The 60948-nt window shown below is 43.3% G+C and overlaps 1 protein-coding gene across 1 annotated transcript; it reads left to right on the plus strand.

Moving 5' to 3' along the window:
- Positions 1 to 23393: 23393 nt before the first annotated feature.
- ADRA1D (adrenoceptor alpha 1D) lies at positions 23394 to 59765 on the plus strand (the record flags this gene model as incomplete). Its single annotated transcript, XM_079534207.1, has 2 exons — positions 23394 to 24360; positions 59197 to 59765. 2 exons carry the CDS (start codon positions 23394 to 23396, stop codon positions 59763 to 59765), a joined length of 1536 nt encoding a protein of 511 aa, XP_079390333.1.
- Between the last annotated feature and the right edge of the window lie 1183 nt (positions 59766 to 60948).

The following is a 60948-nucleotide window of genomic DNA, read 5'->3' on the forward strand; positions in this document are numbered from 1 at the left end:
ATTTTCAAAACTAATGAAAGCATATCTAAAACTGGGATTAGTGGTGGTTGTGGTAGTTTAATCCATCAGGCAGCAAACCACACGCAGTCTTCTGCTTCTTCTCCCCAGGTGGGACGAGGGAGAGAACTGGAAGAAAAGCAGAAGCTATAGACTGAGATAAAAATCATTTATTATGATAAAAGAGGAAGATGGAAATGAAAACGCAATGATAATTACACATACATACATACATATACTATATCTGCAATGCAGTCACTCACCACTCACCAACTGATGCACAGCAACAGTACAACTGCCTGCCAATGGTTGTTCCCTGTGCTGTGCTTAAAGTGTCTCCAAGAGTTTCTGAAATGAAGCAATGGGACCTTGTGTGCCAAACCGTGGGTTGGTTTTCTTTCCTGTGACCTCCATGTCCTGCCAAGCTGGGCAAGCATTACCACAACATAAGATCAGCTTAAGAGATATCTTTCAGCATTAGATTAAAAATAAAACAAAATAATAAAACGAAATAAAATATACTGCGTGGCCAAGAAGAAGTTGTCATCTTAATGCCAACTCTTTGCCCTGCATTGCAAAGGAGCTCCTGGGAGGCATTTGCAATGGCCCTTCACAGTTGTTATGGTCCATGAAACACTCATTGTGACTACTTCAGGGAAGCATTCACCTCTCCCAGGGTCTGTGCATGTGCACAAAGGTAATTTTCAGGTTGCCTTTCCCATATTCTGCTGCCATTTCCAGGGCTGCAGCTCCCATTAATGATTATTTGCTCGGGGCATAACCTGGCAGGACATCGTGACATCACAGAGCACTGATGATAAAGATGTTTTGGATGTGACTGTGGGATTGCTGAACACTTAAGTGCCAGAAGGGCTTTTCCAGCATGGAAAATCACCATTTTTATGACAGCGCTATGTAGTTTGTTTTTTAAATGTGCTTTGGAGTTGTAAGGTAATTTTTGCTTTCTCAGACAGTGGCACACAGTGAGCAGTGCATTGCTCAAGAGGCTTGGTTGTATTTCCAGCACTGACAATGGTAGAAGATACATGACTGGGAGAAATTCATTTCACCAGCAAGAACCTCATCTTTCCTACTGTTAAATGAGGTAAATAATCTTGTCTCATTTTTTGATGAAGCAGAAAGCTTTGAGATTCCTGAAAAACAAACAAACAAAAAAAAAAACAAAGAAAGCCACAACAATAGAAATGTAACAGCTGAGAAAATTAAGGTTCTTGACTTTTTTTCTTCTTATTTTTCCCTTTTAGAAATCCATCCAGAAGATCCCCCATTAATCAACAGCAACAAGGAGTCTCTCACCTGTGAGGGAATATTTAATTCGAACTTGCATGTGAATACTGAAATCTGGCACAGCTTTAAAATTGGTTTCCTGCAGTTTTGGTCTGCTTTTTTTTTTTTTTTTTTTTTTTTTTTTGCCATTTCAGAGTCTCACCCAAGTGGATAATAAAAGAATGTTGTGGCTTTGCATGAAAATAAAATTTAACATAATGACTTTCTGAGCTAAAGCTTAGTTCAGGTAATGCACTAAGGGGCTTTCTGTTGCCTGGCCATTTCCCCACTCTGTTGTAAAAGTTGTTGAAAAGAAAATCATGATTGCTAAACTGGGTGGCTGATGGAAGGAATAAAGAGTTTTGGACACGTGTCAATTGTTTTGGAAGACTGGCTGATCTAAACCACTTCAAGGGTGATCATTATCAGTACATCTGAGCAATTAGTCTCATTTTCCAGCAGATAACAGCTACTAACCACAGCTGAGTGCTTTGTGGAACATAGCCATTTCTCTAGCTGTTTAATGCAACCCGCCTCTGACTTTTCAGGGGTCTGCTCAGAGCTGTTCTGTAGCCCAGGCAATTGGATCAAATCTAACTGCTCTGAACCAAGACCAAGAAATTCCTCTGTAAGTGATACATTTCTAGTGTGAATGCCATAACCTGGTGCTCAGCTGCTCCATGATATTGAATGTAGAAACTGTTTAAAATAGCAAAGTGAACTTTTGAAGTGCTCTTTTGCTGTCACAAAAGCATTTTCAGGTTGGATATTCAGAGAAATTTATTCTCTGAAAGAGTAGTCAGGCGTAGATCAGGCTGCCCAGGGAGGCAGGGAAGTTACCATCCCTGGAGATGTTCAAGGAGCATGAAGACCACACAACGGCTTGAGTTGGGTTGGAAGAGGCCTCAAAGATAATCTAGTTCCAACCATCAGTGTTACACGGCACTGAGGGACGTGGTTAGTGGTATGGTGGTGATCTTGATGATCTCAATGACCTTTTCCAACTTTAATGGTTCTACAGTTTTGATCAACAGGACTGAAGAATGAGACCCTTAATGTGTCCTCCAAATGCACAGAACGTAGAGAAGCTTTTCTCCCCACACCTGGCCTGGGAACAATTTCACCATTCAGCTTTGTGTTCTCAGACATGCCAAGGAGACGATTGGTCCCAATAGTTCATAACTGGCAGTATATCTTTGCCTCTGCTAGGCCAAGATGGGCTTTACCCATGTTCCTGAAGTGCTTAGGAATTGCAGAGCATGTAAGAAGTCTCAGATTCCACACTGCTTCCAGTACAAGACCTGCATTCAGATAACTAGGAAGATGATACATGGTATGAGTCACCATGATCTGTGAGTTTATTCCCTAATGAAACAAAAAGTTGTGTAATTTCAGAGATGTGAATACTCACAAGTTGAAACAAGATCAGTAAATCCATCTTTTGGCTAATACATCCATCCACCCAACACATTTTTTACCTGAACAAAGTCAGGTTTCAATATTGACTCTAAGCACTGGAACTCTAAAAGCTCAAAGTCTTAGGAAAAAAAAAAAAACAAAACTCCTATTATAATGCTATTACTATTAAATTGGCTGGCAGCTTGTTGCAGCTCTGCATTGCTCATGTGCCCTTTTTCTTAAAGCTTTCCAATCTCAAATTAATTAATACATGATGCTGTTTTAAAGGCACTTTACCCTTGACAGTGACCCTTGAAAGTGGTCCTATCACTTGTCTTAACTATCTTCAGCTTCTCTTTCTTTGTGCCAAGATTGTCATTATTTAATATGAGGTGGTTTCTTCTGAAAATCTGCTCTCATGTTTATGGGTATTTAATAGTTACTGGTTGTACCCTGAAGTGCTCTTGTAAGTTCTCTGCTGTTATCTCACTGGCCCGTGACAAGCTCCAGCTTATCAGCCACTGTGAAATGGCACTATTTCATGTTACATTAATTGCCATAAAAGCATGGTTTGATATGAAAAGCATTCCGAATTTCAAAGTGCCAGGCTCAATCTATCAGATTATTACTAAAAAGTAAAGGCAGCTTTGGAGTGGATTAGGCAAAGTGCTCTCCTTCAAGAGCAGAATCATGAGGGCTATCTCAAATCTGCTCAGACATAGATGCTCAGATGCAGTCCCTGTTGGACTGCACTAAATATGCTGCCACAAGATTCCTAAGATACTTGAGATTATACTCTTATCTTAATTTTCCTTGGGAGGACTTTACATGTCTCAAACTCAGCAAATATGCCATTTACTTAGCTTATTTACTCATTATGACATCTCTGTTTTCAGTATCACCAGAGCCATGTGCTTGATGTCCTCATGAATTACGAGGACAGCAATTTCAGACAAGTTGAGCAGAATTGAAAACCATTGCAAGGCTGTGGTTCACCACTACTTTGCTTAAATAAACTCCTCTAAGTAGACGTTGGCTATCATTTCATTCCCTCCCTCCCCAGTATCCTCAGTTACTCTGTCACCTTTTGTTAAATGGATATAAATGATAAATGTCAACAAATTCATGTGCCAGACACACAGGTCAAGAAAAGAAGTAAACATGAAATTAACACAAGGTAATCTCATACTGTTTACAGAATATTTAAAGTCTTGAAATGTAACTTCTTGTGGTTTAAAGTAATGACCATTTGTAAGTCACATGTGATTATTTTCTGCATTACGAGTTTCAGCCCTAAATTTAATGATAATTATCTTTCTAGTCTACCAATGTTCTTTGGATTTAAAGTCAGTAGATTAATATGCACATGAAAAATAGATAAAGCACCTCTAATATTTTCCTGGTGGTAAGGTTTTACTTTGCATGACTGACTCATTATGTGCAATTAATATTGGCATGATTGCAGTTTGGTAAATTAAACTACAAGCCCACGAAGAAAAGGCAGAACCACAGAATAACTTCAGTGCAGGTGAGGCAGCCACGTAAAATCACAACAATTTGCAACAACCTGCTAAAAAAGAAGAAGCCAAATAAATCTAATGCTTAATTTGCTGTTGGCTGTGGTAACAAAGTTCACTGCCCGTAAGAAATTGGCAGAGATTTGAATCTGAACAAGAACCCTTGCAATAACTTCGGCTTAGTCTGTGATGCTGCTGACCTCAATTTTTGAACAGAAAGGAATTAGCAAACGTAATCTCATGCACTGCTCAAATGAAATTGTGCTCTGTGCAGTGCTGTAGTTCTGGTGGTCACGTCCATCAAACACATCTCCAGTGCTGCAGACCAGCTACATGCTGACCATCACAGATCCCACTCCAGAAAGGAGTAAGGGATGATTCAAATGATGCATTCCCCTTACCTTCTGTCTAGGCTTTCTATTACTGTCTACAAAGGTGATGATTTCAGTTACTAGAGGACCAGCCACATAAGGCAGATTATCCTCAAGGAAGAACACTTTCACTTTTTATTCTCCATCCTTTCACTTGATGTAGAATAAAGCATCATTTTTGAACTTTCCAGTCTATGAATTTCCCACAATTTGCCAAAGTCCATCTAGTAAAACCACAACACACTACAACTGCTTTTACATGTACTTTTCTCACAGAGCACATTCTAAATTGTGTAAATATAGGAAGTCATGTACAGGAGACGACTGCCCTCCCTTTTTCTCCATCAGCAAATCACCTGGCCTCATCTCCTCTCTTCCCATCTCCCTAGCTATTGCAGTGCAACCACGAAATTAAGCCTTCCTGCTTTTTTAATTCATTCCCTATGCCTTTCCCTGCCACTCTCTACCCTAACTTTGGTTAAGACGTTCCATTTTTTGACGCTTCCAGGGTGCTTTTTTAAATTCCTCTTACAACCAGCATAGAAACCTTTTACTTATCTTTGGCTGCAGCCTTCCCACGACCAGTTTTCAACAGGCTGCTCAGTTTATCTACGTTTTCTGCAACCATCACTAAACATGGCCAGCTACGGGTAAAACATAAACCTCAAGGGAAACTGTGCTTCACTTTCTTGTTTGCTCTGGCTTTAATGCTGCAAAGTGTTTCTGTGTGACCTCTTTCTGGAAGGCATTTCACCAAACAGAAGTGTTTTGCTGCAGTAACTCAATCGGTTGTTCCTGGAGCCATTGGAAGTTCTGTCATTGTCAAAGCAGCGTGGCTTGCATTGGGTGATCATGCAAATAAAATCCAGCATTACAAACCTGCAGACACAGTGCAAACACTATTAGCAGCTGATTCACTGATCACTGCCTTATTATCACTTGTCATGAATATGAGCTGTGAGGAATAACTCAGGGTACCAATGGATAACAATCTACATGTGAATGGTCATTATTTTTGGCAATGCAATTTTAAACTACCCAGTTCAAACAATTACTTCATTAATAAATGCTGATAGCAGGATGTCACCTGTAGCATTATCCATGTCAGAGATAGAGTGCAAAACAAATGGTCTGAGATATCTGATTTTATCACTGTAATTGGAAGTTTTTCTCCTTTATTAGATGTATCTCCTGCAACTGTCCTTTCACATGTCCCAGAAATGAGCTGATTTTGCTTTGGGAATCTTTAGTGTTTCCAAAAACCCATATGGATGCCAGAGCTCTTGACCTCAATGAAGTCCAATTGCTCTTCTGGACATTTTTTCCCAGTTTTCACAAGAAAATCAAAATTATTTTAGCATGGAAAGGCATTTCATTTAGCAGAAGTGTTTTCTTGAAGTAACTCAATCAGATGGATATTAGTTTAGGTACATGCATAAATCTTCTGTACATGTTTTCCTGTGATTTTCAAGGTACTGTTGGAGAGATAGAAAGGTTCTTAATGTATTCAGGCTCTACCATGTTACTGTGGTATTTTCTGGATTCCTGGATTAGAAGTGGGTGTATGGACACCATTCTTGACAGTCTCACCCTGGACAGCTCTCATAAACTCCAGGCTTTGATAACAGTGGAAAAACATGTACAAAAACAAGGGCAAAAAATGCAGTTCAAGCATTTTTAGATTGTTTGTGGATCAAATGATTCCAGGCAACTCGGGATATTAACTCTGAAACTATGATTTTTTACTCATTTACACTTAGAATTCCATTTTTTTTTCCTTCTAAACAGCTGATGTATGTGATTCGTGTATCTGGGGTAGGCTGGATTATCTGAGAATGTCAGAGGGAATCAAAGAGGAAAATGTATTCTGACGCCTAATTTTACAAGTACATTTGTTCTGCCAAATAATTAATTCTTTACATTCTTCCAAATGGGAAATTATGCTTTCTGGCATGGAGGAGGGTTTGTTATTCCTAACTGTCTGAAAAATAACAACCTTTTATGCAGATATCAGCCCATGTGGCACTTATAATTTATAGTATTTGTAAATACAAATGTAGATAATGCCAGGTAAGCTTTCCAAAGGGCCTCAGAATCGAATGTGCTTTCAAAAGACTGTTGACCAAAGACTTCAGACCAATCTGTTTAAGGGACATGACTGACACACGGTCTTGAAAATATTTCCCCACTGGAGTAGCGGTGTTGAACTCAGCAGTTTAACATGTCTGAGAAAGTGCTGGCAGGATTCAGCACTCCTTAAATTTCTAAATTTTTACAGTGCTGTCTGGACATGTAGGAACAAGCTCTAACTATATCTGACTTATTTATGTTGTTTGTGCCAATCAAAATAGTAAAGAACTTGGGACGTTAGCACCCCGTTATCTGTTTGTCTCTACACTTTGCAACCCATAGAAAAAAAATGAATTAACTCTTTCCCCCCTTGCTTCCATCCTTTTTCACTCATTACTTCAGTTTCTTGATGTTTGTAATTCATTCTTTCCACACCACCTTCTAACATGTGATTTTTGGCATTCAGGCTAATTATAGAATTGAAACTACTTTCAGTTTTACCCCTTCAGTCCCTTTAAGAAACAAAACTTTATGCTGAAAAAAAAAAATAAAATATTTTGCACTTGGAGGTGTTCAAGAGTCAACTGAGGATGGCCTGAGCAACCTGATCTAGTAAAACCTGTTCTGAGCATGGTGTTGGACTTCCTGATGAAAATATGATGTTACAATTCTATGAAATTTCAGCAGAACTCTATTTCCCATAATGGATGATATCAGTAAACTAGACAGGTATCTTCATTCCAAGTAAAGGGATGGAGATCTAAGGAACATAGTCATATGAGTGTGGCACGGTGCCTAACTTTTTAGTTCTTTACTCTTTGCTTTGACCAAAAGGTATGAAACACATTATTTTCCTTTTCTCCCTTGATTTTTACGTGTTGGAAGACAGCAGCCTCTTCACCAATATGAAAAAACGGCTTCATTCTACTTTCCTGATATGTCAAGTTTCCTCCAATGTTTCGCGCAGTTCTCCACGTTCTCCAACAAACTCCTTCACCCAGTTCATCTCTTTCAAACTATGGTACCAAAAATTGTATCTACCACTTACATCCCAAAGCAGTTTGTGATAAGAACTACTTCAATGGCTTACAGTACTGTGCAGATGATGCCCTGCTGCATTCCCATCTCTATAGGTCAGTTTTCTTGTTCACAACAATATGAATTCTTGACATTGTGTATCTGCAATTGCCCCAGTTCTCCTCTACTAGTTGCTGCCACTCATCTGCTCTTGTGTGTTGCAGAGATGATTATTCCTGCCTAGAGACAGAATTCTACATTTAGCATTACTGAATTGACTTTGTTTCTCCAGACAATTTTTCCAATTTTTCAGGACAATTTTAGATTTCAATATTTTTCTCTCATATGTTGGCATCTTCCTCCTGCCTGTTGATGTGGATTGTAAATGCCATCAGTCTGTAGCATCACAAAATAATAAATAAAACTGTTGACTGGTACTTCTCCTACAGTGGACTTCCACTACTTTTTCTTAATACTTTTCACAGAATAGTTATTAATGCTTCACTACTTTCCACTCAAATACCAAACTGACACTCCCAGGCCCCTTTCCTCCACACAGTCTTCCAGCCACTCTGCCCCAAGCCTGCAGCATTGCCTGGGGTTGTTGTGGCCAAAGTGCAGGACCCAGCACTTGGTCTAGTTGAACCTCATCCCATTGGCCTCAGCCCATCTATCTACACTGTCCAAATCTCTCTCTCTAGGGCCTTCCTACCCCGAGGCAGATTGACACTTCCTCCCAGCTTGGTGTCATCTGCAAACTTACTGAGGATGCACTCAATGCTCTCATCCAGGTCATCAGCAAAGATATTAAACAGGACAGGCCCCCATGCCAACTCACGGGGAACACCAATCATGATTATTTCAATATTATTCTGGAAATTGAGGTACTGCTAACTCACTGTACTATCTGATCCATCTTTCCAAAAACTGGCCCTGTACTGTATTTACCCGTTCCCATTCCTCTACCTCTGTTTTCTCTGTGATCATTACCATACATCTGCTTTTATTCAGCTGTCTTGCAGAATACATAAATGTGAATGTTATCAAGCCCAGATCACCTAAATGCTACATCATTTTTCTTCCATTACAGCCTGACTTCTTACCGTGTCAGTCATGGTAGCTGTACCAAATACATAACTACATCTGAGGGAAAAAAAAGAACAAAAAACACCCATTGAATAGCTCTATTTTTTATGGCTGACACCTTTCTCTTCCTTGAGATGAGAAGTAACTATATCTTGCATATTCTACTAACTCTTCATTTATTTATATTTATATATTTATATTCAGATATTCATTTTCTTATCTTAGACAATCTCGTTTTTGTCCCTATATATTTGTTCTTGTCTGTTAATTATGCTCCTAAGTGCTTTGATGAAATTTCTAGAGCTTGTATGCATTCTTATCTCTGAAATCCCTAAGAGTGTCCATAGTCAAGTAGATCTGTGCAATTTTCTTATGCCATTCTTCATGTTGGGATGAATCTGTTTGTCTCCCTTTAACAGAATTTTCTTAAGGCTTTGCCAGATCTCAGAATAGTTCTTACCTGGATCTTACCTACTTCCATTTGATGAAATGTATTTTCCAAAGACTATAATCAATATTGATCCTTATTTTCCCAATATCCCTTAGCTTTATTTCAGTCTTATCTAAACAGTCTTCTATTTTTTCAGTGAGTTCCTGCCTATTAAATTAATGCTCATGACATTTCCTTTTCTATTTGATTGTTTTATGTAGTTGCCTCCTGCATTATTACATTTAATAATGACTAGAACATTCTAGCTGCTTTATATACCTCCTGCTCTCTTTTCTTTCCAGAAACATCTGGATCAAGGAATTCCTTACTCCCATCCCTTAGTTGCCACCATTATGTATAATTTCGACTAATTCTGTTAATTTCCCAGAAATTGATTCAGAAATGAAACATGAATCTTTCACACTGAGAGCTGGAAGGAGGCTGTGGCACATGATCAAAACATAATCACTGCTTAGCAAAGGAGTGAATTGTTGCTACGCAAGGGACCTTTCTCCAAGCGTATTGGTTCTGGCATCTCTCATAAACACTAAAACCAAATCAAACATCAAATAAAGCCAAACAGCACGAAAGGCTGTTTTCCACAGCTCTCAGAAATTGCTGGAGTGTTTGTTGGGGTGATTCTCATCCTAGCTTTGTAGAAAACCCAAAGACCATTCCAGCTCCCTTGGATACGCAGTTTTACAGCAAGTATGGACAAATTCCATGGAGAAGAGCTTTTCCCCAGTTTAGTGGCCAGATTGTCTATATTCCTTATAGTTTATCTGCTTAATTGGTGCTTGAATCTCTTTGCCTTCTATTTCCTCCAGCAGCTGATTCTAGGGAATTTTAATATTCTCTAGGAAATTTCCTGTCATGCTTCAATTAGAAACCTTCTCACATTTGTCTTCTTTTCTTTTAGGTTTCCATGTGTAGATGACAGAGACACAATAAAAAGAAAAATTAGTTGGATCTTGCTATTTGGATAGGCTTAAAAGATAAACATTACTGATTGCATAGGTTATCTCTTCCGTTTCTTTTTACATTCTGCATGTTTGTCTACATCATGCTTATAGCCATTGTGTCTGAGCAGCTCCTGGTAATGCACTAAACTATGTGACATGCAAACATCATTTACATGGTCAATTCTGTTCTTGTCTTTACCCCTCCACAGTGTGCAAGGAGTCTTGTGTGATCTTTTTGTTGTTTGTTTGCTTATTTAATAAACACACTGTACTTATATTATTATACACCCATGTTTAAAAAGTCAGGACCAAGGAAGAGAAAAGCAGCAGTACTTAGCTCAGCCTCACCAACAGCATCTTGCTATGACCAAGATTAGCTTTATTCAGTTCAAGGGAATTCCACTGCAACAGAAGAGTAAGAGCATTAACCAGGATTTTCATCTGAAGGCTATGGTAGATCTTTTCTATATCTTGGTCCTACCTTCCTCTGTATCCAACCATTAATTACCCTCTTGCACAACATAATTGATTATAAATATAAATCTCTTTTTGAAACCAGGGAAAGGTTTGCTGCCTGGAAATTTTGTCAAAATCTTGCAGTGTTAATGGATTTACTAGGTGAGCAACATCTGTGACAACACATTGACATCAACCTGTGGTTGACTCTTCCCTCTGATTTGAAAGCACCTGGCTAAAAATTGAAATCTGAGATCTGAGTGATTCATTTATGATGACTTGTGGGTCTGATTGCCAAGAGTTAGTGGCAAGCATGCAATACAAATGTACAAAGTAAATCAGCAAGTACTGGGCTGTTCACATTGTTCAACGTCATTTGGATAAATGTCCCAGAAACCTGAATACGTATCACACCCTGCTCAGGCCTTGCCTGGTATGCCCTCCTTTGGCTACGAATCCCAATTAAACGACCATCACTGTGATTTGCTATTGTGGATCTGACCTGATTTCTAGAGAAGATCCAATTAAGCAAATTTCTCAGCTGTGTAGTTTTTTTAAATAGGAACACATTTCTTTGAGTACATTGTTTTGAAGGATGTAGTGTTGCTTTGGGACAATCAGCACTGAAAAGAATCCACTCAAGCTGTCCAGTAGATACTTAGGAATTAAGTATATCGTATGAGAAGGAAACAACACATTTTCTGACCTTTGCCAACCACATGGAGATTCGTCTCTCTTACATTTTGTGTCCTGAGATGATGACCAAGATAGGAATTGACTTAAATCCCGTAGACCTTGTTTTTGCTTGCAAATTGACTTAAGCTCATATCCTAATCAGGTACTTGAACCATTTACATCTCTTGGCTGAATTCCAACTCAGGTTCAGCTCTGATGAAATTGTTTCAGTTCATTAACCAATCTGGTGATGCTGAAACAGCTCTTCTGGGAAAATACAATACTCACAGCCAGAACAGGGAAGGTTACCATTGCAGAGTTCAGAGTGCCTTGGGGAGTTCGGAGTAAAGCTGTAGACCCTACATTTTGTGCCAGATCCTGAAGGCAGAGCATCCTAAATCTTCCCCAGTTCCTTCAGAGTGAACATAGACCTGAGTATCCACAGAATCAACAGTTGGGAAACAAGTGGCATTAGCACAGTGGTGGACCCACCTCCCTTCCTAACTGTGTCAACACTCTCAGCCTTGGAGCTCAGAGACAAACACGAGCACTAGATTTTGGGGTAGGTCAGGGGATGGATGGGGAACACAGGTTAAAAAGGTACATCTGTGCTAACAAGGCACAGCAGAGGGTGACAACATGGTTCTTCAAGATGATAGAGAGGAATTGGAAGCGTGCCTTTGCTTGAGAAGGACCCTATGATGGTAATGTTCCCAGATCTGGCTTTAAAGTTATCAAAGCAGTGCGTGTTTCTCTGTCATTCTAGAGGGAGAGCCAGAATATGGCACAAAAACAGAACGTTTCCCTTGAGCGCTCCCACTGCTGATAATTACTTTCAGCTCAGAGGATTTCCTGAATCTCATGCAATTTGCTCATTTATTAAGTCCCAGGAGATCTTTCTTCACATACTTGTGTAGAATCTCCTTGGAGCCATTTTCTGTGCCACAGCATCCTCTGACAAGAAAGCCCATTGCTTAAACGGCCACATCCTCCATGTACATCTGATGTGTGAGTTTCATTCAACAAACAGTTATTCCTCTGGAAGAGATAAAGAACAGTTTGTCCTTCTCCACTCCAGCTGATTTTTCATCCTCACCTTTAACCATCCATTTCCCAGCTTAGGGACTCCTAATCTACTCAGTCAAACTTCATAGCAAAACTGATCTCCTGAGGTCCCTTCCAACCCCTACAATTCCGTGATTCTCATCATTAGATGTTGTAGTTAATGTCCCTTAAACTAGCTCCCGTGTGGACAAGGGGCCAAGCCTGTATTAAAGCTGACCTGTAACGTGATATTCAGTAATAACTTCTTACTTTCATTTGTCAGTGATCATCTTGATCTCTGTTTCAGCAGCAGATTTTCTGTCTTGAAGGAGTCTGAAGTCAACAGGAGTGGACGCTGAGAGCTCTCCCAGACAAATAATTTTCCTAGCATTCAGCAAGCATTCATGCTAATTTTGCTTACATTCATCCTGACCCTGCTGTGCTAAGGTGCTCCCATTACAGGGAATTATTTAGATTTGGGAGGCACCCTGGATAGCGAGAACCTGATTTCTGGTCGTTGTCGCCTGTAGCAATAGGTAGTTATATTCTGAATAAACAAATATAACCCAAGGCAAACATTTGCTTCTTACACTTTCTCCAGCAAACATGGTTTTAAATGTGGGAGAAAAAAACAAACTCTAAAACCGCCTCTCAGCTTTTCAAATTTTGCATTCATTTTTCATGATTTATTTTTCCTCATCCTGGCAGAAAGAGGAGCAGTAGAAAACACTAATCTTCAACCACAGTCATTTCCTGAATACCAGAGAACTGTTGTCAAAACTGAGGATTCACTCACTGCTGAAACATCTGTATTAGATTACTGCACTTTCCTTTTTGCTCCTGCATCACGGCATGCAATCAGCACTGCTCCAAACCAGAAGCTGGAAGCAGCTGTATCCTTCAGAGTCATTCCAGTCTTCCCCCATCTAACAATGTTGCAATGTAATTTTTACAGCAAGGAACTCTTTTTTGATTTTCTGGACACAGCTTTACCCAAACACTGAAGAGCAAATACTAAATCCCATTTCCTTCCTGGAACAGAGCTGAAAAAATCTCTTTTGTGTACCTACCAGTTTTATAAGCTGCTTTTACTGCACACTTCTCTGGAAGTGTATTTCTCCACCTTTCCTCTCTGTATATTTATATTCCAGTCCCTACTAAAAATAATGATGATCATTTTAATAATGACTGATCTCCCCCAGCCTGATTTAGCTCTTTAACTGACGCAAGATTATTTATTGTCTTCTGGCCTGTAATTTCCATGAGTCTTTGGGAGTCATGTCTTCTGTCTGATTGACTCATTAGATTTCAAGCCTAACAGCCAGGATCAGAAAGACTGATTCAGATATTGCCTTTGGGGAGATGGTTCCTGACTAGCATGTAAAACCTGGATTTCTCTTGAGAGGCAGTAATGCAAGCAGACCCCATGGAATCATCACCAGAAGAAAGCATGACTCTACCAAGTGCCCTGCCAGTATCATCATTACAAGGACTATCTGATGTCCAAGAAAGGAAAAAATTATGAAACATACCAAGATATGCCAAAATATCCCCCATCTCCCCCACACTTTGTACCCTGCAGCCTTGTAAGGGCAGGTGACCAACATGGGTCATGTGGAACTGCAGTGATCCAGGAAATCTAATGGCGGAGACAGAAGACTTGGATAATTTCCCAGAAGGATCTTGATTAATACCCTTGTTTCTTTGTCTTTAATGGGAGGATAATATGCAAAATGCTTTTGAAATTACCTCACAACTGGGAGGTATAATTTGAAGAAGATTCTCAGTAAATGAGGATAATAATTTGCCAGTGGGGAAAAATAAAAAATAAAAAATTAGACCACAGGATCACAGAATCATATAATCTATTGAGTTGGCCTTAGAGGTCATCTAGTCCAATTCCCCTACAATGAACAGGGACATCTACAGCTCGATTCAATTACTCAGAGCCTGGTCCAGCCTGAACATATCTACAGGGTTTGGATTTGACACCCAGCACTCCAGAAGCTTAGAGAAAAAGGAATATGATACAATTACCAAGTGGTTTCCTGGAAAGCGTCAACATTAGAAACACCAGAGTAGAAGGTCCATCCAACAGTGTGGCTGAATCACTGAGCTGTAGCACAATGGAAAAGGAGGTGATCACCTTAAGTCCTGGAGAGCAACCAGGTGTCACAAACAGGAGTAAGGTTGCACCATGTAGGTCTGAGATGGTTTAGTGGGTATGGCAGTGATGGGTTGACTGTTGGATTTGATGATTTTAGAGGTCTATTCCAACTTTAATGATTCCATGATTCTATGACCATGTGGTTTCCAAACCCCATGTAAATTCGAAGAAAAATTAGTATCTATAGCAAAGCAACTATATACATCTGCATATAGTCACTGGCTCCAGAAGCAGTACCTATTTCTCTGAAGTACCTGGAGAAAAGAAGGCTGAGGGGGTGACCTCATGGCAGCCGTTCATTACCTTAAGGGAGCCTACAAACAGGAGGGGCATCAACTCTTTGAAAAGGGTAGATAACAGCAGGACAAGGGGAAATGGTTTTAAGTTGAGGGAAGGAAGATTTAGGTTGGATGTCAGGGCAGTTCTTGACAGAGAGAGTGGTGAGGTGCTGGAACAGCTGCCCAGAGAGGCTGTGGATGCCCCGTCCATCCCTGGAGGTGTTCAAGGCCAGGTTGTTTGGGGCCCTGGGCAGCCTGGGCTGGTATGAAATGTGGAGGTTGGTGGCCCTGCATGTGGCGGGGGGTTGGAAATTCATGATCCTTGAGGTCCCTTCCAACCCTGGCCATTCTGTGATTCTGTGATTTAGGCAAGGCTTTTTTATATTTAGCACTACCCATTCTCCTCCCTAGCTCTGCCTGATAACAGAAAGCCATGTGCTGGGAAGCCAAGTGCACTGACTGCAGTGATGCGGATCACAGAACTACTTGGGATCAACTGATAAGAAATTGATGCTGCCATCCACGTAGCCTCAACAGCCCAGTGAAGTCACTGCTTTAGCAAAACTGATCTTAATGAGGCTACACTGACCTGATTCACCTCCAAACTAGAGGGTGATCAGCAGTGTTTTCTCACTTTTGCTAGCCAAGACAAAGGCAATGTTCTCTTCTCGCTTCTAATACAGGATGCAGTCATGCAGCAACTTTAGAGCCAGGGTCAGAGAACAAGCCTCTAACACACGTGTCATGTGAAAAGCAAACATCTGGCTAATGATTGTACATCCACATTGCTGTGCCCGTTGTTAAATTCATTGTCACTTTTAACTCTGTAGGTTGCATCACATAACAATTTTTTTGGAGTAGCATTTGGAGATGTTATTTTGCTCTTCTTGTAACAACTTTGAGTGTTTGTACAAATGCAATCTCCTTATTGAAGGTAGTATTCCCAGGCTGGATAACTATTGGGTTGTCATCACTCATGAGGACACCGTTAATTCCTTTAGTTTGGGCATTGGCAAAAGCCAAGCAAAACCACATAAGCTTTTGAGCAAAAAGACCCAGAAATGCATGTCATAATTTCCACAGTGTGGACAGGGAAGATTGAGCTGGTCATCAAGATGTGGTCATGGGGTTAAGCAGATGTCCTCCTCCCATTCTTGGTGTTGCTGGAGGCTTCCACTGCACAATGGGCCACATTTTAACAGAATGAAAAACAGAAGCACAGGAGAGAGATTCTAATTTACCCATGCTACAGACCCAAAAAGTCTTTGAGATTGTGAAGCACAGAAGTAGATGAGCTCACTTTAACTTACCCACATTCCCAGGCGTTATATGTTAGCAGAACTGGCAAGACCAGCCTTTGCAGAGAGGGATTGTATTTGTGCTGCATGAAGAAGTAAGCCAGCTGGACAGCACATTCATATGTTGGGCCAAGTCTCTCAGAAGATGTAAGACAGGATAGTACCTTTATTTTGGTGGGAGAAAAAATGTCTGAATTCGTTCCCAGAGCGAAGGTGAATACCTTTAATTGAGTTGAAAGGGGCCACAGGATGAAGCCTTCATTGCCACTCATTGTGGGCATTGGAAAAGAAATGATACATTGCATTTTTTTTTTCCCCTACATTCCCTTTGCTTTGCAATCATTTGATGGAGACAAGATATTCATGTTCCTTTATCAAAGTACAAGCTCAATTTGCACTCTTTAAAATTTGGCTTCTGTAATAGTTATGCGGTTAAACTGTAAAGAAAACCAAACTACAAAGCAGCACACCAAATGGGAACTAACTTGCAAGGGGCAAACAAAACTGTGGCTGAAGATAGCAATGCAAGAGAGTTTGTTTTCCAGCAGAGGCTGTACAGTGAACCACCCCCAAGTCACTGCCATCAGAAGGAAGGTCACAGCATGCATGTGGATGGTTGGGTCCAACCTCTTGGTGGTAACTGTGCCATGTCCTTAATCAAACACTCTTTTAGTGACACTTGCCTCAAGGAGGGCATGGGGAAAGAAGGCCTGTCAGGCTGTGAACTTGATTAATGCCACGCAAATAAATGACCCCAGCATTTATTCCCCATTCCCTACTACTTTGGGTGACATTCAAAAAGAATAATAAATGCATTCTTACTGACCCCAGATCCTTTTTCCTATTGCAAAGTAGCTGCCAAAGTAACTCTGATTGTTCCTTCCTGAAGGCAAAGCTGAGAAACAGTTTGTGGTGTTTAATTTTAGCCTGAGCCTCTGCCAGACATTTCCATGCCATGGATTTATATTTGTTTGTGTTTATTTGTGCTAAATTAAAGGGTAGAAGGCTGGGAGATCTCTGTGTTCACTTAAGAAAGCACATGAGCTACTGCAAGAAAGTAATGTAAGTTGAATTTATAGATACTATATTTATATGAATTTATATATTTATTTATATTTATATGTATTCATCATGCAAATTAGATTGCCAGAAGGATTTAGGTATTGGGCTTAAGCGGAATGAAGATTTGGATGATTGGACTTGATGACTTTTGACTTGATGGTCTTTTCCAACCTTAATAATTCAGTGACTCGGTGATTCAGTGATCACTATCTTCCATGCACAACATTCTCCTGGCCTGGATGAACACCACAGGTCAGCTCAGCCTTCTGCCCCAGCCCTGCTAGCAGAACAACCCCATGAGCATCCGGTGTCACCCTCTGCCCTAGGTGCTTCCTTCTTCTTGCTTTGTCCATATCCTTTCTGCACCTTCACGCCCAGGATGTCTCAAAGCTCAGAGGTGCCTTCATATGTGTTCACCATGTCCAGAGAGATTTGACACCACACGTGTTCCCTGCTCCTGATGGCCACAAAGAAGTCATAGAATGATAGAACTGTAGAATGATAGAATGACTTAGATTGGAAGGGACCTCAGTGATCCAATTCCCAGTTGCAGGCAGTGTCATCAACTGCTAGATTTGGCATCAGAAGGGTTTCCCAGGGCTTCGTCCAACCTAACCTTGAAGTCCTCAAACCAAACACCTGGGACTCTTTGCTAACCCTCCCCTCCTCTCCCCCTAGTGCTCCTGAAAACCAGTTCTCCAGACATCTCCTTTATTTGTCATTTGGGGCAAGGTCTTTCTCAAGCCTTGATGTTGCCTAATGGTTGCTGGGATGGAACGGCATCATGAAAGCTTCTATTTGCAAGCCAAGTCTTAGTCTGGTATCGTTTTTACAAAGCTTTCTTGGGGCTTTTCATTATAATCAAAAGAAGTCATCCATGGGAGGCAAACTTTAAAACATGAGAGGGGGTTTTGTTCAGGGCTGTTACCATACCTGCCATTTGGGGCAGCTGATGGTCTGAGTTCCTCTTTGGCTGGAAAAATACTAATGGCAAATAAATACCAACGTTTGGAGAACGGGAAATTTCTCAAAGAGAAATAAACTGTCAGCACAAATATTCTTCTGTGGTAACAGAGAACACTTTCATTGCAATTTTGACCTTCCGTAGCATTTTGATTTATATATTTAGCTCTGCTTTGATGTATCTTTTGTGCTACTATTTATTTTTACTCTGTACATCAGTGACTGTTCTTTTTAAACTGATCATTAGCAAGTGTTCTGCTAATTGTTAATTCTGCCTGCCATTTCTGAAGTAATTGATTTTAAATTTTGCTCATTTTTCCCCTCCTCCCTCCCTCCCCCCCTCCCTCCATACCCCAAAACCATTTTGAAATACAAAACTGAAAATGTTCTTCTTGGTATTAAAGAGCTTTATTCTATGGCTCTTGAAAGACCAAAAGACAAAGCAGAACATCCCCATGGAATGCTTCATTTCAAACACATCAACATTGCCACTGAAAAAACAAACACTTCCAATCAGCTCTGCAAACCGGGCTTACTTCCTTATTTTATCTCCCCATCCTACCTCCTTTAGCATGGTGTTCAGAGCCTTTCTCCTACACTAAACAGCCCAGTCTTTTTCCTTGTCTCCTGCTCACTGTATTAAGCTGTGTATAAGATTTTAGGTAGAAGATTGCTCTTGCATTCAGGAATCCAAAGGAGTTTCTGCTCCTGAGAGCCTTTTCTGTTGACCACAGCCAAGTTCAGAACATTGAGTCTTCATTGCACTATGAGAATGATCAGAGGGAAATTAACGTGCTTTGTTACCCTTCTCCTTTCCTTTTATTTTGTTCTTTTTCCCTTTGTCTTTTTCTATACAGGCATTCAAAAATTAAACTAAAACTCCTAAGAAGTTCATAAATTAGCCTTCACATCAGCTGGCAACAAGGCATGAAATAGCAACAAAAAGAAAGCGTATGTTGTATCAGGGGAGACATTCTATTGGAGAGAATAGAGAGGCATCGGGGTCTGCTGCAGGAGGAAAAGCCCAGAGCAAGAGATGGATTTGGAAGAAGTAAACCTGTCCTTATTAAGTGGGCTTGGGCCACCACTGCCTTCTCATGTGTGGTCTGGAGACCACTGGTGGCAACCAGGACTGCAGAAAGACAGCAAAAAGGAAAAACGAAATGAAATGAAATGAAAAATAAATAAACAAAACAAAACAGGCGAAGGAACAAACAAAAAGACGCATTCACAGATACAGCAGAAAACTAACAAATGCACTAAAAGATATTAATGGTGTTGATGTGACAGTGGCCAGCATAGTTCAGGGAGCAATACTGTGAAAGAAGAGCTGAGAATTTTAGTGCTTTTTCTTTTTTTTTTTTTTTTTTTTTTCCCTCTCAAACAAGACAGCAGCACAGGTTTGAATCATTGCTCACAATCACTTCCATCCCATGTTTTATTATGTTTGAAGCCCTGGGGTCAGAGGATCAGAGAAGCCAGCAGAGCTCACTAGCCTCCAGCTGGACATGGCAATGAAGATCAGACCCATTTCCCAGGAGATCATTGAATTGCTGGCCCGTGGCAAGCCATGCACATCTCTACAATCACTTAAATACTATAATTCCAGCATGATGAGAACAGGATCCACCTCTCCAGTTGCTGGACCCAGGGGATGCTGCAGCCAGCTGCACTGTAGCTCATTCTCCTTTGCAGAGGAAAGGTGCACTGAAGGCATGGCACTGCGAGTGCAAATATGGAATACATGCAAATGTGGACCAAAGTGCTTTAAGCTGTGGTCTTCTGCACTGAGAAATTGCCTGACTTTTACAAGGCAAAGGCACAAGACGTAATTACCATGGTGTAAAACGTAACATGTTCATGGGATTCATGTGACTTCTATTTAAAAAGCCCCATGCACAGTGCCACACCAAGCCCCTGTGCCTGAAATTCAAGTCCTAGGATAAACTCAGCCCCAGACAGAAGGCAAAACATAGTGGGGAAAGAGCTGCCAAAGTCCCCATGCTGATGATGGATTGATGGTTGGACTACAGCATGTCAAAGTGGGCATGGTTGTGATGGGTTCATGATGATCCTAGACGTCTTTTCCAACCTTTATGGCTCCATGATTCTATGAAAGGGAAGAAAATGTTGCAGTCCTTCCAAAACTCAAGAGATTGTCCATGTCCCAGGGTCTCACAGAGCTGTGTTCCTTTCAGGCACTTCTGTTCCTCCATGTAGACCTACAGGAGCACTTGGATTTGGGTTTAAGTGAGTTAGCATAAACCTGTCCCTTCTCAATCAACTGTAATAGAACCAGTTTAGAATGAAACAAGTGGATAGATGGAAAACAACTAGGTAGCTGGATTTCAATGAGTTGATGCTTGTTAGCTGAGCTTCAGTGATGGTGTCGGATGTGCTCTCCCTTGCTTGGAGGAGAAAGGCACCAACACAACCCCGAAGGGTTCATGGGTCATGTCCCAACAACACGGGCAAGAGAGGTGGGTCAAGAAGAGGAGCAGAGCTCCCCCAAGAAGGACAAGACTCAGGGTAAATGGAATCTTCACCCTATTGGCATCTGTTAGCATGTCTTTTGGGAGAAACCTTTCTTTTCCAACCATTGTGCTTTACACAAGAAGCTCAGTCCAGACTTAACTTTGTAGAAATGCACATTCTCTTTTTCTCTTCATGTCACATAGAATAGTTGAGATATGTTTGTGCAGACAGCAATCTTTGTAGCTACAGAGATACAGCTACAAAATTCCATGCGTTGCAATCATCCCATGCTGAGTTGAGCATCCTAACAAGAAACAATAATTCATTTTGCCGGTTGACATGTTTTCATCAAACCCAAACGAATAATTTGACCTCAAGTGTTGGGTGTTTGGGCTTCTCTTTTTAATTCACATTTTTAAATTCTCTTTTTTTCTTTTTTTTTTTTTTTATTAATTTTTAAGCAGAGCAAAACCATCCCGCTGAATATTTTCTTTGTACAGTGTTTGCTCTTGATTACTTCTGTGTTCCAGTTGCTCTACTGTGCTCATTCCCAGCAGGGTCAAAAACCCAGCTCTAAGAAGATGGGTTAAATCTTAAGGGTCAGAAAAGTGCACAAAAGAAATGAGGAAGATCAATAATGTGTCATTTCCTGCAGTGAATGTCAAGGAAAATATATGGGAATTTATGTACTATCATTTTTTGTCCACTCTCATATCCACTGAATCAACAGACGTACCCTGCTCTGTTAGTTAAATCACCTCACTATCTACTTGAACTGCCCTTTAAAGCCTTCTTTTAATGCAATTTGTTAAGAAAGAAAAGTTGAAAACTCGTGGATAAACACACTGCAAGGAAATATTTCCTGTGTACAGTCAAAAGCAGCTGAGGGAGAACCCCTGTCCAACAGTGGAGTCAGTCCCCATCACAATGTATGGAAGCAGAAGAGTAGGGTCACTGGGAGGAAACCAGCATAAACAGGATTTGGTTTTATCAGTGGGAGAAAACAAAACAAAACAAAACAAAACACTACTTAAATTATCCATAACTACGTGCCTATACATGTTTTAATCATATGTTGCTGTTTCAAAGTCCTGCAGCAGGTTAAGTTGCAGACACAGAGCTGCCAATCACTGAGTTGCTATCACTGAGTGCAACATCCATCGTCCCTGCTACTGTTACAAGGGGTGAACAAGGGGCACCATGCTCACAAAGCAGGCAGGATGCCTGGGCTGGAGCATCTGGGGGGGGGGAAGCAACCAGTGCTGGCAAGGATGCTTGCTGGAAGCCCTGTGTGTTAGGCATGAAAGACCTACCAGACTTGTAGGGCATCATTTTGGTGGGATGTTGAAGAATGGAAGATGGGTGGGATGCCCTTGCTGGGCATCACTGTGGTGGGATGCTGATGATGGGGAGTGATGGAAGGGGGTTTCCAGCTTTTTGGGCACCATTCTGCTGTGATGCTAGAGCAGGAGGGTAGCAATCAACATTGTAGGGCTTCACACCCTGCTCTGGGTGCTGAAGCACTGGAACAGGTTGCCCAAGGAGGCTGTGGATGCCCCATCCCTGGAGGCATTCAATGCCAGGCTGTATGTGGCTCTGGGCAGCCTGGTCTGCTGGTTGGTGACCCTGCACAGAGCAGGGGATTGGAACTAAATGAACATTGTGGTCCTTTTTCAACTCAGGTGATTCTATGATTCTATGATTCTATGATTGTAGTGGGATGCTGAAGATGAGGAGTGAGGGGTGAGGGTTTCTTGCCTTGCAGGGCATCATTCTATTGAGATGCTAAGGATGGGGGGTTTGCTGCCAACCCTGCAAGGCACATTCCCAATGGGACGCTGAAGATGTGGGTGACCCAGCATCCCTTCCAAACAGCCTCTCTGTGCGGTATAGAGGTCGGGTCTGTGGTACAGTGGGTACCACATCCTCTCCTTTGCCCCCATCCCACTGCTACGACCCCCGGAGGGGGTAAGGGGGGAGGGTTGGGGGGGGGTTGATGTCCGACCGTGCCGTGGGGCAATCCCTGCGCTCTGCTGCTCCCTGGCGGCTGCGGGCAGCGGGACGGCGATCTCCGGCTGCTGCCCCGTTCCGGGGCGTCTGCATCCCAGCGCTGCCTGAATCCCCGAGCGGTGCCTGATGATGCCCACGAATGCGCGCCGTCTCCCCTCGCCGCTGCCCGCCCCCGCCGTGATGCTTCCCCACTCTCCCACGCGTGTCCATCCCTGGGGGTTCCTTTCCCCCCCACCCCGGTGAGTCCTATCGCCCCGTGTGGGTGCCTCCACCCGACTGGGTCCTGTCCCCGCGACTGGATGCCTGTCCCCCACATCTTTTTGCTTCCCCGCGGGTTGTGCTACCGGCTTTGCCCTGCCCCGGGGCTCGCCTCGCCCCGTAGAGCCGCACCGCCTCCTCCTTCTCCTTCTCCTCCTCCTCCTCCTCCTCCACCTGACACCCCCCGGACCGGCCCACCCCTCCTTCCCTCCCTTAGCCCCTCCCGGAGCTCTCTCGACCGAGCGGGGAAAGCGAACAGAGCCACCGAACGCTGCTCAGCCGCTGCCCCAGCGCAGCCCCGGAGCATGCGAGGGCAGCGGGGGGGGCCCGTCCTCGCTGCCCCCCTCGGTGGGACGGCGGCGGGGCCGTCGCGGGGAGGGGGGCACCGCAATCCGGCGTGAAAAGGGCTTGGAAATCCCTCCATCCCGACTCGGGGGAGGCAGACCTTGCCCCAGTTTTTGGGGGTGAGGTGCTGAGCGAGTGGTGGAGGGGGCTGCGAGGATCATGCCGGGGGGGCTGCGCCTCGGCATCGCTTTCTCCTCGCCCTCCATGGAGCCTGGACTTTTTTTACGATGACTTTCCCTGAGCTGAGCAATGGCAGCTTGAGTGGGAACAGGACGGGACAGGGCAGCCAGAGCGGTGCCAACCGATCCTGGGGGCTGCAAGGTGAGGAGTCCCCCGAAGGCAACGGCACCACGCTGACATTCGCCTTGGACGTGCAGGCGGTGGGTGTGGGGGTCTTCTTGGCTATCTTCATCCTCTCGGCCATCGTGGGCAACATCCTCGTCATCCTGTCTGTGGCTTGCAACCGGCACCTGCAGACAGTCACCAACTACTTCATCGTCAACCTGGCCATCGCCGACCTGCTGCTCAGCACCACCGTGCTGCCCTTCTCAGCCACTTTGGAGGTGTTGGGTTTTTGGGTGTTTGGCCGCATCTTCTGCAACATCTGGGCAGCGGTGGACGTGTTGTGCTGCTCCGCCTCCATCATGAGCTTGTGCATCATCTCCGTGGACAGGTATATCGGCGTCAAGTATTCCCTCAAGTATCCCACCATCATGACAGAGAGGAAGGCTGGGGTCATCCTGGTGGTGGTCTGGCTCTCCTCCATGGTCATCTCCATTGGGCCGCTGCTGGGGTGGAAGGAGCCACCGCCACCAGATGAGAGCATCTGTAGCATCACCGAGGAGCCAGGCTATGCCCTGTTCTCTTCCCTTTTCTCCTTCTACCTGCCCCTCATGGTCATCTTGGTGATGTACTTCAGGATCTACGTGGTGGCCAGGAGGACAACCCGGAGCTTGGAGGCGGGGGTCAAGAAGGAAAGGAATAAATCCATGGAGGTGGTGCTGCGCATCCACTGCCGCAGCGTGCTGGAGGAGCCTCTCTCCAGCACCAGGAGCAAGGGACACAACTTCAGGAGCTCCCTCTCTGTGCGGCTCCTCAAGTTCTCCCGTGAGAAAAAAGCAGCCAAGACTCTTGCCATCGTTGTGGGCGTTTTCATCCTCTGTTGGTTCCCCTTCTTCTTCGTCCTGCCTTTTGGTAAGTGACCCTGTTCCTTGTCCCAGCCTGAGCCCTGTGGCCTTACTCCTTGGTATAAACTTTCAGGACACAATTCATGTGTGGAGATGAGGGAAAGGTGACAGATAGAACAAGAACCCAGCCGTGAATTAATCCAATTAATTAACACTTGTTCAATATTTATTAATCGGAGGCACATAATCCATCAAAATATACAGCAACTGGATAAAATAGCAACAACAAAAAAATTGGCTTAGTTAATTTATTCTGCATTCAGTACTTTAATTAATGAAGTTCAGGCTGGGGAGGCAGCTCTGTTTCGAACAGGCTGTAATTACAGCACAAGCATTCCCAACAGCTTTACAGTTCTGTCCCCATTTTCTCTTCACCCCAGTTTTGGGGAGGGCACCTTAACTGCCTCCATGTGCTCAGGGCTTCCACCCCAGCTGGGAACTGGTGGTGATGCTGAAGATGAGGGAAGTTTAACTCTGCACGGGGCATGTTTAGTGGGCATGGTGGGGATGGGTGGATGGTTGGTGATCTCAGAAGTCTTTTCCAACCTTAAGGATTCTATGAATCTCTGTCAGAGGCTGAAACATGAGTCCTGATGACTTCTCAGGAAGCTGAAGTTGTGTTGGGACCTGGAGCAGGTCCAGGTCTTACCTTGAATGGTGATGGCCTTGGGTGGTCTTCCTCCCACGAGAGTCATGCCCTCAATTCCTGGCTTTGGGTATTCAGTTGGGTTTGTCTGCCAGGTTGTGCTCTAAAGTTTTGACAAGACCCCTTCCAGCACAAACACAACACCTGGCCCACAAAATGCAGGGAACCCAGAGCTTTTCACCTCATCTCATAGAGCAGCAATCATCAGCTCAAGGGAACAAATTAATCATCTGGAGTGATGTAGCTAAATCAGGGGAGAAAGCAAAAGTGTTAAAAGAACTTCCGAATGTACACAATGAGCTTTGCACAGAGCTCAGCAAAGCAGGGAGGTCTGTCACCCACTGTGGGATCTTTGTATCCACAGTCCATCACACTTCTCGTGTCAGAGCAGGGAAACACTCTCAGCTCTGCTAAGTGATCACCCAGTGTGATTAGGGATGTTGGTGGTTTAGCTCAGGCTGTGGTAAGCTTCTCTAGCTATGAAAGCCAAAATCTGAGAGTACCTCAGTTCCTCTTTGAATACTGGGGGATTTTTTTAGTGTTTTCCACTGACAAAAATATTTTTTTAAAATCTTATCTGTCCTGCCTTGAAACCCTTGAAGCAGCTCCTGCAGTGATGTAAGTCACAACTGTTGCACTGAAGTAAAAGGAAAATGCTGATTTATGCCAGCTAAAAATCCAGGCTTTATTCCTTAAGTGCCTCCTCTGAACCTGTTTTCTTCCTCCAAGCTTGCAAGTTCTTTATAAACAGTTTTGATCTCCACTTCCTGCCGTATTATGTGCATAATATAAACACAGCAAAAGTTCATTTATTTTGTGACTACAAAGTATGCTGCCTTTGATTTCACCTCCCTTTCATTAATTGCATTTTCTGATTCAAGTCAGCTAATCATTCAATGCTATCTAGGAGGAAGACAGAAACTTCTGCAAAGTCCAATCTGTGATTTTACAGCTCACGAGATGACATTCAGAGAAATCAGTGAAGTTCACTGCAAATCCATGAATTGAGAAGCTCTTTTTTGGAATGGTTGTAAATGGTTAAGTGGAAAGGCCTTTGTACTTGCTTGCTGGACAAACATGAGAACGTATTTGGAGCCAATTGGAAATGTTATAAATGTATATATTTTTAATGAAAGTGAAACACTGATTGGGAACAAGTAACATTTTCATTTGAAGTTAAACATATTGTTCCAATTTAAGGAAAGGATGAAAAGAAGTTTATTAAAAAATGAGCACTCAGGTGCATTTCAGCATGAGATGCTGCATTAAAATTTAATGAATGTGCTCCCTTTTCTTCTGAAAATATGAAAACATTTTGACTTTCTTATTCTATTGGTCATGAGTTTGCAAGAAGTAGCCATTGACTGTTGACCAACTGTTGCCTGAATGGGGATAAGTGATGAGTAAAGCCTTCCAGCTCTGCATAGCATGGGCTGAGTAATCAGAACATCTGCAAATGGCTCTGCCAGCAGCGTCTGTGTTAGGCTGTGCACGTCTTTGCATCTTTCTGCAGCACAGTTTCCACTTTAATTAAACAAAATGAATATTTATCACATCAGCGCTGAGAAGCTACTACAGATTTTAAGTAATGGGACCCATGTATGCACTGAGTGCTCTCAGTTGTTTCTCCATGCTTGAGTAATCTGCAAACGTGCTTCTTTAAATCAGCTCTCATTTCTAAATACCTCCACAGACTACTTATCAGCTGAGTAATTTAGCTTTTGGGCTTGTGATACATGTCCCCAAGCATAAGATGCCATCTCCAGGAGTTTTAACACAATTACTGGTTTGCACGGCTAATGAGAGTTTTTAAGCTGCAGGTTGTTCAACAAGAGATGAAATCCTAATTACAAGATAGTCCTAATGGGCTGTGTCTTTTGCTGGGTGTATAGTAGACCTCTACTAACCTGCCTTATCTGGTTATCCCATGTAATGGTTGTGATTTATGCCAGGATGCCTCTTCGCTTTCCAAAGATCTGGCAAGGGAACATAACTGGAGGCTTCTCAGAGATGCTGGGCAGGTATTAAAGGGTATTCTGTATGATACAGTTGATGTTCCTTTGGTTCTCATCAGTACCTCCTCCATCTCAGCTGTTGAGACATGAGATATAACCTAGTCTAGATATTTTGAAGTTTAATGGAAGCAAAATTCTCACGTGAGGAAAAGCTCAATGCTGTATCAGCTCAACCTTTTATTAGACACAGAAGAATCTACACATCAGCTGTCTCTTTAGAAACACAACCATAGAGAACTCATTGGCTCTTCTGCTAATGGAAAAGCAAGTTTAGGTGCTGAATTAGTCCTTTCAGTAGACACTTATGCAGTAGTTGAAGGAACCAGAATCCTCCATACAACACCTGCAGATAGTTAGCTCCTGTCTCCAGTGTGATGCAAGAGGAAATAAATAAGAAAATGATAATACAGCTCTGCTTCCCATCCACTCTTCAGTGTCTAGGGAGCATGAAAAGATGTCCCAAGTGGGACACCATTTGGGACCACAGGAGAGTGAAGGCAAAGCTTTTCTTCATCACCACCCCAGGAGCACGCAGGAGGAATAACCATGCCTTGGGATGAAGTATGTACCTCGGATGGTACCTCCAAAACTCTTGTTTTTTAACAAGGGTAGTCCAGTCTGGGTGGTGGGCTCCTATGTTTGTTGTTCTTTGGATTAGATTTTGAGGGACATGGTTAGTGGGCATGGCTGCGATGGGTTGATGTTTGGACTTCATGATGCCAGAGGTCTTTTTGAACCTTAATGATTGCATGAAGTCATTGCCAATGTGAGAAGGGCACAACACCCATGGCTAGTGCCACTCAAGGCCAAAGTTGACAACCTAAGGATCCATTCACCCTGTCTCCCCACAAACAGCATCTTACTCAGACAAGAAATCCCTCAGTACAAGAAAAATCCTTGTCTTACACTTGCCTAGAGAAACTGTATCCTGGCTTTTTTTTCTCTTCATCCTGAAGGCAGCTACATAAACTGGGTTAAGAAAGGTTTTCTTCAAGCCAAAACGAAATTACTTTTGTGGGCACTATTTTGCAGAGGGCAGAAGACGTCCTTTCACAAAATGTTTTGCACAAGATGGGCTCACAGAGGCATAGCATTGCTCATATTTTGTAAACTAACTTGTAAAATAAATGATGGAGAGGACAGTGTGGGTAGAAGCACATTTCAGATGAGACAGGGTCTCTTCTGGTAGGAGAATCTAATTCTATTCTAGTAGAAGAGCATTTAGCACATTTTCCTAAGGAAAAGCAGGGCTTATATCATCACTCTATGCCTATGTGCATGTCAACCTTTTCCCACCCTCTGCTGAAGCCTTTCATCAATCTCAGTTGCATTTAAGAAAGTGCTGAACGTCTCCAATCTATTAAATTCCCACAAGCTTCATTAATGTGGGCAGATAGGCAAATGAGTGGAAACTTAGATACCCTTCCCCACGGAGGGAAGATTGATGGATTGATGGGTGGGTGGTTGGGTTTGGTGATCATAGAGAGGTCTTTTCCAACCTTAGTGATTTTTTATTGGATTCTGTGATTGCAGAGTGAATTTTGCTCCTTTTTAGACACTAAAGAATTATTCACTAAAAATGCACATTTCCACAGAAAATCAGACTTCTTTAATTTTGTTGCGCTCAGGAGGACCTGCTCTAAAGTAGAATTTGAGAGAAGGAGGATAAAAGAGAAACCATTCAGATACTTGGATCATAAGGACAATGCCTTATATCTCCTGAAATGTTCTGAGTCATGGTGGAAGTGGCAGAATTGGCATGGACAAAGAAATGGGCAGCTGCTTTGACCTGGAGAAGGATTTTTGACTGGATAGTGGGATGAACTGGAATCAAAGCATCAAGTAAAACAGAAAGCAGAGCAACAGCAAGGGACTATTCCATCCGCCAAATGTTCCCCACTGATCCTGAGCCACAGGAACCATAATTCCTTAAAAATGCCAGCAAAGATATAAGCCCAGAGGCTCAAAATTTGTTCAGTGCCAGGCTCCAATTTGATTTATTGGACACCACCCAGGCAAAAGAGAAAATTCTTCTCATCTGCTTTCCACCATAGGATTTTTTCCATCAAATGGATTTGTACCACATTAGAATAAATTAGCTAAATCATGGGGGATGGATGGATCTTCCAGCCTATCTACATGTCTCAGGGAAAGATTACTTGGCCCTGAACCATTCCTGACCTGTTTCTTCAAATCTATTTTTAAAGCACTGCAGTATGGGCAAATCCATTAATTTCCCAAGAATATTAAGCTGCTGCTTAATCATTTTTCAAATTTACTTTCTGCAAATTTTCTTTCCTGGTTCAGGGTGTCTGCAATAACTTCAGAGCTTTGTTGCAGCCTACCAGAATTTCGTTTTGTATGGCATGATGTCTAGGATGTGCATGGAAGGCAAGGCAGGGGGACACATGGGAGAGTCTGGGTATGTACAGCCCCTGGCTATGAGTGATCCACATTGATTGCATCTACCTGAAGATAATCTGAAACAGGCAAACTGTCTATGTCTGTTGCACTGAGTGACACGGTTCAGTGTTGTGGTGGGGATGGAGTGATGACTGGATTTGATTTTAATGGTCTTTTCCAGCCTTAATGATTCTATGACTCTATGAAATAGCTAGCAAAAAAGAATGTTTAGAGCCCAAGTGTGTGCACGGTTCTCTTTCTACCCACCACTCTATGTAGAAGGCAACAGATGGATGCTTGTAATACAGTTTTTCTGCCTTGTTACAAGAGATGCAGCAATCTGGACCTCAAACCACAACCTAGACACCCAACTTTAAACATATGCTCTTTCCTACTTGGCCAAAGCAGTGTAGTGACTCAATGAAGTGACTGAGAATAGGACCCAGATCTCCCATGGCCTATATATGGGATTACTGTGCTTCCATTCCACCCACTGCTCCACCAAATAAAACTATTTAAAGCCAAATGTCTGTTTTTTTTATCTCTGTGCCTTGACGCATCTGGAGGCAGTTGCTATAATGGATGCACCCCAAACATTGAAAACATTGAAAAATGTGAAGCTACTGTGGTTCAGTGGGCAGAAAGTTATAAATTCTCTCAACAGGAATTTTCAAACCAATAGGAAAATATGCAATGTAACATTAAATGCATTTATATTAAGCTGAGAGTTTGAAAGGTTTATTATCCTTACACACACAAAACTTTGTCCAAGATATTATGGGAGGCAGTTTTTAATTCCCCTGATCTATCTGCATTAATTCATATCTGGATAAATATTTACTCACTAATTCTCATGAACTGGTTAATGGATGTAGCAAAAATTGTTCTTTGTCGTGATCATGCAAGGCAGCTGATTAATCTTCCTGAACCAGCTTGTTTTTAATTGGTTTTGTCACAACAAACAGCATTAACTAGGTCTTAGCAACTGTGTCATGATAGGAAGTTGTGTTGTAAAATGTTCTTACTACCTGCAGGCTTTAATTAGAGGTGCATTCACTTTAATGAATATATACATCAGTTTTGCTCGAGGTTTTTTCAGAAACTGAATGTATTTTCTCTCGGAAAGCAACGCACATCAATTGTTCAGGATTTTTACCTGATAGGATTCCTGTGCTTTATTCCAGGTAGGGTAGATAGGATTGATAGTACCTACTAAGATTATTGGACCCCTCTCAAATAAAGTCCCACTTTCTAGTGTCAAATAATCTTAGGGAAGGTTTTCCATTCCTACTGTAAAGACAGTCCCTGGCTTTGGATGCCAACAGTGCTGTCTTCAGTCCATTCCTCTTCAGTTTTCTACGTAGGCAGTAATGAAGAAGATGTATTTTTAGTCTGCGGTTCATCTCATCCTAATGTTCCTAACTAAACCAGAAACATGAAAACTTTTGACCTCAAAAGCACCAAGGGCTAAATAAAGACATATTTTGGAATTGCACGGTAGGTAGGATGGTAAAACGATTCTAAGGCAGCTTTGTCTCCTCAAAGATAGATATATATGTTCATAAATATATATGTGTTTGTCACTGAGATAAGTACCTTCATAAATCCATGAGGAAACAAATAATTCTGTCATCAGAGCAGGGCTGAGCAGGGTGATTTATAAAGCATGGAGCCACGTACTTACCAGTGAGGAGACACTGAATAGCTTTGTTGAGCTATTACTCAACTAAGCATCCACTTCTCCTTGCAGCTGCCGTGGCAGGGGCACTGCAGAAAGAGTAGAGAAGAATTCTGAAATTAAAATTAAACTCTTTAAATGCAAGAAATCGAAGTTTTGTAAATGTGCTTCCACTTTGACTTTGTCTATCTTTTGAGTCTTCAGCTTTGCAAGTCCACTGCTTTTCATTTTGAAGTTTTGTTACATAAGTTGTAGTACAAAGTGTTTGGAAATCAGTCTACACTTAGCATAGGTGAGTTAAATGAGACAGTTTTTATCACAGGAATTAATTGTGAAGCAAGGAACATAAGAATCTAATAAAATATTTGAGAAAATATATCTTTACAGCAGTGGAAGACCAGAACTGGTAGTTGCAAAGGCTGTAGTCCATATGTATCCAGCCCATGAGTGTTATGCTTTTTTTTTACCCTCTTTTTATTATGTTTTAGTAAAAAATAGCTTTTAAAAGAAGTTTTGTTATTTATACACATTAACTATATTTAGTATGCATCCCAAAGACATTTCCTCTTCACTCAATGCAGCCCAGGCAAACCAAAAGTTTGGACACCCATCTGGTGTGGTCTGTGCACTGTATTTTCATCACTTGTGTTTCCATGTGCACTAATGGGATTCCTACAGGCATCTTTCATGTTTTTAAGAGAAACCCACAAATCCAAGCAATGCTGATGAGGACAGATGTTGTCTGAAAAAGCAAGGTTTATAACCTTTGTGTTCATAAACTTATGGCCATGAGGTCGGGGACAGCCATTCCCTTGTCGCTGTGGTGGAGCCCCTCATTCACAGTAGCTCATTTCTTCACACGGGATTTGAGATTTGAATCTAGGAAATGGAGATGGAGAAGTGGAAGGTGGTGAGGAGATGAGATGGAAGAGCAGTAGGCATGGGATGCAGTGAGACCAGTGAGGTGCAGGGATGCTCGAACTGGGAGCACTTCTTGTCTCCATCAGCCCTGAGATCGTAGGGTTTCAATGTAACACAAAACCAGAGGGCTTGCTGAGCCCCAAAACAGAGCTGTCTCCTTTCTCTCCCAGTGCTCAAACCCCACAGGAGTATTTCCAAGTGCCAAATGTCATTTATGGTCTTGTTTTCGTTTACGCACCTGCTATTACTTTGGTTCTGGTTGGGAGGGTTTGGGGATTTGCAAGTGAGTGAGTTCATGAGGAATTGCTTCAGAATTAAAGTTCAGCAGCTGGATGCTTCCATGGGAGAAATACTTTCTCATTTGGCAGTTAATCATCATCGGTATTCGCTGTAAATATTTCCTTTGAAGTGCCATTAGGGACAGTGAGTGATGAGCACTTCCTTCTTTGCCTTTGCAAGCTCTTTCTATCTGGAGAGTTCTGAACCCTTCACACCTGGAACTGAACACACAGCCCCAAACACCCTCTTTTCTCCCACTTCCTAAAGATCATCTTGTAGCCACAGCAGTGCAAAAATGATGTGGTGAGTATTCACTGGTGGCATTGAGCATCTGCACTCCAGGCTGGTGAGGAAATCTGACAGAGGTAAAATTCACACACTCCCACACAATGTAAACTGAGGACAAACTTGTCCCGGTGGTGACAGCTCTACAGTTCAAAGGACCACATAGGAACAAGGAGAACATGCACAGGTGGCCTTAGGAGGGAAGGAGACAACACAGTTCATCATCATTTGGTGCTAGAGATACTGAGGCACTGCTAACAGACATACTACAGTCATTTGGTAGCTCTCCAGCATTGCTGACACACCAGTCAGCCACTTCTGCCTGTCCTACTTTCTCTTTCATAACTCTGCATAAAAATCATCATGCTGAAACAGAAGACCGTACTTCTCCTTGCACCATAATTTATGGGCATGATTAGCCCAAGGATGGATTTACTGGAGTGGCTGGAACAGGATATGGCTGTTTAGCTGCTCCTAATGAATAGCCTTTCTCTAAGAGTTCTCCTTAGCTGTTGCATCTGGAGCAGAGCCAGAGAACCACCAGGTCTGGTGGCAGAGACTCAACTGTCAGCTCACTAAAGAGAGGGCATTTCCTCCACCCGGGAAGTTTCCAACCCGAAGCAATTCACAACTCTGTCATTAAGGCCTCTGAGATGCAAATTTTAGTTTTCCCCACGTCCAGTAGCTAGGAAAAAAATAAATAAATAAATAAAAATTGCAAGGGATCTCTGCGGTGAGAAATCCATGCCCTGGATAAGTCCAAGCTGTGTGTCCATTTGTTCACAGTGGGTTCATTTATGACTGTCAGTGAAAGAGGATCAGCAGGAGAGAACAAGGACTGGGCTTTGCCCTCTCAGGCCATCCAAAACAAACCTGCCTTAAAAGGCTTCTCAAGCCATGTGGGCAGGAGCAGCTTGGTGTATCTGGGTTCAGAGCCTGCAGTCAGAGCTGCCCCTCTTCTGCTCAGCAGTTTGTATTCATTGTAGTTAATAGGGTTTGTGTTTTTGTCTATGAGATAAAGGGTAGAGTAGATCACGTGGTTGTCCTGTGTGCATCCAGGAGTTGAATTTGATGATTTTTGTAGGTGCTTTTCAACTTGGGGTATTCTGTGATTCCAGATTCTATGATCTTCTGGATAAAAGAGGTCCAAAAAATATTCTGGCTGCAATTCCTTGCAAAACTGTAGCAACACAGGGTCTCAAGAGCTGAGAAGGCACTGACAAAGAGACGTGGCAAATCCTCCAAATGACATCCATAATGGGGAAAAAATATGTGAGGAGGCTCTGCAGGAGTTCTCCCATGTAAGGATTGATTATGCAAAGACTGCTTGAGCCATGGGCAGCCCCTGCTATGAAAGAAGGCAGCTCCAGCCTTTGATAAGGATGCTGCCCTGAAATTGATTCCAACGTGGATTCTACAAACTTTGTGAAATCATTTATATGGAGGAAAGCTCGTGGAGAAATTTTAGAAGGAAATTGAAGTCTGAAGGAAAAAAAAAAAAAAAGGAAGAAAAAAGGATGATAAAGCAGCATAGAAGCAGTGAGGTGCAGGACATTTTCACAATATGGACTTTCCCCATGGCAATGAACCAAGAGGGGCAATTCAAGAGCAGTGTGAACACGACAGGGATGGGCACTCTCCATGCAGCAGAAAGATCATCCATAGTCACGGCACAGCCATCCCTCTGTGCTAGGATGGGCCAAGGTTAGGGAACCTGAAGTCCAGGGTCTCAGAACCAGTTTCAAGCCGCTTAGTTAACTGGTAGAGCTGTCAGTGGTGTTTTTTTTTGCCCTAGGTGGAAGCGCTCCCATCTGAGGTGGAGGATCTGATGTGCATTCCTATCCCACACATGATTTCAGAAATGCAATTTGGGAGGGCGTGGGTCACACAGACATGACACAACACAGGGATGGAAACACCATCAGCTGTTCACCAACCTCTTTTAAATGCAGACAGAGAATGGCCTGGATTCAGAAAAGGTGCCAGCTCTTGAACCTCTGCCATTAAAGCCTATTTATCCAGGAGACACTTGTCAAACAGCACCAGAAATGTTTTATAGCCATGGGCTATTTCTGTTCCCAGAATGCTTTCTACAGGAATTATCAGGAAAGCTGTGAGGATGTGTTATGAAGGCAAGCAGGCAGTCTGCCATGTGCCTGTCTGCCTCCCTCCATATTGCAGGGAGGGACTTGGAGAAACAAAACTGAGCCCCTGCACATCACAAAACTCTCACAGTGTAGTCCTCACAAAAAGCTGAGCATGCATAGGCATGGAAGGCTGAATCAACACAGGAAAACTGTTATTTTGGCAGCATTCAGACAAAGAGGTAGAAAATAGCTGTGCAGATGTTGGTAGATAGCTTTGGCTATCCTAGGAAGGAAATCAGGGGGTAGAGCCCTATTCACCTTGCGTCTGATCATTTCCCAGCCTACCCCGCTCTTTCCTTGAGTCTCCTTCCCTGAATACCTGCTTACCACTGCTTCTGCTCTCATCTATTTGATAAACAAGGCATGTAATTATTGCTAGTTTTCAGAGGTATGTGGGACCAGACTCACAGGTGAAGACTTCTCCATATAGTTGTCTATGGGTGGGTGGCTGCATGTGGTCTGAATGTCTCATCGCAGCGGGCAGATTGGAACTATATGATCTTTGAGGTCTCTTCAAACCCAAGCCACTTTATGATTCTGTGATTCTATGATCTCCCATTATTGTCCATGGGAGTCTAGAGAGAAAGAGTGCTAACCAGATGCGGAGTGCAATTTTGTTCCTTAAGATGGATGTCCAATGTTGTCCAAGATAGTAGATGAGGCAAATATACAGAGAAGTTGGGTGAAAGACAAGATCTAAAAAAAGCCCTACTAATTCTGAAGCTTACAAGAACAAAAACAAATGGGTCACTGCTGCTTTCCTCTAAGGTGGTGTAGCCATGAAGAGTAAAGTTGCCTTCCTTTGCATTGCTGTCAAGCACTAAATTCCACACCTAATGCCTCAGTGCTGAAAAAGTAGAAAAATGTATAGAAGTATTTGAAAGAAGGGCTGAGACAGGGAGAAGAGCATCCAAGTGATGTTGTGAATGTGATCTGTCTGTTTCTCCTGTAGGCTCCATCACTTGTGCATCAGTCTGGGCAAGTAGGACCCAGTTGGCCAACTAAGATGGGGAATGTGGAGACACTTGTCAGTGGTGGGATTAGTTTCTCCATTGAGGAGGTATGCTCATAGTAAGGCTGTGTTATTCTCCATTGAGGAGGTATGCTCATAGTAAGGCTGTGTCATTCTCCATTGAGAGGTATGCTCATAGTAAGACTGTGTTATTCTCCATTGAGAGGTATGCTCATAGTAAGGCTGTGTCATTCTCCATTGAGAGGTATGCTCATAGTAAGGCTGTGTTATTCTCCATTGAGAGGTATGCTCATAGTAAGGCTGTGTCATTCTCTAGTGTGCACAAAGCTTGTCCCATCCCAGCTTTTAGTCTTTGCCTACTTTTTTGTACTGAGACATGAGAACCAGCTCACAAAACAGCACTCGGGATGTGCAGGCTCCTCCTGGGTTTCATTAGCATCCCTTGATGGCCCCAGCAGGCAGCGTGGCCACTGCTTTCCTACAGGATGGATCCCCCTAAAGGTCAGGGGAACTGGAACGTGGGCGTTTCATTTCCCTGCTACAATGTCAGAGCAAGGGAAAGCATTTGCACTGAAAGCAGAACTTTCCCTGTATCTGAGGTTCTTTGAGTTAAAGGAAGTGAGAGTAGTGAGCTGAGTGGAGATTGTTTATATTGAGTGTGACCTTCAGTATGTCTCAATTTATTCCACACATCCAGCTGGAAAAAGTCTGTTCCTTCACCCTCTGCACTTCTGCTGCATACCCATCAGCATACACATAAAGAAACCACAGGTGATTAAATTAGCAGCCTAATGGACAGAACAAAAATCTTTTGCTCCTAAAAGACATTTACTACCCCAAGCAGAACAGGCTGACTCACAGCAGAATTCAGACATGTCTTTGAAGGACATGTAGTCAGATTAGGTCCACAATCCCACCAAGTGCATTGGCAGTTCCTCAGGTACCTTCTTCCTTTATAGCTTATCATCCTTTCACTTCTTCTCCTCCTGTCCATACCCTGTTTTGGTGTCCACAGACTGCAGGTAGCTGTTTCCATCTTGAGAAAAGAGTGATTACTCCTGCAGATCACTGTATTGCACAATCCCATTCAAAATCAAATATGGAACTTCATGTGTGCCCCAGTCCATAGCCTTTGTTGCCAATGCTGTGGGGACACCATTCCGGATCTTACAGCTCCTAAGTGCAAGAAAATTTACTGTTTTCACAGGAATATATACATGCCTCTTTTGTAATCATTTAGATTTTTTCCACCATATCACCTTTTCCTTAAGTGGTTCTGTTCTCTCTTTGGATTTCACCCTTCAGGCAGATAGAGGGTCAGATGCCTTCTTCCCTTACAGCCTCTGTTTTGCTGTATTGAACAAGCCAAAACTCATCTCTTTTAGTAGGCTTCCTTTTGCTTTTATCACTCATATTCTTACACTGGTCCAATTGGATTTCCTGTTCTTTAGAAGATCACAGGTGATCTGGATGCATTAGGAGACCAACTCTGTGCTTATGATCAACTTCACATTCAATCCTTTGAAAGAGCATAGGTCAAAGGTGTTTCTGGGCAAGCAGTGCTTTGTGGTAATGTAGCAATGACATTTGGTTTCAAACTAAAAGAGGGGGGATTTAGGATGGACATAAGGGATAAGTTCTTTACAGTAAGGGTGGTGAGGCATTGGAGCAGGTTACCCAGAGACATGGATGACCCATCCCTGAAGACACTCAGGCTCAGGCTGGATGGGTCTCTGAGAGCCTGATGGAGTTGTAGGTGTCCCTGTTTATTGCAGGGAGTTGGACCAGATGGTCTTTAAATGTCCCTTCTAACTCAAACCATTCTATGATTCTGTAAGATCACGCCTCCCACCTGGAGGAGAGATGCAGAAGACAACAACCTTCAGTCTATTGGTGGCTGTCCTCTGCAAATGCCACCATGCAGTCATGGTGATCTTTTAAGTCAACACTGAGATTTAATCATGGCACAGAGATCTCTAAGGAAGCGTGCCTGAACAAACAAATAGATGCCACCTTCTGCCTCCAAGTGCGTGCTCAGGGTTGTACCAGATGGTTCATTTCATGAGCTGATCCTGTTCGCTGCCATTTCATTTCATAAGGGGCTCTCCAAAGGACTCACTTGCCAAAATCATCTGAAAATAGCTCCCCGGGCCACTGCTGGAGGCACACCTCAAAGCTGTGAGACATTTTCAGGCAGCACTGAGATGTGGATTAAGAATGCTGCTTCACTGTCAGATGTGAGTCATTGTGGTCACCATAGTGACCGGGTCAAGCACCTCAGAAAAATGATCTGGGAGTCAATTTTTCTTTCCCCATATCCATTCTTTGTCACTTCCAGCCCAGAAGTGATCTACGCTTTGAGGATGCAGCAGCTTGCCAGGCTTCAAGGGGGTTTCACAGAGCCATTGAGTGATTAAGTTTGGGAAACACCACTAAGAATATCAAATCCAACTGTCAACCCATCACCACCATTGCCCACTAACCTGTGACCTGTGTCCCCCAATGTGGCATCTACGTTTTTCCTGAAAGGACAGTGACTCTACCATCTCTTTGGGCAATCCATTCCAGTTATTTTGTTCCAAACCATTTGCATTTGAGCTGCGGCAGTCCAGGAGAAATCTCTTCTAAAGAGACAGAAAAATTGAATCAGCCAAACACAGTATCAGGACCTGATTTCTCTCCCTTTTTTCCCATCAAATACTCCATCAGTAAAGTTTCAAAGTAGTCTGGCACAGGGAGCTGGTCTGGACCATACTAAAGCTAACTCTGCAATACTGGTGCTCATGTACTTTCAGCAGCACACAGAACTCAAAAGGGAAAGCCTTTGCTCCAGTCAGAAAAGGAAGCAAAGAATCTCAGGATCAAAAGCCCTCCTCAGATTTAGGAACTTCTTGCTACCCCTGTTAATTCTGTATTTATACCTGGTGTGCCATCCTCTCATTTCTACATTCTTCCAATAGTGCTGTTTCCATCCAACTTTGAACGACTCCTTCGTCTGACTGATGTTGGGTGGCCACTCAGGAAAGTTTTCCTTTGATTTCATTCTCTCCTTGGTTGTCTTAATTTTTTGTTGTTTGCTCTCATTCCCTACATGAAAAAGAAATACTCTTGCAGGTTTCGATAGGTAAACTGGAGTTTGAGTCCTGCAGACTTGGGCAGAGAACACCAAGGTTGACACCAGAGCTGAGCAGTAGCACTGCCTCCATCACCCCAGGTACTGGTAAGGAGCAAAAAGCATCCCACCAGGAAGATGTTTACATTAAATTTGGGAATGCCTTGCAAAACCACACAGAACAGCCTACAGATGAGAAGCAAACTGAGCTGTTTGTTGCTATTGACAAAGAAAACAGACAAACAAACAAAATAGCAAATGCAAGAAGGTGATCATTTCGGAACATTTCATTTGTTATTCCTACTAACAAAAGCCTATTTTGCTGCTGCAGCATCCCTGAGCATCCAAGAGCTGGAACTTCCATAGCCAAATGGTAGCGTCTCACTCCAGAGACTTTATTGCCTTGATTTTGAGAGCTTAACTGTGCAAATGTTCACCATTAGGACATCACAACTGACCCACAGCAGATGCACAGAAGAGTGCCACATACACACACACGAAAGTGCTTGTTTTCAGCAAAAAGTTTGATAATGATACGACTAAATTACCCAAGGGAGATCCTGAAGGTTGGTAATGCAGGTTTGGGATCCAGTGAAAGAAGATAGGAAGGTCACCAAAAGAAAATTAAACTCTGTATTTCAAATTGGCCCACAGTGTTGCATTTCATTTGTTGTTCTGATTAGGCTTGATTTTGTTTCTAAAAACAAATATGAATTCCAATACAACACGCTTTGGCATTCCTGTCCCTGGACCTCAAAAGAAAAGTTTTGTTTAGGAATGTTTCAGGAATGAAACTCTGTGTTTGACTTTAAAAATTATTTCTATCTCATCTGCTCTGGCCAATACATTTTACGAGTATGCTCTACATGAATATTTGCATTTGTCTCCCCTAATCTGCATGCTTCTCAATGAATGAAATAGCCAACCCATATATTTTTTCCCCTGCTCTCATCAGATGTATTTTTTTTTTTCTGGCAGGCTGCATGAGAGTTGTGTCAGGAGAGATACCGTGGTACTGCTTGGAAAGCACTTGGGAATCTCTGTGTGTAAAGGGATTAAGACTGTTGGAGAATGAAGTAGACATGTGGCATTGCTATGAACATCCATGACATTTCCTAATCATGCCCCATTTTCAGTTTTGCTCTGGAGAACAAGTGGCAGGCTGAAATGCACCTTTGTTGATTGGTATATTTCAGAATTACTTTAAGTGGTCTCTTTCAAAGGACTCTTAATGGCAGAGAGTGAGAAAGGATGTCCATAAAAGAATAATCACCCTTGAGCTCTCCCACATCCCAGGCAGGAGGGTCAGTCTGACATTCTTGGCTTGAACATGCCCTTGGCTGCAGAAGCAGCATTAGGGGCCAAGGAAAGCAGAATTCTCTGAGCTCTGTGACAGGGACAGCTTGGTATGGTGCTGTCTTGGCTGTAGGGAACTGTGAGCACATCATCTTCAGAATGGATACTCTGGGGAGAGGAGGGGGAGAAGTGGGACCAGACCACTGTGGAATGTGCCACAGGCAAGCTACAGGGGGGAAGCAGTTGTTTCCCATTGAGAAATAGCTGAAGACCCCAATGGAGGAATAGTTCAGGGCTCTGCAGGAAAAAGCATGTCCCCTTCCGTGGCTTGGGACCTTGCCCAGTGACACACCACAAGAAACTTGTTCAGACCTCAAGTTCCATCTACAAAGCACTCTATGTATAGAAATGACCTAGTTCCACTGCTGCCGTGGACAGAAAAACTTAAGGAGGGCTGGAGGTACACTCAAAAGAAATCCCACACAAACAGGGAGCAGATTGTCAGCCTCCAGACTCATCTGTCCTCACTTGCACCATGACCTGGTTGTTGGTGAATGGCACCGAGTCATGTTCAGCCATGTAGTCAAATTCTTCTGTGTTATCTAAAAGTCTTTCTCTGAGGCTCTGAATTTCATGGCACCCTTGCACCTCCTAATGTGGGCCACATCTGGGACATCTCTGCCATGAGAGATGAGGAACAAGGGCATGTTCTTGATCCAGAGGTCCTCAATCCCCTCTGGGAGCCCTGACTTGATCTGCAGAGTCCATCCACAGATTGCACCATTTCCTCACTCTGAGTGAGCATCCAGGGATTTCTCTGTGCCAAGGCATCAAAGAGAATTGATGACCAGCTAATTGATGCCAGGCCTCCTTGTTCCTCAGGGAGGTCTCTGAGGGAGCCAAGCCAGGAGAGCTCAAAAGGAATGGACAGAAGACAGAGATGATATGGATGTACCAGGCAGTGAGGGGGGCAGAGAGCACCTTTACCCTGGGAGAGAAATATCCCAGTTGGTCCAATGGTCATCCCCTCCTTTGAGGATGAATTCTGTACTGGTTTGTCACCTGGCGCCCAAGGGAATATCTCAGGTCAGCCAAGTTCTTCCTCTTCTGGTTCAAATAGCCCAGTGCCAGGGCCAGAGAGAACGACCCCCCATGACCAGGAGTTCTCTGAAGAACGTGGCTTAGAGGGAAGTCATACTCCCTTCCCCATCCCCTCTACAGGGTCACTGTAGGATGTTCTGCAATTCAGCAGCACTGGTGCTTTAATTTTTCAGGAAAGCAGAAGCTACCATAATAGAAGGCTCAGGATAGGAATCAAGCCCTGAGATAATCTGAAAAATGATGTCTATTTGTTAAGGCATGTTCTGATCTTCTCCAACTACTGGAAGGACTCTTTTCAAACGAAAAGCAAAATTACCTTGGCAAAAGTATTTTGCCCTCCCTTCTCATCAGCAATCAAAAAAGAATCCTTAGTTTGCTATTACTTACGTCATTTCTCTTCTCCCAGATCAACAGCTTAATTCTTTATCCAGCCCAGCATGGCTGGGGGTGGAAGTACTGCCTTTTACAGCAGTCAGAGCTGCAGGGCTCAGAGGTCTGATGACATCCATGCTGCTGCAAAGAACAAGCACGTTGGGCAGACCTGTATGTATTTCCATTTGCTAAATTGAAAATGGCTATTCTGGGTACAAAATTGGCAGCTTAACTGTCTGCGGGTGATTGATTGGCATCTTTTTGTATTATATTACTATGTATGGTACATAAGTGAGGAAAGAGGAGTTAGGAATAAGAAAAGAAAACCAGTAGGCAGAAGTTAAAACTGGAGAAAAGATACACTTGTGCAACCTCTACACTCCTCCTTTATGCAGCCATGGCAGAAGTCTGCACTCTCCAATGCCAATACAGAGTCAGCAGCATAAGCAAACCATTCCACTTTGACTTTCTCATAATATTTGGGGTGTGGATTCAGCCTCCTGCACACCTGTGAAGCACATATCATTCTCCAGTGTACAATGGTCTGAATTGTAGAAGATTAGAATCATAGAATCAGTCATAAAATGGCCTGGGTTAGAAAGGACCATACAGACCATCCAGTTGCAATTCCCATTTTGTAGACAGGGTTGCCCCCCACCAGGTCAGTTTGCCCAACTCCCCATCCAGCCTGGCCTTGAACACCTCCAAGGATGGGACATCCACAGCTTCTCTTCCTCATCACTCTCTGAGTAGAGAATTTCTTACTAACATCCAATCTAAATTTCCCTTCTTCTAGCTTAAAGCCATTCCCCCTTTTCCTTTCATTACCAGACCATGTAAAAAGTCAATCCCCCTCCTGCTCATAAGCTCCCTTCAGGAGAAGCATTTAAGCAGATACAGAACACAGGAGATTCCCAAGTAGTGCATTTCTGGCCAACAAAGGAGGATTTCATTGGGAAATGCCAGTTGGAAAACCAAGTGGAAATGTTCCAGGTTTAACAACCTCTACTTCAATTGCTACTCATAGCTCCAGGGCAGTGCTTTCATGCCAGTTTCCCATGGCTTTCTTACCATGCAACCAGCAGGCTGAAAATCTTGGCAGTTCTGTGCTAACCCGGTGAACGCTCCTGGATTCAACACAAGTAACCTGGAAGCCTTGAGTACACTGGCTCCAGAAGGGGCTTTCTAGAGCTTTGAGTTCTCCTGGTACAATTGTGTTAATATTGGAGATTTTAGGGCACTCTAGATTGAAAAATTCTGAAGACTACATGACTTCCATTCTCTAATCTCCTCTTATGATCAAACCATGGAAAGCCTGGGGAATATATCTGGGCAAGAACTTTCCATCTTCTGAACCCTGCAATTGGGAAGGCTTGAAAAGAGGGAGTCTGCCCAGTGGTGCACATCAGGTTGTGACTGGCTGTTGGCATGTCTGTCTCTGTAGATTAACAAGCATTTCCTCCTCAGCTGGTAGTTCTCAGGGTTGCAGAGGTCCATCATTTTTAAACAACAGTGTGCATTGGAGGTTCTTGGAATTTGTTTGTTTTTAATTTATAGTTCATTGGAAATTTTCATTAATTTTTTATTGCATTCTGTTTCGGGAAGAAAGCAAATATCAAACTGAAATTTCCCACAGGCTAGACATCTGGATTTCCAGAGAACATTGCTCCCAAGCATGCACTGACACACTCTGCAAAAGGTTCTTAAAATTCCACCTTTTCACATTAAAATCATGGGGATCTGTGACACGAAATATAGATGACCAGGGCGGGAAATTAGCTTAAGAGATGACCCAGTTCCTCCCTTTCCTTCAGGTCAGAGAAGCTGGATTTGGCCTAGAACAGGTTGCCCAGTGAGGCTGTGGATGCCCCCTCGCTGGAAGCATTCAGGGCCAGGCTGGATGGGGCTGTGAACAACCTGGTTTAGTGGGAGGTGTCCTTGCCTATAGCAGAGGGGTTGGAATTAGATGATCTTAAAGGTCCAAAACAAACCATTCTGTGATTCTATGAATATTTCCCTTACTTGGGAATTTCTAGTTGGCCTGACACTGAAATTGGTTCCAGTGTGCATCTGCTTTTGTTACTTCATACATGTTGGGCAGTGCCTGTGTCACTAAAAATCTGTTATATACAGTTTATCATTGAGGAAAAAGCTCTTAAGTTCACCAGCAGTGCAAGTTGTACTCTATATTGAAAACTGACTCTAAATTCAACTCCTGCTGAATAATTTCAGCCTTTGCAAAGCTTGTCTCCTTTTTCCCCATCTTTGTAAATGGCTCTTTTTTCTCCTAGGATGTCCCTACATGTAACAGACACGAGCATCCTTTCCCTGAGGCTGATTGTCTCATGGTATGAGTTAGTTCAGAAGATGGCCATTAGCAAAGAACTCTCAGCTAACATTCCCATTTCTTTACTGAAGCAGGGTCAAACATCTGTCTATGTTATTCCCTAAGCATGAAGTAAGGTCACATCTGCTGAACAGCTTACTGCTTTACTTTCCAGAGGTGAGTCAAATACAGCACCTCCCCATACATTCCTAACTGGGGAATCACATAGATTTCATGGGGATGTTTTGTCCTCTCTGATCAGACATGGACTTAGTAGTACTGGTAATGGGAGTGAATTGATGCTCTGTAGTTACGTTTAGGAGATGTCAAAGAGGTTATCAGAAGAGGGCAAGTGCAGCTGTGCTATTCTTACTTTCCAAGCTTGGAGGACATTAAAAAAAAAACAACTCTTGACAAGGTTCAACCTTGTGAGTTAGCCCTTAGGTAGCCACATGGTTATGTGCAGTTTTTGGAACAGAGTTAGCCCAACTTCCATGGAAAATACATGTGTGCATGGAGAGATTTGAGCATTCCAAGAGTGACGGGGGAGTCCAAAAACCCCCTAGGGTACTATGGAAGTCTTCATCTCCAGATACATGAGGTTGAAGTGCCAGACCTTTATTTTAGGACTCACGTACAAGCACAGCAGCCCAAACCATTTTCTCCATCCTCTCCATTGCACACACACCAAGACATTTGATTCAGTTAGAAAAGCATATTATTTTTTTTAATCAACCAAGGAGCTTCTGGCTGCAAACAGTGATTACTACCCTCATTCCTTGCTATCTTGGGTCATGCACTTTGGAAGTCAAATGCATATGCATTTGAAGACCAGAAGTCTGGTCTATCTGTGTGATGCTACACGGCCTGGTATGTAACTGGGAGATAGCAGCCATCAGCATAGGCAGGATTGGAAGAGCTGGAATCAGGGGATTTATCTGCTTTCCTCTTGAGACAAATGCAAGGAGGTCACTCTGTGTGTCTTCATCATGCTTAGCCTGACAGAGACCCTAAAGGAGAGCATGAGGTCAGGTACCAGACTGCACAGCACAAGGACACACCAGGCTGCTCTCACCAGTTGCTTTGAGTCTCCAGATCTGCCCAGGAGTATTGGCGTGTGATGCATTGATTTCTTCAGCAGCACAAGAAATGCAGCTGTAATGCTGCTGGGACCTGAATGGCTGTTTGAAGCTGGCTCTGGTCTCTGCTGATGGCACTCAAAGGGCCATGCAAACATTGCCATCAGTGCCAGCAAGTGACAGCCGTTCTTTTGAGAGGAAGAGCCCAGAGTGCACTCTGTGGTTCTTGTTTCTTCTCAGCTTTGTTTGCTGTGGGCAATTACTGACATACCAAAAGATATTAGCTCTGGGTGCGAGAGTGCAGAGAGTCCGACTGTTTTCAAATACCAACATTGCAGCTCATTGTAATTAATTTAATGTTGACATGATCCCCAAGAAGCAAAACCTTCATTATACTCAATTAAACCTCTTGACACAGAGGCTTGACTCATTGTCAGTCGCTCTAATTAAGAGCAAATGCACAGCGATGTAGACATCACAGCATATGTGCATGTCAAACACAGGGAAGGATGTTGCAGAGGGGAATAAAGTCCACTGCTATTCCCACTTCAAGCAGTTTTTGGAGCAGATGTACTATTCTCAGACAGCTATTGCACTTAGTGTATCTGGAGACCCTTTATAACATGGTGGCTTTTACACTTGTCTTATATTCAGGTTCCACCTCATTTTGGAACAGAGTTTGCTAATGTTAGTCACAGTTTGCAAGGCTAGAAGTTTCTGTCTGCTGTGATTTATTGACGACACAAGCACCTTGTTCAATAACTTCTTCAACTCACCCCATTACTCAAAAACGTGTTTATTCTTAGAAAGACACTCAGGACTGCAAATAATGGAGAACCCATGTCTCTAGTCATGATTTTTTCCAGTTCCTTTGTATCACTGCTATTAAAAATGACCGCTTACTTTCCAATGTAAATTTATCTAGCTATAAATTCAAGCCATTAAGCTTTTCTACTGCCTTTGGCTGGATTAAAAACTCATTTGCTATCAGAAATGTCTTCCCCTGTATGTCACTGCAGTGCATGAGCAACCTACTTCAATTTCTCTTGGATAATGCCAGTAGATCACACTCCATTAATTTCATGCTCCAAGTCAAGATTTCCAGACCTTTGCATCATCTCATCGAGCTCCTCAGAGCATTTTCCATCTCCTCAGCATCTCTCCTGCATTGCGGGCACCGAAATGGAACATGGTTTTCCATAAGAGCTCCCTCTGTTTTTCACTCTTCTTTGGTACAGTTCATCTGTTCCTTTTCTTGGCTTGTTTATGATCCGAGTTTTTGTTATTATTACTAACACTCCATGAATCACTGCTCCGAGGTGGATCACACATGTCCTTCTGCCAACAGCCTTGACAGCCTTTCTGTGAAGGAGGTAGCTGCAAGATCAAGTCATCAACTGTTACTGGAAAGAAATGTATTTCCCTAAAGAACCATTTCACCAAAATGCTCCCATGTGCTGCTCTTCGGGGGGGCAAGGGCACTCCTCCAGAACTGACAATATTGCTACTGTATGTGATAGTGGGAGTGAAACAGAGGAAAAGTTCCCCCCTGTTCAGAAGGATATTTTTTTTCACGCAAGATGGCCATGAATTTAATGAGAGTTCAGAGCGTAAATATTCTTAAAATCTGTACCATAACATTCATGCTAGGGACCATCAGGTGACTCAGCTTCACCCTCTGTTACAAGCTATTTGGGTACAAACAAATTGATAGTCCAGAAGAACCACTGAAGCAGATGGTTTCAGCTGCCAGCAAAATTGCTCTTTTCAGTGTTTTGAATATCTGAAGGTGATCTATAAGAGCAAAGTAAGAATCTGGAGCTACAGAAAGCTTCTGTCTATGTCTTTGCTCAGGGTTTGATGAGCAAAGGTCTTGAGGGCTTATGTCCTACAAGAAAGCCTAAAGGTTTGAGGATTTGGGGCCGTGCTGTTTTTGCATACATTCAGAAAATTTAACATAGAAAAACAGAATGGTTTGAGTTGGAAGGGACCCTTAAAGGCCATCTGGTCCAACTTCCTGCAATGAACCCACAGCTCCATCAGGTGCTCAATGCCCCATCCTACCTGACCTCCAGGTACGGAGCATCCACCATATGTTGGAACAAGAAGGATCTGTGTTGCAGGGAAGCTGGGTCTTGTCTCAGAGCAAATGCAGCGTCTCTATTTGGGGGCAGATCTGTTGCACAAGGTACACAAGTGACTTCTGCTCAAAGATAAACAAGCCTTGGGGACCCATTGGGGGTTCCCCAGCAGACACCAGATTCTTTGCCTTTAGGAAACACTGCTGGTGGAAGTCATCAAGTAAAGCAAAATATACATGGCATGGTTCTTTATTCATCAAATAAACATCTCATCAGAGGGAGGTGGCATGTGTGAAAAAATTTTGTGATGATGGGAGGAGAGGATATAATAATTATCTGGCATGGTACCAGACAGATTTTGACAGGGATTGTCCATGAAAGCAGCACTTTTCTAAGAAGGGGTGGAAAGTCCACTTAAGGTTAGCTCCCTGGAACAAGAAGTCAGTATGCAAAATTAGCACATCTAAGAGTTAATTAAGAGTCAAGGACACATTAAGGCAGGCGTACTAGATCCCACAGCTATTACTTTTGAGCAGTGAATGATGAGCAGGGGCGGCAAAAAGGTTTATTTATCTGGTGAAAAGGCAAGAGAGAGGCAAGTGGGTATCTCAGGGGATGTACACAAATTGCCATGGAAATTGAATGCAAATTCCCATCTTTTCCTCTCAGAATCAGAGATTAAAAAAGAAGTAGAGATAGGGCAGAGATAGAGTGGGAACATGTCAGTGGAGAGTGAGCCTCATCACTGTAATGAGGCTCTTTGAGACACTCATCTCCTCTCAGCAAAGATCCCATTGCCCTGTGCAGGCATTTGTACCAGGCAGTGTGACAAGGTCCTTGCATTCTCCCCCCTCCCCCAAAAAAGTCTTCTTAAGACTCCCTGTGGCTATAAACCTTGAACAAAACAACCATGATGGCGGTTGGACTGCTGTTATAACCCTTCCCAGCATCTCAGTGCTCATCCCAGGCTTGGCTCTGCTGTTAGGTCAACAGAATAACCATTTTTTGGTGTGTTTTATGTCATTTTACCTTCTATTCATCCATGACATCCAGATGTGTGTTTCAAGTAAGAAAAGAAAATGATCATCTGGGATTTCTGGGCTTGTCACTCCTTCCCACTGACAGGTTGTGACATTATTGTGACATAAGTGTTGGAAGGGACCTGAAGGGACCATCGAGTCCAAACTCAACGCAACAATGCTGGCAAATAAAGGGGATAAGGGGTCTCTGCATTCCCCACGTGCTTGGCACTGCCACAGAGAAACTCTCCCAAACCAGGATCAGCATGCCCATCCATCCCTTGGCTCTGCTGCCCATTGCACCAAGTTCAGGCCAAACTCTTTCCATGGTCCCTGCTAACAGCCTGAGTGCCCCTCAGTCAAAATCTGATCCCTTGCTCTGTGCCTGCTGACTTGACCCAAAAATATGGCTTAAGCCAACACCAGATAAAAGATGCACAACCGGACATATCAGACATGATCCTCACCATGCAGGTGGGGGCAAGGACTGAGGGGTTTCCCTCGTGACACTACACATGAGGTCTTATCCCTCCAAGCTAAGGCTTCAGGAACTGTTGGGAGCTATGTGGATGTTGTTATCAGCATTCCTGTTGTATTTTTGGAGCCCTGTTACAGTGACCCATTGTTTTCTAGGGGGAGAAAAAAATCTGCTTGGGGAGTGTAATGTTTTTAGAGCTTGATATCAGCTGAAAGCTGGTTTTTAGGGTTGGGAGATACAGAGCAGCTTTTATCTGTCTCCTTGGAATACTTTCAGGCTGGCAAGAAAAAGAAAATACAAACTTTTAGAAAAGTTTTCCTTCTCGTCAGAAGAAGTCAGAAAGAACAGCAAGCAATGGCAGATTTTCCCGTGCAATATAACTGTGGAAGGGTTGTGCCTTGGAGCTTGGTGCGGAAACCGGGCATGCGTTGGAGGATTTTCCACACCAAGTTTGACAAGAAACAAGTAGTTGGCTGGCTGGTCTTGAATAACCCCTCCTAAGCCCACACAACAGGTCCTGGTTTTTCACGAAAGCTGAAAATACCAGCCTCCCCCAGTCTTTCTTCCCCACCCTTTCCTCCATGACATCACAGCTCGCAGCTCTCTGGAGGATGCCGTTCAGCATCTTTCACAGCCAGCGACTCCAGGAAGGGACACGGGCTGCAAGTGGTGCTGTGCCAGGCTCTGTGGCCGGTGACGTGCTGTCTGCTGGATTCTGATATAAACAGAATGTCCTTGGGACTGGTACGGTGGAAACACGCTAAGGAAGCTCCCACACCTCGTCCAATAGCGCATTTTCCAAAAGCTGGCGTCCCGCCACTACCAAGTTCTCCATGCTTTAGGGCCACAAGCATCACAAACAATCAGCTGAAAACAGTTTTTCACCTTTTAGGTCAATCATCCTTTCTCTATTCGTGCCCTGGTGATGCCTACCCACTCAAGGTGATTGCTGCTTGCTTCGCACTGTAAGTTAAAGCCAGGACTCACGAATTTTGCTCTGGGGGAGAATTTTCTTTGGGTAGGGCCCAGTGAAAAATTGAGTTTTTCCTTCGAGCTTCTCAGATCTGGCCTTAGTGTACATAAAATGCCATGTGTTCCCAGCAAGATTCAGCCCTTCCAAAGCCTACCCTGCAGCCAAATCTGATCTACATATTTACGAGCTTGTAAACAGGACGGGGCGGGTGAGTTCACATTCTTAGAAAACCAAGTGCAGAGAAAAGAACTTCTGAGTTGGAAAAACAAAGAGAAGTCTTGGGACCGACCCAGCAAACACAGCGATTTTTCCAAGACTCAGATGACTTGCTTGGGAATTATTCTCCTCTTTCTCTTCTCCAGGATTTCCCAAGCTTTCTACTTTGTGGTAAAAGAAAATACACGTTCTCAATGTTTCTGACAACAGTGGAGGAGACAGTTTGACAGAAAAGGGATATCTTGTCTTGGAGATGGGTAGAAGCCAGGCTTCTGTTTGTGGAACTCACAGAGGAATAATAATTATTTGCATAGGAAGCTTTATGAGAACACTCAACACTGCTGAAAGGATTTGCATAGAGAAAGCCAGCTGCAGTGCTCCACACAAAGTCATTGTGTTTGCTAATAAAAGCAAGAACCAGTAGTCTAGAACAGTGATTCCTAAGTTGTGGCCTCCAGACCATGCTGCTCTATGAAATCTTGATAAATGGTTAATGGAAAAACAGATTTAAAGGGAGCCAGGCAGTCTGCAAAAAACGGTGAGGATTAACAGCTTCTTGTTCAGAAAAGCTGGAGAACAACCAGTTTAAAGCCCTGTACTACACTGATTCATCATTTATAGATACAGAAGAAGAAAGTTTTGTGGCAAGGGCTGAAGAAACATTTTTGCAATCTACTTGCAAAAAATCTTTGATGGCATTCCATGAAATATATGCATCAAACAAGATATCAGAGGGATAAGTATAGCGATGTGTCTACTGACTTACCCACCTTGTGGGGATTGTCATCACTTCATTCATTCTAATACCTCAGGTTTCCTCAAGTAGATTACTGTGATGAATCTTCAATAGATCCCTCCAGAATAATTTTTGCCATCTCTCTTCCTTAGTTGTTGTGCATTTATATCAGCATGCATTTATTGAGTTGGCAGCCACTGCTATGTTATCTTTTCATCTATCTAAATAATGATGCTGATAATCATAAAATTCTTGTTGAGTTTTTAGAATAGTCCATCAAATAAGTCATACAGTATTTCCTAATATTGACCAGGTGCTGCATTAGTGTGAAGTCTATTGGGAACCTCTGCTGACAAAGACTGAAAAACAGATCCAATGGATTGCCAATGGAAGCCAGTTGGGAATGCAACGAAGTAGAAATTCCCCTTAAAGCCACACACCTCCTTTTAGAGAGGTATTGAATGGATACTGTATATTCCTAGCCAACCCCATGTTGAACTTAGCCCCATACTGACTTCCCACAGCATGTTTTGTCTTGGGAAATAGCAAGGTCGCAGCAGTTTATTGCCAGTTGTATGGCTAAGACAAGAAAGATACAACAGGATGATAAAAATTCCTCAAATCTCCTATATTTAACCAAGTCACACCCATGAGACAGCAATGCAAACATCAGGAAGCTAAGGACATAACTGGAAGGCTGTTAGCTACACGCTGCTTGGAGTTATGGACCACCAAAACAGCACTTTATGCAAACCAGCAGTTTAGGAAAATATTATCCATGACTGGGAATTTTCACAGGTTGGCTTCATACACATTGTGTCTGTATGGTTAGCTGACAGGGAACTTGAATAACTAGCATCTGTGGATTATCTTTGCCTACAGCTGAAGTTTTGTCCGCAGAATAATAGAATTATAGAATTGCTTCAGTTGGAAGGGACCTTTAAGATTCATCTAGTCCAACAAACAAAATGTGCAACGTTCCACTTCCAAGGCCACGTCTACTCCTACTTTACAAACTTGCCTGTAAATCCTTCCCTCCCCCACAGGACAGTCATACTGGCTGCATTACCCAAAAGTGTTTCCGAGACGTTATCATGCACGGAAGGGATTGCCAGGCTCAGATGCAGCAACACCATCGTGCTCAGGACGCTCCAGCATTTGCACGACAGAGAGCCACGGGAGTGCTCCTCTCTGAATGACACACTGATTTTTGTATTGCCCTGGAGGGAACCTAGCAACATCGCATGGCCATTGTGTTCATTCAGATCCCGAGCCAGATGGAAATTTTCTTTTCAGAGGCTGCTCCAAGCTTGTTTCATCTGTTTAACCATGCAGGCAAGAATTTCACTGCGGTCTCTGTTGTGCTTGCTCTAACATCAGCAAGTGAATTCCAATCCTCATCCTGCTCAAACAGAAAGATGAGCTCTTGACATGCAACTCGGTTACCCTGACTTCTTCCTTCTCTCTGGAGACTTATTATTGTTATTTTTCCTTATTTGCATCAGGCAAATAAAAACCTTCCTTGTATTTCCCTTTGGATTTGCCAAATTGGTGAGTCTTTCAGACGTGCTTTTGTTTTGTTTTGCTTTCCTAATTTTATTTACGTCCTTTTGCTGAGTCTCATAATTTTGAGGTTTGTTTTAAAGTTCCCTTTGGGGCTGGAGTCAGGCTGCTATCTGTGAATCATTAAGGAATAGGCAGTTGGATATACATCTATCTTTCCCAAGCATAATAGATGCTGCAAAAATATTACTTTTAAGGGAGTCTGTACTAGGAGCCAAAGAAAAAAAATGAAAGGAAAAAAAAAATCCAACATCTTTGTCTTTTTATTAATCCTGTGACTCATTTTTAAAACCCATCATCCTACGTACCTTTGATGGCAAGTTCATCAGGTGACCCAAGATTTATGGTCAACAGCAATCCGGGTCCTGACTTCACTGCAAGCATGAGACAGCAAATGGGTCAACATTGCTTTCTACAAAATGTGAAGCAGACATTCAGTCTTGCTCTTCATTCCTTTGCAAAAATGTTTTCTTAACCATTTTTCAAAGCTTTAAAAATGGAGAAATGAGCTTGGTTTGCAACGTTCAACCCCAGATGTGGTTTCAGAATATCTCTGCCTTTGCTCTGCCAGGTCCTGTCCAATTCATGTCCACATAGCTCCTGTTAGATATCAGGAAGCAGGGGAAAAGCTCTCATACTGCTGACAGAAATATTTGAAATGGATGGTTTTATAATCATGCAACAGGGCTACAGAGCTGGAAATCAAGGGAATCCACTCTTGCCTCTTCTACAGATCCAAGATTCTGTACATCTTTAGAGCAAACTCTATGCAGCAGCAGGCCATAGTCCTCAAGGGTAAATTAATTTTCCTTTCTTATCTTCTGCAAGACATTTGTCTTTATAAATCCCTAATTAAAGATGGGAAGCATTAGATTCAAGGTAATGAATCTTTGCATGATGCTAGCATGGGGTATCCTGTTCCTTGGAAGAAGAATGCTAAGGATGTATGCTCCTCCTGGAGATTGCCTTCTGCTGTTTTCAGTTGTGTGACCCCAAACAAAGCATCAGTGCCCTCCCAGCCTATACACTGGGTCCAGACCTGACTTCATTGTACTTTGGAAACTTGATCTCTGCTCTCTGGTGGCAGTAACAGGACTAAAGGGAATGGCATGGAGCAGAATCAGGGGATGGTCACGTGGGGGTTAGGGAAAGGTTTTGTCCCAGAGTGCAGTGGACATGGAATAGCATAGCCAAGGCAGTGAGCACAGCCCTGAGCTGCTAGAGCTCAAGAATCTTTTGGACAGTGTTCCCAGACATAGAGCTTGGAATTGGGGTGGTCCTGTATGGAAAGAGGAGTTTAAGTTGATCCTTATGGGTGCCCTCCGATTCAGGATATTCTATGATTCTGTACCTCACAGTCTCTGGCCCAAAGCCTCTCTTAGGCCCCATGCACTTTCCCAGTGGTCCTAGAGAATAATTAATCTCTTGCAGGAGTGATGGATCGCTGGAAGAACAGCCCACCAGAGTGGATCTTTAGTCTTAAATAGACGCTTTGCATTTTATGCCCTGTGATGTGGCATAAAGGCATATGGAAATGATTAAGGGTACAGAGCCTGCTGCAACATCGCTAGGGGACTTCACAGTCATGTCCTGTTGGCCTTTTGAGAGCAGCCTCCAGAGTGAATTGTTCCCTGGATGAGATGTATCTGGAGGGATTGAGCTGGAGCATTCTAAGCAAATGAGCGCTTTGTACAAGTTAGGTTTCTGTTGGTAGATCCTATAGTTGCTGTTAGTTTAGATCATAGAATTATAGAATCATGAGAATCATTGAGGTTGGAAAAGACCTCAGAGTTCATCCAGTTCAATTGCTAATCCAACCCCACCATGCCCACTAACCATGTCCATAAGAGCCACACCTACCCGTGTCTTGAAAGCCTCCAGAGACAATAACTCTACTATTTCCCTGGGCAAATGTATGTGTGTGAATTCCACTGAGCCACCCTTTGTCACTAGGGAGGTTCACTGACAAAATGTTCCCAGTGATGGGAGTCACAAGGGAAACTGTTGCTTTGAAAGACTGCAAGATTCTTCCCAAGACAGGAGAGCATGAGGTGCAAGTGACACTAAGAATGAAATTCGTCCCAAGTCACCCAGATCTGCCTTTATATAACACGGTATCTGCCCATGAGCTAAGAGTCCAGTTGGGAGAAACTGAGTGTGATTCACTTGGCCAGTATGGGCTAAAGCTTCACAATGAAATGGATTACTACATCCATTCCATTGACACTGTCTGTTATGCCACTGAATGGAAGGGGAGCCCTGGGACCTTTTTAGATGCTTAAACTTAGATGGGTGAGTTGGTTAGCAGGTAGATTTTCTTGGAAAGATTCACATGGCAACAGCTTGCCTTGGTGGTCCACATTCACAGAATTGCTTTGAGAAAAGCCCCAGTGAGAGCTCTGGGAGCTTTCATCCAAGCTTCTACTGATGCGGTGTAACTTAGGGGAAAGCTAAGGAGACATCATAGAATCATGGAGACTTTAGAGCTGGAAAGGTTCTTCAAAGGCCATCTATTTCAGCTCCCCTGCAATGAACAGGGACACCCACAGCTCAAGTTGTTTATGGCCAGATCCAGCCTGGCCTTAAAAGTCTCCAGAAACACGGCATCAACCATATCTCTGGGCAAACGACAGCATGTTAGGAAAGCAGTGAATTACATCAGTAAATTAGAAGAATAAGGTTCTGTCAAATTATTATTTGCTTGCTTATGGGAAAACCATGCTCAGTTCTCAGATTTGATATGCTATTGAAAGTGCCAAGGTTCTCCAAAGCTTCCAGAAACCCCCATGGATGGCATCTTCCATCTTTGCAACTTCTGCCCTCAGCCCTAACACAAGGCTTCACCGAGCCCCACCACATTGCAGATTGTCCTCTCTGCCACAGGGACCTTGCATTCCATGGGCTCATGGGCTTTGTCATTGCTGGAGCTCTCCAGAAAGAGCCTATCCAGCCACCAGTGTGGGACAAAACAATGCTGCCAAGAACATCAGTAATAAATAGGGAAGGGGTGGTTTCTCCATGCTCTTCTTCCCAGCAGGATCAGTGTGCAGAAGTTCAGAGAAACAGGCATGCCTACATGCAGCGATGCACACAGGCAGCTTACCAGGGTTTTCATTGGCGTGACAGAAGCTGTTGCTTATCTGCAGCTTGTTTATGGGGCTGGGCCACAGCTGGAAGGCTCACAGGCCTGAGGAATTCCACTCAATATCCTAATGCCATCGTCCTCTGGGGAAAATGCTGGAGTCACTGTGAACACACTGTCCTCCTCCCTTCGCCAAGCAGCTCTTGGATCCATCCTAGGAAGGCATCACCCCAAGATATGCCACCAATTGCAGGGAGATGTTAACCCTCTGAGAACCCTGATATTCCTGCAGATGGCCAGAGGAACTTATTGACAGTAGATGGAGGAGAAGGTTGTAAAAGACTAGCTAGAACTTCAGACTCCCAGCCCCACACATAGGCAGAAGTCTTTGCTGATGTCCAGTCCATTGTTCTATGGCTTGGCAGATATGTCAGTTGTACTGTCCTTCATAGAAGTCCAGCAAGGAAGAGTACAAGCTATGTAATAAGTGGAAACTGACAAAATATGATTGCTTTGGGCCAAATTTAATTAATTTACTTCGTGTGAGCCTGGAAGAAAAGAAAGAAAACACTTTGTGGCCAGAAAAGCCCATAATGAGCTTCATGCTCATAAGTACTTTATGAACTAGAACTCAAAAAAGACTTTCAATTATCCCCCCAGGAGCATTATTATATGGATATATATATGTATATAATAGGAGAAAATGAAGACCTCAGTAGCATCTGCACAAGGCAGCACAGAACTTTTTTGACCAGCCAATGGAAAATACGAAAGATGAAGCTCTGCATCCCACCCTGCCTGGGAACATCGTCCACCAAGATACAACTGAGAGTTCAAAAATAGTGCTGTCACACAGGTCCTAAAACATTTGGACTCCATCTACCACCTTTGATATTGCCCTGTTATGTTTTTGATGTTTTGAGATCATCCAAATATGATCCTGCACTGAGTTTTCAAGCTCATGCTAATGTATCATTTCTCCTTGCTATACCTGACATTTTATTCTGGTTTTCTATTTCTAGACCTTGGAAGTATTGGACTTTTTCCTGAGCATTTTAGGTGCCCATTAACTTAGTGCTTTCTTCCAACACCATTTCTGCCCAGGGAAAAGGTGGAGGGGTCAAGAACCACGGAGAAGTGGTACTGAGGAACATGATCAGTGGGCATGGTGGGGATGGGTTGGGTTTGAACTTGAGGATCTTAGAACTCATTTCCCATCTTAATGATTCTGTGATTCTATGATCCATTGTCCTACAGCTCAATTCGTAAACCTTCCATCTATCGAAATGTAATTCAATGTTCGTGTGCACAAAGAACAGGCTAATTCTCTCCATACTTTATTATTTTCTTAAATTCTTCTTAAATGCCCCAAAATCTCTTTTTTAGAAGTAACTTCCCAGTGCTTACCAAGATAGCCAAATGCTCCAGCATGCACAAGATTACAAGCCAGAGAACTATTCTGGGGACTCCCTGCCCTGTTCTGTTCATCCCAGTATGATCAAAAGAGGAAACCATGGATGCACACAGTACATGTTTCTTCCAGGGGGCATGCTTATTTGCATGGTAATGATGATGGTAATGAGCCCCTTGTCTTCAGATGTACACAAGGTTCTAGGAGGTGAACACCAGCCAAAGTAGAAATACAGGGAATTTGTAGCTTGTGCTATTCAGTTTGTATTCACAATCTGGATGCTAGAACAAAGAACATAGCACAGAAACTGCACAGTGCAATGAAGTTTTATTTTCCTCTTTCTCAATTAAAAAAAAAAACAGTATTCTGCATAAAGCTATGGTTCCTCTAAGAACCAAGTGCACAGTGCAAATAGGGTTCACAATAATACTGTGAAAGAGATGATGGCAATCGTCCTTTTTCTCCAGTGGGTAAACTGAGGCACAGAACCTCTCCCTTGACAAGAATGTGAGTGAGATTTCATGCCTCAAGGATTTATTTGCCTGCCTCGGCCCCCAGTGCTCACAGCAAGCTATGGCAGAGTCAAGATTGGACAATGTAAGGTCTTACTGCAGAGCTGAAAACCAGGGAACCCATGGTCCTGGAGATTGGACCAGGGTGGAACACGGAAAATCACAGGATCATAGAATGGCTTGGGTTGGAAGGGACCTCAAGGATCATCAAGCTCCAACCCCCCTGTCGCAGGTAGGACTGCCAACCTCCATATCTAACACTAGACAAGGCTGCCCAGGGCCCCATCCAACCTGGCCTTTAACACCTTCAGGATGGGGCATTCACAATCTCTCTGGGCAGCTTTTTCCAGCACTTCACCACTCTCTTGGTAAAGAGCTTCCCCACCCAAAATGTTCCCACCCATTCTGGCCAAGATCTGAAATTAAGGATAGGAATTGGTGTTGATCTTAGAAACTAGAACTGGTCCATGTTGCATCAGGATGGAATGTTGCATCAGGATCCTTGGGGTGGGCTGGGGGTGCAAGAAAAGGGGAAGGCTCAAAGCTCAGGTGGCTGGAGAATGGAGAAGACACTAAATGCAGTACAAATGGAGACTGCTCCTTCACTGCTGGGGCCTAAACACTCCACGGATGGTGCTTCTGTGGTTAGATTTTGATGTTGTGAGTCAATGAGCCAATACAACTCTAAATTCAGCACTATCCCAGAAGGAATAAACTCTTTGACTCAAACACAACCACAGCAGGGGCACGGCTTCTGCAGACCTCTATCCGAGCTCTGTTTGAGACCATGGACTGCACCACCAGAAGCTGCTCATTACTCTGCAAATGCCATCCATCTCCATGACAGCCCCAGGTCATTTCAGCACAGAGACATCAGGCCTGTTTGCTATCTTTATTGAGTGCCACCCACAGCACATATTGACAGCCAGCATGAGCTCCAGCCCTATGGCTTTAGTTGGCCTATGGCAGATATTTGATTTATACTTCTGTGTGTGTGCTTTCCCTGCTCTAATCATCACAAAATGTGGAGATCTCTCTGTGATGGGGTAGCCCACATACCCCGCTGTGTATGAGCCAACATACCCCACTGAGCCCCCATTACAGACTAAGTCTGTCTGCAAACTCTGCACTGTGGAGGGGTGGATGAATGTAAGAAGGCTTTGCCTAAATCAGAGCTCTGAGTTTCCTAGATGATGGCGCGCTTTTTTTTTTTTTTTTTTTTTTTTTTTTTGTGGTGGTTTTTTTTTTTCCTATCAAAAAAGTAGAAAACCACCATTGTAGGGATTTTTAATGCAGTCTGTGGAAGTTCAGAGCTTTAGTCCTGGCACCTGTTTGACTGTTTTGACACCAGGCTTTTGAGCATGGGGAAAATAATAATGATATCCAGAGCTAATGTTATTTACTAAAATACAAATTAACGCTCAGTCACATGGTGACATGATTTGTCATCCAGAGCTAAAATTAAAAGAAATTAAGGCTGAGTCAGAAAGTTATTTCGGATGTGAGTGGGTAATGCTAAGGAATGGGGCCATGTGGGAGCAACACTGACATCTTCTGGCTGCAAAGAAAACCTCAACTGTTGTAGGAAAACCAGCAGGGACTTCCAGCTCAGAGGTGGTGTTCAAGACCGGGTTGGATGGGACTTTGGGCAACCTGACCTTGTGCCTGAATCATTGGTGGGCATCCCTGCCTGCAGTGGGGTTTAGAACTGGGAACTGGATGGCCTTTGAGGTCTGCCTCCCCAGACTATCGAATCTTATCCCCAAAATAATACCCTCAGGCATTGCTATAAGGTCTCAAAAAGCAACTCAGTCCCGAGATATGGAAGATGCCTCATGGATTTGGCTCTCCTGCATCAGTTTAGAGCAGGACAGCGACTACAAGCCCTGTTACAGTGGAGGCTGGGAGGTTCCTGCTAAGAAGATGGTATTATCCATTTTTATGTTCTATACCTTCCAGTACTAAAGTGCTCAGATTTTCCTTTGATATCAATAATATTGCAAGCCTAATGTCAGAAACACAACTTCAGCTTTCTTTCTGGGCTCACCTTCTGGGAAATGGCTGTCCACCAGCCTTGCTACACTGTGCTGCCATGTCCTTTCACTTTTTCTAACCTTATTTCTTTCCATCTCTTCCAAGGTTCTTTCTTCCCATCTCTGAAGCCTTCAGAAATGGTCTTCAAGGTCATCTTCTGGCTGGGATACTTCAACAGCTGCGTGAATCCCATCATCTACCCCTGCTCCAGCAAGGAGTTCAAGAGAGCGTTCATCAGGCTGCTCAAGTGCCAATGCCACCGCAGAAGACGGCCCATCTGGCGTGTCTACGACCACCACTGGCGAGGGGCCTCGGTGAACAGCTGTGTGCAGGACTCCGAGACGGACCTGAGGCCCAGGATTAGCACCCTGAATAGCTCCTTCATATTTAACTCCTCCTTGCAGGAGAGAGCGAGCAAGAGGCGAACACTCAGCTTCAAGGGCTGGAAAATGCTCACCCCTTTCCAGAAACCAGCATCCGCCCAGCTGAAAGAGAAGATGAACAGCCTTTCTAACAAAATCCGGGGAGGGTCCGGCAAAGGAGGGGTGACGGCCACCTACAAGACAGAGGTGGAGTCTGTCTCTATTGGGATCCCTCATGACTTTATGGAAACCATTGACTATCAAACCTATGATTTAACAGACTGCTGTGGGTTGAGAGAAACGGATATTTGAAGCCGCTGGGACAGGTGTTGATGGTTTCTTTAGTGGTATCTTGCAGAAAAACAAAGGGGTACCATCTATGGGTCTGTCAGGCAGACTGGAAGCAGCAATCAGGTATAAAATGCAGTTGCCCAAAGGTTTTAGAAGTATCCTCCATGGAGACATCAATTCCTTCTATGGGATTATGCGTTCCTCAAATAAGAGCCAGTGGAATATCCCATTGTAATGAGCTGTGGCAAGAGGGGGAAGTGTGGGGTGAATATGGCCTTCAGAAAAAGTCTGTTTCCTCTAATGTGATGCTTATCTTGTACTTTGGAGGAAGCTGTCCAATTAAGGGAACACAAGATGTCTTCTTTGCCTTAAAAACACCACTACTGGAAGGACTGAACCCCAGAAGGTGCCAACTCTGCCTTAGTATACATGATAACGTTTCCATCCAGAGGTGGCATCCAGAATGGATGCTGTGAGCAGGAGCTGGCAGCTGATCCTTTAGACAACGTGTTGGGAGCTTGCAGGACTGTGGGGCTCAATAGGATCTTTGGCCCAGGCCTTTGCCTGGGTGAGCAAACAGCAGTATTCCCAAGCAGGGCTGGGGAATCTTGTCCCTCAGCCATCATGTCTGTGGTGCCCAGAGCTTTGCCACCACCACATCATTTGGTTTTAGGACAGAGGAACAGTCCAGATGTATACACTGATCCAATGGGTGTGCAGGTCTTTTTTCTCTAATTCCTACCTGTGACACATTTCTAATTCCAGTTTCCAGTGAAAAAATGTGCAGCCCACTTTGTTCCAGCAAGCATCCTGCTGTGACACAGAGAAAGCAACTCCTTTTGATATTGGCCATCCCCAGCCTTTTTTTTTCCCTTTCTTATTCTCACTTGCTGTTTCTGTCAAACAGCACTGAGTAAAGATGCATCCTAGGTGCTTTGCTCATGTTCACACTCAACCAGAGCTGTGACTCAGCAGGAATGTGGTGGGCAGACATAGAGCCATTTAAGTTCTGGCTCTATTACTCATTACTTAAATGGAGCTGACATGCAGTGGGATCTCCCTCACATGGATGCATCTTCTCTCCAGTCAGGATCATACTGGAACATGAGGAAGCAGTCACATTGCACCAGGAAGATATATATTGGATATCGGGAAGGATTTCTTCATGGAGAGGATGGTCAAACACTGGAATGGGCTCTCCAGA

Source organism: Tetrao urogallus (assembly GCF_951394365.1).
Source record: "Tetrao urogallus genome assembly, chromosome: 4".
Taxonomy (NCBI): Eukaryota; Metazoa; Chordata; class Aves; order Galliformes; family Phasianidae; genus Tetrao; species Tetrao urogallus.